The sequence below is a fragment of the Astatotilapia calliptera genome, chromosome 5 (assembly GCF_900246225.1).
Source record: "Astatotilapia calliptera chromosome 5, fAstCal1.2, whole genome shotgun sequence".
Taxonomy (NCBI): domain Eukaryota; kingdom Metazoa; phylum Chordata; class Actinopteri; order Cichliformes; family Cichlidae; genus Astatotilapia; species Astatotilapia calliptera.
In genome coordinates, this window is record NC_039306.1 from 17,281,524 (window position 1) to 17,352,408 (window position 70,885).

At 39.6% G+C, this 70,885-nt stretch overlaps 6 protein-coding genes across 9 annotated transcripts in view; all 6 read right to left on the reverse strand.

Annotated features, from left to right (window-relative positions):
- LOC113022348 (prothymosin alpha) overlaps positions 1-2,430 on the reverse strand; it is a 2,718-nt gene extending 288 nt beyond the window's left edge. Inside the window, exons 1-5 of the mRNA XM_026167662.1 lie at positions 2,217-2,430; positions 1,528-1,599; positions 1,052-1,115; positions 754-827; positions 1-667 (exon numbers count right to left, since the gene is read on the reverse strand). The exon at positions 1-667 is cut by the window's left edge and continues 288 nt beyond it. Of these exons, the coding sequence (XP_026023447.1) occupies positions 596-667; positions 754-827; positions 1,052-1,115; positions 1,528-1,599; positions 2,217-2,267 (333 nt within the window). The 5' untranslated portion in view covers positions 2,268-2,430 and the 3' untranslated portion in view covers positions 1-595. The remainder of the gene's footprint in view (positions 668-753; positions 828-1,051; positions 1,116-1,527; positions 1,600-2,216) is intronic.
- A 10,654-nt stretch (positions 2,431-13,084) lies between these two features.
- On the reverse strand, positions 13,085-19,052 carry odad1 (outer dynein arm docking complex subunit 1). Of its 4 annotated transcripts, none has more exons than XM_026167666.1 (15): positions 18,970-19,052; positions 18,419-18,487; positions 18,235-18,331; positions 17,962-18,151; positions 17,756-17,881; positions 17,556-17,669; positions 17,350-17,417; positions 17,075-17,262; positions 15,667-15,801; positions 15,424-15,506; positions 14,974-15,142; positions 14,582-14,745; positions 14,414-14,499; positions 13,347-13,446; positions 13,085-13,230 (listed from the first exon to the last, which is right to left on the reverse strand). In XM_026167666.1, the coding sequence occupies exons 2-15, from the start codon at positions 18,483-18,485 to the stop codon at positions 13,120-13,122; spliced, it is 1,698 nt and encodes a 565-aa protein (XP_026023451.1). In that variant the 5' UTR covers positions 18,486-18,487; positions 18,970-19,052; the 3' UTR covers positions 13,085-13,119. The 4 variants fall into 4 exon arrangements, with proteins under 4 accessions (XP_026023451.1, XP_026023448.1, XP_026023449.1 ...); XM_026167663.1 differs by having other exon boundaries at positions 18,419-18,512; positions 18,970-19,050; XM_026167664.1 differs by having other exon boundaries at positions 18,235-18,328; positions 18,419-18,512; positions 18,970-19,049.
- A 2,978-nt stretch (positions 19,053-22,030) lies between these two features.
- On the reverse strand, positions 22,031-25,881 carry LOC113021930 (taste receptor type 1 member 3-like). Its single transcript, XM_026166810.1, is given in 8 exon segments — positions 22,031-22,444; positions 22,447-22,632; positions 23,077-23,209; positions 23,294-23,361; positions 23,364-23,500; positions 24,815-25,082; positions 25,275-25,567; positions 25,679-25,881. Coding segments are annotated over 8 exon segments (1,479 nt in total). The 3' UTR covers positions 22,031-22,253.
- Positions 25,882-35,736: 9,855 nt separating this feature from the next.
- LOC113021683 (taste receptor type 1 member 3-like) lies at positions 35,737-40,074 on the reverse strand. Its single transcript, XM_026166382.1, has 8 exons — positions 39,872-40,074; positions 39,465-39,765; positions 38,831-39,187; positions 38,316-38,732; positions 38,023-38,226; positions 37,796-37,916; positions 36,770-37,140; positions 35,737-36,373 (listed from the first exon to the last, which is right to left on the reverse strand). Exons 1-8 carry the CDS (start codon positions 40,072-40,074, stop codon positions 35,771-35,773), a joined length of 2,577 nt encoding a protein of 858 aa, XP_026022167.1. The 3' UTR covers positions 35,737-35,770.
- A 4,819-nt stretch (positions 40,075-44,893) lies between these two features.
- LOC113021684 (taste receptor type 1 member 3-like) lies at positions 44,894-51,514 on the reverse strand. The gene is made up of 8 exons (XM_026166383.1): positions 51,312-51,514; positions 50,909-51,209; positions 50,431-50,787; positions 49,908-50,333; positions 48,080-48,283; positions 47,849-47,969; positions 46,413-46,783; positions 44,894-45,534 (listed from the first exon to the last, which is right to left on the reverse strand). The coding sequence occupies exons 1-8, from the start codon at positions 51,512-51,514 to the stop codon at positions 44,932-44,934; spliced, it is 2,586 nt and encodes an 861-aa protein (XP_026022168.1). The 3' UTR covers positions 44,894-44,931.
- Positions 51,515-59,529: 8,015 nt separating this feature from the next.
- On the reverse strand, positions 59,530-69,704 carry LOC113021685 (taste receptor type 1 member 3-like). Its single transcript, XM_026166384.1, has 8 exons — positions 69,502-69,704; positions 67,775-68,075; positions 67,158-67,514; positions 66,639-67,055; positions 66,346-66,549; positions 64,067-64,187; positions 62,321-62,691; positions 59,530-60,132 (listed from the first exon to the last, which is right to left on the reverse strand). The coding sequence occupies exons 1-8, from the start codon at positions 69,702-69,704 to the stop codon at positions 59,530-59,532; spliced, it is 2,577 nt and encodes an 858-aa protein (XP_026022169.1).
- Positions 69,705-70,885: the final 1,181 nt, after the last annotated feature.

The following is a 70,885-nucleotide window of genomic DNA, read 5'->3' on the forward strand; positions in this document are numbered from 1 at the left end:
CAAACTATCTAATCATGGAGGTGCAAGACAGAGCCCCTCTAATTCATTTGCACCATCTGCTATGTTAACAGGGCAGCCAAAGATTAAGTAGCAGCTCAAACACAAAATATTATGCCTTTTAACTAATAATGCTAACAACTGTCCATTATCCCCTGCTTAAAACTTATCTTTGGTCCTTTAAGTGTATCTGAGAGGTCAACATGAGCCTTGGAGGTGAGCAGCTGCCTGTATGTATGAATCATCTGGTCAGCACTGACATAATAGAGATTGTGCTTCTAACATACTGATATCAAACCTCAGGAAATTTAAAAAAACAAAAAAACAAAACTGATCTCGTGGCATGGCCCGATTTGTACAAGTAGGAAAAAAAAAAGAGCTCATTTTAAAGACCAATAAATAACATTTCATTAAAAAAAAAAAGAAAAAAAAAAAAAGGATGCAGGGCCACTATGTTTCAAGACTCCAGTGCAATGTGATAACATGGGAGCAAACAAAAAGAAATTTCTCTCCAAAGATACAAAAAAGCACAAGCTCTACAACACGATGTTGACCAGGCTGGTAAGACAGTGCTGCAAACAAGTAGCAGGACAGAGACCTAAGCCTCCACTTCTGCCTCTTTCGAATCCCCATTTTCCTCTGTCTTCTGCTTTTTTGTCTCCACCTTTTCCTAATGGAAAAAAGAAGAAGAGTCACATTAGCAAAGGCCAAAACCAAGACTAAAACTTGCATACTTAAGGCCCAAAGACAACCCACCTCCTCCTCTTCAGCTGCACGCTTCACAGGCTGTGCATCAGTCTCCTCAGCAGGGGGCGCCTCCTCTGCATCCCCTATAAGGACAGTTTGTCACTTCAGAAATTACAGCCCTCACTTCCAGCGCATTTTCATTTTTAAACATATCAAGATTCACTTGTATTAAAAAGGGAAGATTTTGAGGTCAGTACCACACAAGAGAAACAATTATAGGGCAAATCAGTAAAATCTGAATACAGTACACATATAGTTGCAATTCCAATCTTTCAGAAAACACTAGTAGCACTTAAAATTAACTTACCTTCCCCATTCTTGTGCTCCTCCTCTGTGGTTTCTTCCACTTTGTCACTGTGTTCAGCACCATTCTGGATGAAGCAGAGGAAACATCAGTCTGGTAAGGGTATGCAATGACTGGCCTTCAATTATGTAAACAAATTATTTGCAGAATAACAAGGCATCCCGAGCATATTTTAGATAATGCTCCCACAGACTTGCATGTACAGGCTCCTTTGGGGATTCTTTAAAAGGCAATGTGTAGTGAGCTGTTATTACACTCCCAGAGGATTAGCTACCAAGCTCTGGGAAACCTCAGAGTAGAGAAAAACCAATGGAGACGTCCAGAGGGTTGCTAGCGAACATCTGCCATTTCACAACCCAAACAAAGCACAGTGTGGAGAGCAGCTGAACAGGAGGGGGGAGGCGGGTGCAGCGACACCTGCATGATGAGGGGCGCTAAGACAAAAGGCCATGAGGCTGCCTCTCTCGGCTCCAACTTACTGTGCCATTGGCAGGTGCGTCCCCGTTATCGGTCTTTTCTTCCACTTCTGCCTCTTTCTTCTCTTTCAGCTCCTACAAAATAAAAGCCCCTTTGATCAATGTTCAGTTAAGAAAAAGAGTTAAGTGCCAAATGTTACTCCCACGTCCGAGTTTGATTACGAGCTGGGATTGAGAAAAAAAAAACACGATGAAAACGGTATTAATGTTGTGTTCTTTTATTAAAACTAAGCGGGAATGCTGGTCTTTTTCACCCCCATGCCGCGCAGTTACACAGCAGTGTAAACCGTGCTGTGGCTTCCCGCCCACAGCGGCAGCTCCGCTCCACCAGCTGTACCGTTTGTGCCGCTTTGTCTGCTTAACAAGACATTTTTAAGTCAAACCACATCACACACATTTCAGTTTCCAGTCACAGCAATTAGTCGTCGATGCTGAAAACTGCTAAATGACTCGCCTCCACGAAGTATGGCTTTCGCCATGTGATATTTAAGACAAGTTGCTGGTTTAACTTACATAAACTAACGTTAATTACAAGCTTTGCTGCTGCCGTCAAATAACTCACTTGTTCAGCCGTAGTTAGCTAAAGAAACATAAACACTGTAACAACTTGTACAAGTTTTCTAAATCTTTCAACACGACGGTTCAGCCGAGAAAAAAAAAGAAAGGGGGAGAAAAAGGTGAATGAAACGCACCTTGGCTGTAACCTCTGCAGTGGCGGTTGTGTCAACAGCTGTGTCGGCCATGGTTAATTTTGTGTATTAATTTAGCTAATTATATTCCCGATCTAAAGAATAATTATTTCTCGTCTCTTCGCCTCTGTGTGAACAGTCCAAAGACGCTGAGAGAGAAACGATGTCTGCCTGTCTCCGCTCTTCTCTCGAGCTCGTTGAAAATCCACTCTCGTTGGATACAGCGGCTCCATCCTACACCTGATTGGACAATGTCGACCACCGGGATGTTTGATTGGATGAGTATCTTTTCAATCTTTGAAAACGAATCCCACCTCTGGTCTATCTCACCGTTGATTGGTCAATTTTTTTAAAGCGCTGCACTACACCATAATTCCCCCCCCCCCCCCCCCCACTGCCCTTCACTTTGCGTTTGGTTTTTTCACTTAAATATGAAGAATGAATACTGTGAAAGTTATAATAATCAACAAGAATGTATTATTTATTAATATTGTTTCAAGTTGATGGATTGTAAAAGTTTATTCATACACAGAAAGACCCCAGGGCAATATCTTTTGTCTCAGCGCTCTTTCTCCGCAGAGATGTGGTGTCAAATTACATGCAAAAAGGAATAATGTGACGGGCTTGAAAGCAGACGGCCACTCCTCCTTTCTATATTTAACATTTTTAACGAAATGTGCTCACGCCTGAGTGTTCTTACACTTTCATTTTTTCCTTTACAAGACCCGATCAAAGTCACTTCTGTTTCAATAACTTCAACACACATCTTAATTAATTAAGACCACAACTATAATCTAAACAGCAACACTATGCCCCGCAACCCTAGAGCCTAACATACATCCTAAAATGAAAGTTTAATTGTTTCCACAAATGCTGTGCATTTGGACTGTATCTATTTATAATTGAATGTCTCGTCGAACTATTGAATGAATAGTGACATTTTTATTTGTTTTGTTTTTTTTATTTGTTTTTCTTACTGAAAACAGTGAAGATGATCAATTAGTACTTTAAAAAATGTACAAACCGCTATCTGCCTCAGTATGTATTTATTGCAAAGCTAGGAGGGGAGATCAGTTAAACATTGTATGTGGTATGTGATTTGTGAGCTTGTAAAAGATAGTAATAGAGTGTGGTGTGCCGTGTGAAAGCCTTTATAGCTGGCACATGAAGTTGTAACCTTTATTACACTGTCAAAAAATAAAAATAAAAATACAGACTTCCTTTTTAGTGGGAAAATATAGAGTGAGCATGAGCTCATATTTAAAATAAAATTGGCAAAAACTGAGTTTGTACAACTGTAGCAAGCTTGAAAGTCAATATTTGGTAATGACCACCTTTATTCTTCAACAAGGGCTGAGCTTTCTTGGGCAAGCTTTCTTCTAATTTCCTTAAGTAGTCTTCAGGAGTAGTTCTTCAGACTTCTTGCAGAACATTCAAAGCTCTTCTTTGGATGCTGGCTGCCTTTTATTAAGTTTTCTGTCAACATGATCCCACACTGCTTCAACAACGTTGAGGTCCATGCTCTGGGGAGGCTAATTCATGACTGATAGTGTTCCATTGTGTGTTTTACATCCAGGTATGCGTTTACTGCATTGGCAGCATACTTGGGAATATTGTTATGCTGAAAACGGAAGCCATTTCCAATCAGAGGTTTTCCACTGCCTGAAATGCAGCCCCAAACCAAATTTGGATTCATCACTCCATGAGACGTGTTGTGACTGATTTTCAGTCCAGTTATTGTGTAATTTGACATACTTCATCTTTTTGCCACATTGAAAGAATGAAGTAATTTTTAATGAGGCTTTAGTGAACAGTAGATGGATCAACTGAAGCTCCAGAGGTATCTCTCAGGTCCCACGTCAGATCTTTGCTGGTCTTTTTTGACGTTCAGATGCTGTTTGTCACCTCCAGCATGCTGCTTCTTCTTCTTCTGTGCTCAACTTGTTCAGTTTCTCCAATATGTTTTGGCACAGACATGCATACCATGCCAAGATATGTCAAGCCTTCCACTAACAGCTCTTTAGGGATCAGCTTGGTGTGAAAATACTATTATATGTCTGTCAAACTGTGTTTTGTGACAGCTTGCAAGTAACAAATTGCCTAACATTCAATTTATAATGGGTTCTTTGCTAAGTTGTCTGTCATATCTACACATCCCTTTAGTTAGAAGTCATTTTTTTATGTTGAAATGATTCATAGGTCAGTGTTAACAGGCAAAAAACATTCCTTTGAAAATGGTGAAGGTAGAAGGACTGGACTGAAAATTAGTGGAAAAGCAGCCAATGTCCAAAGAAAAATTTCAGAAAGACATATGTGGAGGGATTTTGGTGTCATTATTGCCATAGCACTACCTGCAGTTTGATATGAGGTGCTATATTTTCATTTCTAATTATATTTCCTCTTGACTAAGAGAAAAAAAAAAATTGGTACTGCCGCGTGATGTCTCCATCCAAACTATACGCGCTCCACTTCAGAATATTTCTGAGATGAACTTACTTTGCCATCACTGCAGTTGCTCATCGAGCAGTTAAACCAAAGGAAGTGGTAGCAAACCACGTTGTGGGCCTCGAAGTCTGTAATTTAAGCCTACATCTGGTCACTGCTTCACTGTCAGTTGAATACAAAGGAAAATATTTTTATCTCAGGTAAAATCTCCACATATGTGCCATTACACTCACAGCTAAAAATCCTCCACTTTGGGGCTGTTTAACCTTCACCGGCCTTCACCACCTTGCACAGAATTCATTTGTAAATTATGTTTAATGTGGCGTCATTTCCACTCGTTTGTGCCGTTTCACAAGCCATATTTGCATGTGTTTCACATAATGTATAATTTGAATTTGAACCATTTCTAGAAAGTCTAACTAATGTTTGTGTCTTGTGCTTGTCTCAACACACCCTAGCAGAATTTCTCAACACAACTATATGTTCACCCTCTAATTTTAAGACCTTCTAAAATCTAATCCCATGCTGCCTCAGTTATCGTCTCTGTGCATGCCAACATTCAAGCCACTGATTCTAAAGAAGCCTCCAGGCTTTATGTTGTCATTCACCTCACATTCGGCTGAAACACAATTATGAAGAGTGTAATTACGTTGCGAAAGATCAAAGGGTTGTGCTTCGGTCTACAGGCTTGCTACTTAAAAATGCATTTTCCGTCTGATGTAAGTTTGATTTTTTTAAATGATGTTAAGTTTATTATTCTATAACATTACCTGGTAACTGTACAGGTCTTGCCAATTTAATGTGTGAAAGATGCACATTTAGATGGTATAAATATTAAACAAGGTATCGGATGATTGTATTGATAGAGCATTAGTTTTTACAACGAGGTTGAAAATTCATGCGCAAAGCTGCAAAAAAAAAAAAAGGCATTCATCACACCAGTGTCCTTGGATTTGGGAAACGAATGACCACGGAGAAGAGAATCCAGCGCACTGAAGCAGGAATCCACAATGTAATGAGCTCAGTGTGTGCAAAAGCTAGTGTGAATCCATGGCAGGAACAGTGGAGCAGACTGAAAAGCAGCAGAAGGCATTACTCACTCTGTTCCTGCAACTGGAAAATGGGAGCAATCAGAGAGAGGGGAGGTGTTTGTGAGATCATTTCCTGTCTTTTTTTTTCTCATTTGCCTACCTCGACATGTTTCCACGTGCCAACAATATGCTAGAGAGAGAAAAAAAAAATCTATCTATGGGTAGCTTGTGCTTTCTGCAGGTAAAAGAAAAGACCAGCCTGGAGCTCAGAGAGGACAGTCAAGCATAAAACTAAAACAGAGATGCAGTGATTTTCATAAACCTCTTATTTGCCATGAACGGTGTTTACCATACTTTCCACAGGCGCAGGAAAACTTTTTATGGCACTGAAAATTATTGAGACCACAGAAAGTAATACTGCATAAAAGCTTCTTTGTGTTCACTGTGACTCATGTTTGAAAATAAATTAAATATTTTGTACCCGTTCAGCCTTGCCTGGGGAAACATTCGTTTGAGTGCTAAGATCTTACCTGCTGGGGTTGGAGGTTGTAAGATAAAAGATGGGAAGTTGCCCAGGTTAATTCAGGTTAGTTCAGCCCGGTAATTTCGTGTGGACAAAGGACAGACCTGACTTGTGGAATGTCAGCACTTTAGAGAAGAACAAAGTGGGGTTCATCGTGGAGCAGAGCTCAGGATCAGCTGGGGGGAAGGGTCCTGATAATTGGAGAAATTGGTGGGGGCAAACTGAGCTCTTTTGTTTTGTGTCCAGCATTGGCTGGCTGCCGATTATATAGAATATAGAGGCAACATAAAGTTGACTTCTCACTGGGAGTCAAGTGCCCAGAACAAGAGTGAGAAAATGTGGTCTTTAATTAACAGCATATATACTGACCATTGACAAAAATAACAACCTGTACACTTGTAGTTTTGCCAAAAGATTTCTGGAAACTATCTCTCATTGCTGGTGCATAGGCCACTGACAACACTCCTCCAGCACACTCCTCTCCGATCTTCTCCTAAAATCCACACAGGGGCGTCTGCTCTGGATTTTGGTCTTAGCACCTTACACCATATATTCTCTTGTGCATTCCAGGTTAAAGCCCGCCTAGTGATGTTATTGATAGGCTTCCTAAGGGTGTGGCGAAACCAGCTCCACATTCTTCTCAGGATATGTGTGGCTGTTGGTTCCTGCTTTGTTCTCGTCCAGTTTGTCATTGGTAATCCTCTCTGGTCACTGGATAAGACGGTACAAGCTGTAGTTGTCTTGGATGTCAGAAAGCGGGTCAGCTTTGTAACTTCCAACGCTGCAACATGTCATACCCCATTACAGAAAAAATCCTTCCATGCTGAAATCTATTTGTTTTGAGTTTGCAATCAGTGTTTCTGAAACAGTTGTGCTTTTCCAGTATAATATGTTCTCTTTACCCGTTCACCTGTGAGCATGGGCGTCCCTAACAGAAGCTAATGTTCCCTGTAGTATAGGTCTCTGAGTTATTGAAGCACCAGCCAGCACACTGTGATTAGAGATGGACCAAGTGGTGGAAAAACTCATACTGTGTTTTGTAATAATAACTGCAGGCATCCTTCTTAAGTAGCTACTGTCTAAACCACAGCCGAGGGCTGTAACCTGTATGATAACATCTGTCAAGTAGCCTTACCCAAAGATACTTGACATACAGGTTAGAGGAGCCAGGAATTAAACCACCACCCCACTACAATAATGTTTTTTATTGTAGCAATACCTTAACATCCAGTGCAGTGTGTATTAATAAATGTCTAAAAAACAGAGCTTACAATCAGTTTACAGAATAATTATATGAAAGCTGGGGCACAGAAAAGCCAGAGCTTCAGCTGGATATTCTCAGGGTTCTTGCAGTTCTCTTTATTTATTTATTTTTGCATTAGTCTGTGGAGACTTCAAACATTTGGAAAAAGGCAGATGTAGAGTTCTTTTTTCTCTTTTGGTCTGTGTGCTTTCATGTGAAGCAGTGTTTGTCATTAATTCAACATAATTCAGATAATGAATGTCTCCATCCCTTTGTGTGATGATTATGATGCAATGGTGTTCTGCTATAAAAGAAAAAACCCACTACATGTTACAAACACTGTTGCTATTGAAATAATATCTAATGAAAAACTGTGTGGTAAATGAAATAAGAATTAGGTTCTCCTAAACTGAGGCACACATTTTTATTGTTCAGTAAAAGGTGTCTTATCCCATTCAGGTGAGGGGAAAACAGCTACCACAGAGAGGATTAAATGGTTTAGAGGCTCATTATTAATGAATGAGATTAGGAAATACTGCGATCAGACATTTGGGCAAAATAAGCCCTCAAAGAGGTGCTAACTACTGTTAAATGAGTGTACTGTAAACAGAACCATGATTGTTTCTTTAAACCTAATCAGCTAGTTTTGTTGTTGCATGGCCTGAAAGTAAAACCAGAGAACTACATCTCCCAGCTAGCACGGCTGGTGAACGTGCTTTAGAAAACTGATGGGCAAAAAGAGATCACCTGGGGTACGCTAATGGTTATGGTGTGCATCTGACGCCTAAAAGCACTCAAAAAAATCAATGAGTGAACAAATGTACGACTGATATGATGTGCAGATGTACTGTAATAATGGTACAGAGGCAAGGACACTGTCCTCTGTTTATCAGGAACTCTTCGTGTAAGTCATCTGTCTGCAAACATGTCTCTGTTCGCTGTGTAATCCTCCACAGTTTCCTGTTGCTTTCTTTTCCAAATAATTATCAGAAACTGAACATAGGATCCATTTTTGAGAAATTATTATTCCAGTGAAGAAGCAGCAGGACATGCTGGCATTTTTCGGTCAGTGCAGTACTAAACAAAAAGGATGCATGACAGAACAAGCATTATAAGAAAGAATGCAAACATCTGTTTACATCTGTTGTGAGATTGTACACATAAAACAGGAAACCGTGCTGCAGGTAAAGTTAAAACAACTGAGAGCACTGGTATACTATGAAGATCTACAAAAATGCATATTGGGCTTCCTAAACCTAACATCTAACAGTGGAAGGTGGAGGACATGCTTTCCTCCACCCTCACCACTTGATTTTAACTCATACTCGTCTACCTTATTTATTTCACCTCTGTAGCTCCACCCATGTAACTGTTGCCAGAGAAAAGTGGAAATTTCCAGTAATTCCTGCTGCTTTGCAAGTAATGCTCCTCCTCCTTCTAGTTTCCCGCCTTTCACTCTACCTGCTCTTTACTGCTTCACGCTGGCCTCGAGACCTCATGGCTCTGTTGCTCAACCTTGCGGGGCCCGGCAGTTTAAAAATTTTTTTTCTTTGCACACTGAACAACTTGGCGATTTCTTGCACAGATTTTGTTTTATACTTCTAGTGTAACCTGCATCCAATACAATGCTTTACATTATCATTATAGATGCCTCATGTTTCTCTAAAGATGTCAAAGATTAGAATGGTTAATCTCCTTTTTATTCTGAGGGATTAGCAGATTAGCAGTTGAAAAATCCCTTTTCAAAGGTGCTGTTTGCACTTATCTTTCTGTGAGAGCTTGCCCCACTGTTTCTTGGTTTACTCTTCTGAAAACAAAGTATCTTATTGTCTCTATATTACTGGCAAAAACCGTCTGTAACTATTACATTGGCTCTTGAGTGATGAACACGGGGTAGTTTGGGATCACAGAGCAGATGGTAGATTTGCATTTCTATTTCTTTGGCTGATCTGATATTCTGATGTCTGGTTTGTCTCAGAGATCCTCCAAAAGCAAGCATGACTAAAACTGACACGTCATTTAAGATTCATCGAATGTGAGGAGCACTATGGTGATTACATAGAGGACCTCGGTGTAGTGTAGTTACGGCAAACAAGATCATAACGGCTCACGTGTTCGCAGACTGGGATGTCCACGCTATCTCTAAGCTACATGTGTGGTTTTATGACTTCCTCTTTATTAAAGAACACAATATAACAGTTTACAAGATGATGTGTGCTAGAAAATCAGCTCGGACGAACTGCAAATAAAGCCACGAGACAGCTGGAGTGAAGAAGTTTTGAGTATGTGGATGGCAAGAGGCACACTGACCTTAGACCCATTGTGAAGCACCAACAAAGAGCCATCTGCACGGCAACCAAAGCTGAGATGAGGGACTTGCACACAGGGGGACAGGAGGGGGGGGGGGCTGGAGAGTAATAAAAGGCAAAACAAATCAGTGATAACGAGAAAAAAAAATTAGACTTGATCAGTTGAATGATGTGTAAAACATCAAAAGAGAAAGAGGTCTGCACACATGGGGAACAAGAAACACAGATCTCTCCACTGCTGGTAAAGTGGAAGACGAGAGCTGCAGGCCTAATCACTCAAGAGCACATTTCCTGCCTTCTGCATGATGAGATGAAGCCAACTGAAACTGTCAAAGGCTAATATTTAACCCGAAGCTCATTCATTTTCAGCAGAAAACACACAGGGTTTATCTGCACACATATCCGAACTGCAACAATATCCCAGCCTGGCGGGTTAAAATCTCGGATGTTGAGCAGCTCTTTATTGTGGGCAATAGGTGTGCTTTGCAAAATGGTGATAACAAAGACAAAATGGTGTCAGGGACATCTGTAAAAAAAAAAGAAAAAAGAAGAAAAAAAGAAATCACAAATGTTTCACAGGTAAGGTATGAGAATCAGGATTGCTTAGCAACAGCAGTACAAAAAAAAAAAGACTCGCTCATGTGTGGTAAGCAGAGAACCGGCCGTGCTGCCACCGAGCGGTGGCCTGACGGCACTTGCAGGAGGGACACCGGCACTTGAAAGCTCAGTCCTCAGAGGCATACATGCGCAGTAAGAAGAAGCTGCAGCTTTCGTGCAACGTGTGAACCACGCGAATGAAGAAGGGCTTTATTTTAAAAGGTGATATCATCTTCGTTTCCTCGACGCTTTGAAATATAGGCTCAAGTGATTTGATTGGCTAGAAAATGCACCGGCTCTCATGGTGGCTGGTTGCTTAGCAACGTCACTGGTGGGGAGGGGAGGGTGAGTGAGAGGGGTGCTTCGATGGGGGAGGGAGCATTGTGGGTGCAGACAGACTGACTGACTGGGGAAATACCTGGCAAAGTTCCCAAATAAACAAATAAGAGCGAAAAGGAGAAGGAGGTGGAGGGCAGAGCGCAGACAGAGTACAGGGGTATTTTCTGGTCCAGATAACAGTCCCGTAATAGTCGGCGGGAACAAGGCATTGTACTTCCAGCACAGTTTGCCCCCAGAGTAAGAGTGAGGTCAGCAAGTCAGAGCAGATTTTTTAAGAAAAGTTCAGTCTTTTGTGATATGAAAGTTGACCAGAACTTAAAATCCCGGTTTCTTTAAACAGTGTCTTTGTTTTTTTGTTTTATTATGAAGAGGAACTGAGAGGAACACAATTACTGCCATAGGAGGACATCGGCTGCTGTAGACGAGGAACAGATAAAGATGGGGCCCTGGACACATACTGAAGACGGAGAAGCACGTAGCTGCCAGATGCAACTTTGGATAAATAGCACATGTACCTGCATGTTCTCGTTTGCATGACTGTGGGTGTTGTAGGTGTTTCTAGGAACAGATCTTTGAATCCAACTGAAGTTGAGTTGAATTGAATAAAATAGCCTCAACCAAAGAGTGCAAAAAAAAAAAGAAGGAAAAAATGGAGTAAAAAAAGAAAAGGAGAGATGAAGAAAAAAGACCTATAAAATGGCAGCTGAGCTAAAGGAGAAGAAAAGGTGGGAAATGTGCTTATAAAGAGAGGAGGGGTAAAAAAAGAAAAAAAGGGAGGGCTGCTGCTGGTAGGTTGAGATCTGAAGAAGGAGGTGGGCTTTGGAAATGGCTGATGCAGGGCGGTCTCTACAGGCAATGAGGACTCTTTGTCAGGAGCAGGAAATGAGGTTTCTGTTGTGATTAAAAGGAAGGTTTCTATGGCAATGCAGAGAGCCGTGTGCACAGAGAATTTCTTGGCAGCGGAGGGGGCTAAGTGAGAGTCGAATGTCAAAGAAAGCAGCCTTCCTCCATCTCATCTCCCACCACCCCTCTGCTTTGCCACAGCACCACTTTTTATCTCTCATAATCTGTTTTCATAGACACAGTTAAGACTGCACCAGGGGGATTATCTTGAGCAAACCGAGCCACTGGTTGATCAGTCATTTATGTTTACGGAGTAGCAGTTTCACTTCACCAAATCGCTACTGTCAAATTAAATAAGGAAAGAAAGGTTTAGCTGAGAGGCTAATTAAAGCAAACAAAGAAAACAAACCCCACAAAACTGAAGATGATTAGCATAATGACCTGATTGTGTCTTTTCTTGTTTGTCCAGACAGGTACAGTTTTCTCCACTTACCCCCCTTTGCCTTGTTCAGCCCACGAAGTAAAAAAAAAAAAAAAAAGCACAGTGGCATCAGTGTGACCTTTAAAATCTAAATATAGTAAAAATCTTTGTTTATTGTTTCACTGAGTTCAAATATATTTCTTTAAATAAATCCCACATCCTGATTTTCTATTTTCTCCGCTGGAGGAAGTTGCTCTCTGCAGTACGTGCCATATTTGCCCCGAACACAGATTTGATGCAGGATGTTTGGATAAGGAGACATTTCAAACTGGGGATCAAAGAGAATTTTTAAAATGCTGTTGATATTACCGACTCACGTGAAAATAATATGTTAATGTACCCGGTCTCCCTTCACTTCCAAACAGACCGAGTGGAAAAAGGGACTGATGTTAAATGGTTGATATGTGCGACAACAGAAAAAAAGCTAAAGGGGGAAGTCAGAGCTCAGAGTTTATTTGATGCTCTTCTGACTAATGATATCTATCTAATTTGCACCCCCCCCCCCCCCCTTCCCCTGGTTAACAAAAACATCCAGTTACCTGCATATTCTTCTCAATGATCATCATTTGTAAAATAAACAAAATAATATCTGAAAATAAACATTGTTATTCTGTTCAAAAGAATGTATTTAAAATCCCAAAGTACATAGAGCCTTAAAAGGTCCTAAAAAATCACCTTTTTTATTCTCAGCATGTCAATTAGAATTACAAAAGGTTCTGCTGCCCCCAACCTTTTTGTCTGAGCATGGCAGCAAGTATCATGTAATAAAGCGCTGCCAGGGAGGGAGGGCTGTGCTGGAACTGGATTGTATAGTCAAAGCCAGATGGCAAGTAACACATCAAAAGGACAGCTGGTTACTAGAGACTTTATAGCTCCTAAGCTAATTAGTCCCGCCTAAGCAAATCAGAGCTACGTACAATACAGCAGACCATGCCAATGATTCATCATAAAAGATGACAAACATACAACATAATTAGGCTTTGAAATGTTACATGTGGTAGCTGGTTCCATCAGCTATCATGGCCTTCGCTGATCTGTACAGTAAATGACAATGATCCTGTTTTTAAAATGTGCATCTTTACTGGACTGGTGGGGTCAGTGTTTCAGATTACTGCCTCTTCCGGTGGGTGTGATCTGACTCTGAACTGCAGACTGATCTTTGATGGTCTTGTTGCTGTCTGTCGTGCAGAACTCTTTCTCCAGAACCTGGAAATCAAAAAATCCCCCCCCAAAAAACCCCCAGATGAGCTTCAAAAACTGACCAGTGCATATATCCCAAATTATCATGTTGGGGTACATCTGGGACTTATTACTGCACTCACTCCCTTCATTATCCTTTGGCGAAGTTCCCCTTGTGAGAGTGGCCGTTCTTCTTCATCAGTAACAGGAGACTCTTCTGCATTATACGCCACGCTAATGGATCTAAGTTAGATGCACACATTCATCAACCCAATGCGTTGCATTTATTTATTTGCAAATACACAGTTCTGACCCAAGGACTACAGCAAAAGTAAAAGGAAAGATTTACAAGACAGCAGAGAGACCTGCTTTGATGTATGGTTTGGAGATGGTTGCACTGATAAAAAGATAGGAGGCGCAAGAGCCGAAGATGTCAAGGTCTTCAATGGGAGTGACCAGGATGGACATGAAGAAATAGGGAAAATAGGGACTGTCCCTTATTAGGGACAATAAGGGACAGCTCAGGGTGAGCGGTTTGGAGACAGAGTTAAAGAGGCATGGCTTGGATCAGGGGTCTCAAACTCCAGTCCTTGAGTTCCGGTGTCCTGAAACTTTTCCATGTGTCCCTGTTGCAACACACCTGAATAAAATTACTAGGTCATTAGCAAGATCATAGAATTTGACTGCATGCTGAAGTGGCAATCCCTAACCCTACTGAAGTAAATTTAAGTAAATGTAAATGTTTGGAAAAATATATACTTCTAAAAGTACTTTTATTGCACCATGTTCATTCATTCATGAGCTGCTGTAACATGAATCAAATGGCTGAATTGCCACCTCAGTGTGCAGTCAAGTGCTATAGTCTTGCTAATGACCTACTAATTATATTCAGGTGTGTTGCAACAGGGTAACATAGAAAAGTTTCAGGACACCAGCCAGTTTGAGACCCCTGGCTTAGGTGGTTTGAACATGTGCAGAGGAGGGATAGTGAATATACTGGAAAAAGGGTACTAAACATGGATCTGCCAGGGAGGAGGAAGACCACAGAGAGGATTTGTGGATGTTGAGATGGGTTGGTGTGCCCAAGGAGGATGCTAGGGATAGAGTGAGAAGGAAGCAGTTGATCTGCTTCTCCTAAATGGAGAAGCTGAAAGAGAGGAGGAGGAAGGAGAAATACACAGTTTTCAAAATGAACAGATAAACAGCTGACCTGTTGACTGCAGGTTGGATGCTAATATTCTGCTGAAGTAGTTTTGGATTCTGACCCAAAGGGAAGCCTGCTGGGTCTTCTAGATCCTGTAAGAGTTTTAAATGCAGAATCTTTGTATCACAGGAAAGAAAACAATATATACATATGTTAAAAGGCCAGCCTGATTACTTTAGTACTGAGGAAAGCCTGCACAGTGAGCAGTTCGTTGGTCTTCTGCTCCACTAAGCTGAGGTAGGACATTATGTTGTTCTCAGTGATCCCACTGGAGGAGCCCAGCATATCTTCTATCGCTGAGCGGTCGCACTCTACTTTAGTGAAGATGTTGTTTACACCTGCGATAAGGAAGAGAAACCATGAACTGTTTAATTTGTTTTTTTTAATAAATATCCAGGTGACAGCAGTAGCATGTTTTAGCTTTTTGTTTTTGCTTGTGATTGCTTGAGAGCTTTGATAATTTTCATGATTATTGGGACCTTCACTGCAAAAAAAGCCTTAAGGATGTATGGAGTTATGAGAAATTACTAGTTGTAATGATAACAAAATATGCAAAATAAATCAACCTGTTTTAGTCTTGTCCAGGATCTCGCTTATGATGCTGGCTCGGTTCTCGTTGGCCTTTCTTTGAGATAAAACTCCCTCTAGTTGCTCATCAATATCTTGCAACAAAGATTGATGCTGTCGTTCCTGCTGTAAACCTTTAACCCGAAACTGCTCCATGTCTTGTTTGATCTGCCGAGAGGCAAATTCCAGCACAAACAGACATATATACAGTGCACGTTAAAAACATAAATGAACAAACCTCCCCACCCAGCACACCCTGACACTTCCTAAACTTAATCATTAGCTTTGATCTAATTTCCTAATATTTCTTCGTCTTTCAGAGTTTTTTGTTGTTGTTGTTATTTTTGGCTTATTTGTAAATTGTATAACAAAAGTGTGTGCACACTGCATAACTGCACTGGGAAACAATATGTCATTTTTGTGATTTAAAGGGGGAAAAACACACTTACCTTGCTAATTTCTTCCTTCAGTGCCTCAGCCTCATTGGTTTGCTCATTAACAAAATTGAAAAGTGCAAAGTTCCGGTCTTCAACTGAAGAGCAAAACAGCAACACAGCAGTGAGACACCAAGTCCAATTATCCCTGTTTTCCAAGTGGGATCTTACATACATTGAATTTTACTGTATGTAGACAATGTAAGCTAAAGTAAAAACAAAAAACACAGAGATAAAAAGCTGGTTTGTTAGACTTACCCTGAATGTACCTGGTGACCAGCTGGTCCAGGTTCTCCTCCCCTGTAGCAATCCGAATCCTTTCAAACGCCTCCTCTAGAGCATCCAGTGACTCTTCTCCAGAGTCCATCCTGGACTGCTCTTTTGGCTCCAAAGCTATGAAACACAAAGCCCATCCCCCACCTTGTCAGTCTGGACCAAACTTGTTCCAAATGTCCCCAAGAAATTTACACACAGTCTTCTTTTCCTTTTGAACAGTTAAGTCACTAACCAGAAATGCAACAGCGATCCTTTTGAGATCTATATTAAAGCAGCCAGGGACACGCTGGCAAGACTGACTGTGCCTTCCCATTTTTACTGGTTTCTAAGCCAACAGCAAACTTGTTTTACTGAATTTTCTGCTTTGTTGCTGCACTTTTAAATATGTTATTCTATATTAACATTTAACAATTTGTTAATAGTTTTGCTGCAGGAAAAATTTAATTTTGGGGACCAAAAGAAACACTGAAAAGGATTTGGCAATTTACAGGTCATAGCCATGGAGATGGAGAAGACCACATAAACATACACCATTTGGACAAAAGCAATAGGCCACACTGATTCATCTTTGAATTTAGGTGTTCTATATAAAATATACCTGTGGAAATTACTGTATAAAAGTCATTAATCCCCAGTAATGCTCAGGAAGCTTCAACCCTTCTCTTAACATCAGCACAAAAACTGTGCACCGGGAGTTTCATGGCATGGGTTTCCATTGCTAAGCAGCTCCTATAGATGTAATGTGTAGGTGTCCCAGTACTTAAGACTGTATAGTGTACTTTATCATTTGAAACATTCTTAATATTCATATTTAAGTACCATCTGTAATGTTGCTAGAGCACAGTTTCCAACTTAATAATAAAAAAAAGGCAGCTTAAATGTATATCTCAGTTGGCTTCTCATGGTTTTTTTTTTTGGTGTGTTTATGGTTCAAGCCAATTCCTGTGTTGTTTTGTAATTTCTGGTCACTTCTGGTTACATTCCTGTGAGTTTATTTCCCCTCTACTCTTCTGTTTCCCAGATTACTTCAGTACAAACTACCATAAAGCTTTCTTGTATCCTTTGTGAGAATGACACTGTGTTACGCTTACATTTTAGCTACATGTAGACTGGGTTACATACAGCACTGTACTGTACATTACTAATCTTTGTCTGAAAACTTGTTAAGCATAAGTGTAAAGTGGTCTAGTTCTATTATTATCATCAACTCTGTCACAACATACATAACATGTATTATTGATAGTTCTTTAACTTACAATAATAAGAACCTTGAGGCAACTGCTATTGTGGTTTGGCAATATATAAATAAAACTGAATTTCATTGAGTAACTTGATTAATATCATTAATATAAACAGACATAGCAGCTACAACACACTGGTTGCCTCTTACATTGTCCAGGTCCCATTTCATGCTCGTCGTCCTGCCTGCCTGCATCACTGCACTTGACGATCATGAACGTTTTCAGGGTGGACTCATGCGCAATAACCCTCTCCAGCTCCTTCAACTCAGTGCTGTACTGGTCACGGTCCTTCAGTGCCTTCTCTTTTATCATTGTTGCCTTGGAGTGAGCCTCCACCCTAAGGTGCAGATAACAATTAGTGCTTGAACTGAATAACATGCGGACATTTTTTTGCCCTTAATAGAAACTGAATCTCAAATCTCACCTTGTGTCATAAGCAGCAGAGGACTGGTTGATTACTTCTCCAATTTTCTTGCGTACTTCCTGCAGTTCCTATAACACAAATGTTCATGTGGAGACATGTTTTCAGTTTGCACCTGCTATTTAAATGTAATGAAACCCAAGTAAATAAATGCCAAATAACAAAAATATTTGCCTCCAGATCATATTAAATGTGATGTGACCTCTGACCTTGCTTAGCCTGTTGTGTAGTTGCTGAAAACGAACACGCTCAATATAAAGAGTATGCAGCTCCTCTCTCACTTGGCTGTTTTTGGTCAACTGCTCATTTAAGCGAGTCAAGGCCTTGACAAAGAACACATGAATTTCATGATATTTAACATTTAGTTCATTTTTCTGGGTATTTGGCTGTAGCGTGCTTCGTGACTCACTCTGTTCAGTTTGTATTCCATAGTGCGTATGGACTTTTGGATTCGCTGTTCTGGGGAACTTTGAGCGTTACTATTACTAACAGCTCCATTTCTCAACTCTGCTAGCTTCGACTCCATGCTGGAGATCTAAAAACAGCACATAAAAATCGTGGTAAGCATGAAACAATACGAGGAAGTATCAAATAATATGAAAGCTCATAATTAACCTCCTTCTTCAGCTCTTGCTGGCATTTTTTGCCTTTCTGCAGCTCCTCTTCCAGCATTTCTCTCTGCTCAAGCAGGACCTGAATAGTCTGGATGTCCTTGTTTTCCTGCTGTTGACGGGCCAAGCTGTTACAGGCACCGAGGTTTCGTTGCAGTTCCTCCTGCTCCTTCTGCAGCACCTCTATCTCCTGCCTTTATCCACATGACACAAGAGACTGAAGAGAAAAAAATACACAGACTCCTAACTATGTTGTATAGGTGTAGCTTTTACTCACTGTTGTTTGCGGATCTGTTTCCGGGTCTGCATGTTGTAGGCCTGCAGATCTCCTTCCATGATCCTGAACTGTCTCTGCAATTTGGCGATCTCTTCTACTTAAGAACAATATCATGTGCACATGATGTTACAGCTGTTTCAATCGAAATAAGAACAGTTAATAATACCAACACAGAAAACCTTACCTGCTCCATCAACATCAACCTCACTGTTATCTGAGCGTGCGCTTGCGGCTGATCTTCCTCGAGGCATGGCTACAATGAACATGAACATCCCTGACTAATTATTTGAGGAAAAAGCATTACATTTATTATTATATTACATCTTCTCCCCTTGCTGTTTAGTTTCATATTCTGCTTTTAAACTTAGATGCTGAATATTTGTTCAAATAAGTCAAAACTTTAAGCAGCTTTAGCCTAAATCTTAGAGACATATCAGTCATTTTTCCCCCAATTATTTATTTACTGTTTTTTATATCATGTGGTTTGTGCACTTTGAATGACACAGTTACAGTGCGTTTACAATAAACAATAAATATATCTTCATAACTCTTGCTGTAGTTTTCTGTAACTAAGTTAAGCTAAGTTAACAGGTTACCAAAAACACCTGCGTGTTTCATGCCAGCTGTTGTGTAATATATATAATATGTTGAGTTTAGAAATTGTTAGTTTGCCCCCGAATGCTACGCGAGAAGACGAGTGTTATGTTATTAATGACAAATACCATCTTATCTTACCTGTTGTAACGATGAGGGCCACCGAGCCCTTCACCACCTTCCGTAACAGAGGCCTGAGTTGTTAGCAACCGTTGCTAGGTGTTTTGGGACAAACAGTCCCTGGGCTTAGTCTTTCAGACAGCAGGCTCTCACCAATGAGTTTATCATTTATTAAAAAATTAAACACACGATTAAACAATTCTTTCATTCTTATTCAATAGTGGTTGTGGGTTTTATGAAATCTACAAATTTAGAGAAATGTATTCATATATATATTATATATATATATATATATATATATATATATATATATATATATATATATATATAAATATATAAAAGAAACACTCTTGAAAGCAGCTGTGATTAAATTATTTAAACAATATATAATTGTGGATTTTCTTCACACACACACACACACACACACACACACACACACACACACACACACACACACACACACACACACACAAGTATATACGTTTTTAAAATTATTAACATACTTTGTATTTGTGTATTATGGTGCTTACTCTGTCCCCCAGCCAAGAACTTCCCTATAACAACTATTGCTCTGATCACCAAGTACACAGAAAAACTCCTAGAATTTGCATTTTGCATATATTTACCCCTCTGATTTCCGTAGTATATTTAGTAATATACAATACTTAAGTTTTATGATCTTGTACTGCATTTTCAGTTCTATTCTTGACCCCAACATAAGTATTATTTAAAAGTTGAATATTGTAGTTCACACTCTAGTCATTAATCTGACAGCTTGCCGGTTCTGGTACAAACAAGAAAAACGCAATACAAAAAAGCAAGGTATAACTCCATGTTTACCAGTTTAAAAAATTAAACTCATAAAAACAATAATAAGATTCCACTAATGCCGCGTGTATTACTCTGAGGCATAACCTTATAACACAAGTCACAACACAAGTCATACCTTAAATTAACAAAACATTACACAGAACATTGTTTCATTGCATTTTTATTCACTTAATGCTGTGACTCTCAAAAGGATAAGTGAAACAACAATCCTGAAAGATAATTCTTTTTTTAAAAAAACGTTTTAAATCAAGTATGAATATATTTTTGTAACAACTAGTAAAATATTACATGCTACTACTGTATCTATGCACACTGTACTCTTGTGTTATATGATGTATTTGTTACATTGAGAAAAAATGCTTATATGCTTATTAGGGCTGCCACGATTTGTCGACTAGTCACGATTACGTCGACTATCAAAATCGTCGACGACTGATTTAATAGTCGACGTGTCGTTTGAAGCTTTGTAAGATCGCAAAAGACGCAGGAATAATAGCAGGATTTAAGAGTGTAATAACGGACTGAAACAGAAGATGGCAGCACAGCATGTACAAGGATGCCAGCTGCCGTTAAACCCCGAAGAAGAAGAAGCAGCTGTGTCCCAGAATTCATAGCGCGGCCCAGCTTAGTTTCCAACAATGGCGGTAGCTAGTTAGTTTTAATATTACTCTTATTATTCTTTCTGGGTCACAAAATAAACGTTTAACATATTTTCAGGCGAGAATGTAGCTGTGTAAACCTCAAATATCTGCTCAGTTTATCAGGACACCACATATTTTCAAAAGTGCTCCGACGTTTTCGGAGACGTCTGTTACCCACTAGCTCGATAGCTAGCCGGGGGCTAGGTCACTAGCGCCGTGAGAACACCGGACTCCCGGCAAATTGTTTTCAAACCCACCGCCGTCTTTCGCGACTCAGGTTAAATATATATGAGTCACTTAGATAAATTAAAAATGTTATTGTTTGGCTTTTTTTTTTAGTATTTTATTTGTTCCTGAGTAAATCGGTTTGGCTGAGATTAAAGTTATAGTTTTTACACAGCTGAATAAACGACAGCTGATTATCAGAAGTGTGAGATGCTGGAGAATATACTCCGGTGTCCTGTTATATTTTAGATAGCAAGGAGTTTATTAAACTTTACCGAAACAATCTGCAAATTTCATTAAAATTGAATAAACTATCATCTTGTCTTTATTTTTAGTTAGCACCTTAAAAGCTTAAAGCTGTAAGCTAATGATAGTTATATAAGAGCAGATGCTGCTGGTGCAATAAGCTGTAGTTTTACGTCCAGTGGATGATGATCTGATTAGTCGACTAATCGCATAAATAATCGGTGACTAGTCGACTATCAAAATAATCGTTTGTGGCAGCCCTAATGCTTATACTTATCCCAATCTAATCTAGTGGATTTTATAGTCTACTGAACTACGGTATATATTACACAGTTGTTCCTATTCTTGTAGGAAGTAAAAAAAAAAGTACGTTTTTCAAAATGAATGATTCTTTGATTTTCTTATTAACCAGTTTAATTGTTTATTGTCTTTCCTGTGCTTTTGGCTGTGGCTCCTCTTCTGTTTGAGTTGGTGGGACATCCTCTAAGAAGGTACAGAAGTACACCAGGCAAGACCCCAGGTGCAGGCTGTGTAAAGATGCCCCAGAGACAATCCAGCACATAACAGCAGGGTGCAAGATGCTAGCAGGCAAGGCATACATGGAACGCCATAACCAAGTGGCCGGCATAGTGTACAGGAACATCTGTGCCGAGTATAACCTGGAAGTCCTGAGGTCAAAATGGGAGATGCCCCCAAGGGTGGTGGAGAATGACCGAGCTAAGATCCTGTGGGACTTCCAGATACAGACGGACAAAATGGTGGTGGCTAACCAACCGGATATAGTGGTGGTAGACAAACAGAAGAAGACGGCCGTAGTGATCGATGTAGCGGTTCCGAATGACAGCAATATCAGGAAGAAGGAACACGAGAAGCTGGAGAAATACCAAGGGCTCAGAGAAGAGCTCGAGAGGATGTGGAGGGTGAAGGTGACGGTGGTCCCCGTGGTAATCGGAGCACTAGGTGCGGTGACTCCCAAGCTAGGCGAGTGGCTCCAGCAGATCCCGGGAACAACATCGGAGATCTCTGTCCAGAAGAGCGCAGTCCTGGGAACAGCTAAGATACTGCGCAGGACCCTCAAGCTCCCAGGCCTCTGGTAGAGGACCCGAGCTTGAAGGATAAACCGCCCGCAGGGGCGTGCTGGGTGTTTTTATATATATATATATATATGACAATTTACATACACAATCTGTCTAAAAAATACATGTCGGTCTGTAATTCCTGTAAGTATGGATAACAAGTTCAATCAAAATACAAGTTTATTTTAATCACATTAAATACAGAACAGCTGAGAGAAGAATATAATTTAAACACTGCATACTTTCTATCTGCACACTGCCATTGTGTGGCAGTGTTTCACCAGTCTTAACTCACCTGTAGTGAGATGGACAGGATAACGGAGAGGGGGACAGTTTGGAAAATGGAAGTGCAGGGCAGCTGAAGACGACACACCACATCCCCTGGCTCCCCCAGGAAGAGCAGCAGACTCAGGCATGCTCCCATTGTGCCGAGCACAGCCACACAACTCAAGGTTCCCCCAGAAGCCTTTAACAGGGAGTTCCTCGATGCATCAGAAACATGACACCCACTGCACCCTGACATACCAGCAGCAGCATCCCCACCAGCATCATTATCACAGCATCCTGGCTGTTCCAGGTGAAAAACTTAAAGATGGAGTCAGTGCAGTTCGTGCTGTGATTGTGGGACCACTGGTGGTTGGGACACTTAGTGCACTCGATGTCATCTATGAGTGAGAAAGCACAAAAGTTTAGGTTGGTTAAAAACAAAAGAAAAAATTAAAAATGAAAACATTTAAAAATCAGTTTAACTGATGGCTGTGATTTACTGATTTACTGAATCTTAAACATCCTCAAACTTCAATTTTGGGTTTTTAAAGGGTTATTTTGTCAGAATATTTCTTCCCTGCATGCAGTGACTGTTGGAAGTCACATTTCTGCCCAAGAAAGGTTCACGCTGTACAACTATGAAACATTCTCTAATATTTTAATTAATTAAAACGGGCTGGAGCATGCTAATCAGTGAATTTTAAAAGTGCTGGCAGGTAGAGGAATGCCCACGAGATTGACTTGTTCTCATGTTATGTTAAGCTTACCTGCTGGATTATTCTCTATTTCTTGACAAAGATGCAAATAAGCAAGGTCACATATTGGAGACAATGGTGGAAAACCACATTACCCTTATTTGGTGCCTGCCAAACAGTCAATACAGTCAAAACAGCAGGAATGGACACCTTTGACTCTGTGGTCCTGGCCTTTGCCACACATTGCTGAACAGGCAGACTCAGGAACTTGTAACATTTGCTGTAAAAAATCTTAGAAGTCAAATACACTGGACATTAAAGCTTTTATACAATATAAGTTGATGTACATAGTTTCAAAAGTTACCTTATTAGTGCGCCATCGAAGGAGAGACTTATTGAGGAACAATTTTTGTTCAGTATATTCTCTCACAAGTCCACTTGAGATGAGTTTGTCCAAACCCACTGAATCACATTGTATCCTATGTTTGGGTTGCTGTCTTTGTCAAAGTCTAGATCTGTGCCATTTATGTCAACAGAAGTGTTCTTTAAAACCTGCAACAGCTGCAAAATTCTTTAACGTTATTATTGACACCGTTGTTTGGAAATTGTGTCCAATCATCTACAGTTAGGTCATTAATTTGTTGTAGTGTTGCCCGTGTACACAAACCACTGACGACCAATCAGTCGATCAATATATGATCGATGTGTAAACTTTCAGGTTTAATTCCAGGAGAGAAAAAACTGCCTTTAGAAAAAAATGTATTAACTGCTTATGAATTAAAGACATTAATTATTCATGTTCCCCCACATTTAGAGGCTCAAAATTAATTAGAAATTTGTCTAACCAGCAGTTTCATGGCTGTATTTGTCATGATCTGTGTGCGCAGATGGTGTATTTGAAGAGAGGACCCAAAAGCAGACAAAACTAATCTTAAGAAAAGGCAAGCCAACTATTTAAGGCTGCATGAAATACAAAAAAGGCCAAAAGAAGAATAAGACTTTACTAACAAAAAACTAAACTGGCCAAAACTAAATGCTAAACTGGCGTTCCAACGAGGGACAAATGGGAACAGACACAATATATACACATGAAGGCGATTAAGAAAAGTGGAGACATATGGGAACACAAAAGCAACAAATCAGGCATAATGAGACAGGGGAAGCGAAACTGAACACAATGCACATGACACGAGGGACTGTGAAAATAAAATAGAAAGACAAGGACACCCAGCCCTGACAAAGACGGAGATAAACAAACATGGAAACAAACGACAGACTGGGGGAGACAAAGGATGAAACACAGGAAGAAGAACATGGAGACAGAGCACAGGGACGAGAGAGAGAGGGCAAGAGATATGACAGAGAGGAGGGAACGCCAAGGAACAAAACACAGAGACCAGACCAAAGGAGCGGGAACATAAACTGATAACCCTAGATTAACTTAAAACTAACCTAGAGATTTCTAAACAATATAGAAGGAAAATTACCAGGGATTACCAAACGATACCATTTCTAGTCCTCTGAATTAAACAAGAAAACCCAACATAATAAAATCTAGAAACTAGGTTCGCTTCTCAAATTCAAAATTAATTTAACGAGATTCAAAAGTGCAAAGCACAGAACACTGGGTCACGATCCCAGTACCATAAAAAGATAAATCCTGTTCCCTTCTTAAGCCATAAGAAATGAAGCATAATATTTGATATTCATTCTGTGTTAAATTTGAATTTTATAGTGTTTCACTGTAATTTTCATGAAAGGAAATACAGAGGGGCTTAGAACAAGGGGTAAAGAAGTGGTTATTGGATTTTCATCCAAGTATAATTATGATAGTTTAATATAAGTATGAAATTTAAAATTGTTAGTTTAATTACTTGTTAATTACTTGAACACTGGAATCAGACTCTGATAGGCCACACAGACAGATGTGTTTTCTGCCAATTTTTTTACTGTCATTTTAGTGAACATCTGCACACCTCGTTGCCCGTACTCCTCGTCACTGCCCACAATTGCCACCCAGTTCCAGCCAAACTCCTCTATTTTCTTTATCATGACATCCACTTGCCATTTATCACTTGGCACAGTACGAAAGAATGACGGGTAGAGAAGTTTATCACTGAACTTGTCACTGGTGGCCCCATAGCTAATCTGGTGTGAAAATTAAAAACAGAAAATCAGAGATACTTACCTCTAATTTATGTTTATCAGGGTTAAAAAAGGTTAAATTGACTGCTGAACAAAACCAAATCCAAAAGAACAAGTTAATTTTTCTGTGATATAACCTGGCACCAATACATGGAGTTTTTAAAGATTTATTTTTACATTTGAAATATTTATTGCATAATGAGTCAAATCTTTTCCAAGTTTTCCAATGACTGACACCATTTCTGAGCCAAGAGGACCAATCACTGCAACTATACTGGTCTCATGGTCAGTGTAATTACACTGCACAGGTAGTTCTTGGTCGGATTTTTCAGTGAGGAAGGACAGAGTGGGCTTTATAATAATTGAAGATTGTCTGCATGTGTCATAGATTTCATAACCTAACTTGATGCCAGTGAGGAGAGTCTGATTTCTGTTGATTTCATCCACTGCATATTTCATGGCTATAGCAAGTCCCAGTGTGCGTAAATTTAAACTGTTCAGCCACAAGCAGAAAACAGTAGAAGTCGTTGTAAATCAGGGTTAGCATACACAGTTATTCTGATTCTCATATTATTAAGAAATGGTTGTTCATAACCATCCTTACCTTTTACAGCTTATCTGGTTGGTCTCTGTTATGTCACTGAGATTACTGGTGACATCATTAATGGGAAAGAGCCCTCCAAGCATAATGTCCCCAGACAAACTGAAGAGGTTGGGAGAAATGTCGCTGACCCATTCAGGCAAACTCTCACTGCAGCTCAGTGTAAAGAAACAGCACAAAACCAGCAGAGTGAAACATGAAGCCATATCGCCAGTAAGCCACAGCAATAACAGGAGTATAATTATATACCAGTGCATAATGATAGGTTGTTTTATGCAAATTCACCTGTAAGTTGTCATGCCCTCCCTCTTCTGGCCACCCAAACCTGACACTTCAGTAAGAGCATATCATAAAGAAAACAAATAAACAAAAATACATGTGTAGTATAAAGTTTTTAAAATCACATTAAACAAATTTTGACTACTGTTTGTGAGGATTTATTGACACAGTCTCATTTAATGTTCTTGATGGTTTTCTGAGAAAAAACATTCTCTTTGCACCTTGTGTGTATGTTTGGGTCTATGCTGTGTTGGTGGTGTTCATATTTCCGGAGTATTTTCATAGAATTTGTTTGTGGTTTGAAATTTGTTTTCCTTTGGTGTAACTATCAATGATTCAATTCAATTCAAAAAGTTAGCGGCCATCCAGGTCTTTATGTCCTTAAGACATTCCTGCAGTTTAACTAATTGGTGTGTGTTACCTGGCTTCATGGATAGATAGAGCTGGGTGTCATCTACATAGCAGTGAAAATTTATGCTATGTCTTCTAATGATACTGCCTAAGGGAAGCATGTATAATGTAAACAGAATTGGTCCTAGCAGTGAACCCTGTGGAACTCCATAATTAACCTCAGTGTGCGAAGAGGACTCTCCATTTACATGTACAAATTGGAGTCTATTAGATAAATATGATACAAACCACTGCAGTGCAGTACCTGTAATACCTACAGCATGTTCTAATCGCTCTAATAGGATATTATGGTCGACAGCATTGAACGCTGCACTGAGGTCTAGCAGGACAAACACAGAGATGAGTCCACTGTCAGAGGCCATAAGAAGATCATTTGTAACCTTCACTAAAGCTCTTTCTGTGCTGTGATGAGCTCTGAAACCTGACTGAAACTCTTCAAATAAACCATCCCTCTGCAGATGATCTAGCTAAGACTGCTGGGTCTAGAGATGCTTTTTGAGTAAAGGTTTAACTACAGCCAGCTTGAAGGCCTGTGGTACATAGCCGATTATTAGAGATAGGTTGATCATATTTAAGATCGAAGAATTAATTAATGGCAGGACTTCTTTGAGCAGTTTTGTAGGAATGGGGTCTAAAAGACGCGTTGATGGTTTAGAGGAAGTAATTATTGAAGTTAACTCAGAAAGATCAATTGGAGAAAAAGAGTCTAACTTAACATCAATGGTACTAAAAGTAGCTGTAGATAATATTACATCTGTGGGATGATTATTGGTAATTTTTTCTCTAATGATAAGAATTTTATTTGTGAAGAAGTTCATGAAGTCATTACTAGTTAACGTTAAAGGGATGGTTGGCTCAAAAGAGCTCTGACTTTTTGTCAGCCTGGCTACAGTGCTGAAGAGAAACCTGGGGTTGTTCTTATTTACTTCAATCAGTGACGAATAGTAAGATGTTCTGGCTTTGCGGAGGGCTTTCTTATAAAGCAGCAAACTATTTCTCCAGGCTAAATGATGATCCTCTAAATTTGTGACACGCCATTTTCTCTCCAGCTTACGAGTCATCTGCTTTAGGGTACGTGTTTGAGAATTATACCACGGAGTCCGGTACTTCTGATTTGAGACCTTAGTTTTCACTGGAGCTACAGTATCCAGAGTCGTACGTAGTGAGGAGGTAAAATTATTAACAAGATAATCGACCTCTGTTGGGGTAGCGTTCAGATAGCTGCTCTGCTCTATGTTGGTACAGGGCATTGAAGATGATAACAGTTGGTGGATTATATTCTTAAACTTAGTTACAGCGCTTTCAGAAAGACATCTACTTTGATAAAGTCTACTCTCCACTGCTGTGTAAGTCAAGTCAAGTCAAGTCAAGTCAACTTTATTTGTCAATTCTGCCACATGTACAGGACATACAGAGAATAGAAATTGCGTTACTCTCAAACCCTAGTGATTAGAAAAATGCAATAAAATAATTAAAAAGTAAAAATTTAAATAAATACAATACAATTTTACGTATAACAAAAAAAAGCTATGCAATATACAATATACAATATTCAAGTAAGAAGGCTTAGTGGTGCAAAATAGACAAATAGTGCAAATGGGGATTTAGTAGTGTACGGTAAGAGATAGTGTAACAACAAAGTCTTATGAGGTCCAATGCTTAAGCAGTCCAATGCTCCACAAAGTGACTAGAGCAGGCCAGTGAGTGCGTCAGAGAGTGAGTGTGTGTGTGTGTGTGACAGAGTTCAGTGAGACCGTGGTGGAGAAGAGGGGAGAGGGGGGCAGAATCGGGAGGGAGTTTAGCTTCCTGACAGCCTGATGGATGAAGCTGTCCTTCAGTCTGCTGGTCCTGGCCTGGAGACTCCGCAGTCTCCTCCCTGACGGCAGCAGCTTGAAGAAGCTTTGCATTGGGTGCGTGGGATCAGCCGCTATGCAAAGGGCTTTTTTAGTGAGACGGGTGCTGTAAATGTCCTGGAGGGAGGGGAGAGAGACACCAATGATCCTCTCTGCAGCTCTCACTATGCGTTGGAGGGTTCTATGGCAGGACGCATTGCAGGCTCCAAACCACACAGTGATGCAGCTCGACAGGATGCTCTCGATGGTGCCTCTGTAGAAAGTGTACATGATGGGGGCTGGAGCTCCTGCTCTTCTTAGTTTGCGTAAGCAATTATTGTAAAAGTAAATGTTATCAGGAAATGATCAGACAGGAGAGGGTTTTCAGGAAACACTGTTAAATGTTCAGTTTCTATGCCATATGTTAAAACAAGGTCTATAGTGTGATTAAAGTGGTGGGTGGGTTCTTTTACATTTTGAGAGAAACCAATTGAGTCTAATAACAGATTAAATGCCATGTTGAGGCTGTCATTTTTAGCATCTACATGGATGTTAAAATCACCCACAATAATTATTTTATCTGAGCTCAGAACTAAATCAGATAAAAAGTCTGAGAAATCAGACAGAAACTCTGTGTAAGGCCCAGGTGGACGATAGATGATAACAAGTAAGACTGGTTTCTGAGTTTTACAGCTGGTGTGGACAATGTTAAGCATCAGGCTTTCAAATGAATTAAAAGTCTGTCTTGGTCTTCCGTTAATTAATAGGCTGGTGTGAAAAATTGCTGCCACACCGCCCCCTCGGCCTGTGCTTCGAGGTTTCTGGTAGTTAGAATGACTCGGGGGTGTTGATTCATTTAAACTAACATAATCATCCTGCTGCAACCAGGTTTCTGTAAGGCAGAGTAAATCGATTTGTTGATCAATTATTAAGTCATGTACTAACAGAGACTTGGAGGAGAGAGACCTAATATTTAATAATCCACATTTCACTATTTTACTCTTTGGTTCAGATGTGGATACTGTATTGTTCTTTCTTTGTAATTGTTTATGTTTAAGTTGTTTGTTGCTGGTTTTTAGTTTGTTTTTTGTCTTTTTGGAAGCTGACACAGTCTCTATGGAGATGGGTTTTTGGGGGGGTAGCAGAAGGAGAGAAGCTGCAGAGAGGCGTGTAAGACTGCAACTCTGCTTCCTGGTCCCAACTCTGGATAGTCATATTTTGGGGGGTTTAATAAATTTGTCCATATTTTTAGAAATGAGAGCTTCTCCATCCAAAGTGGGATGGATGCCGTCTCTCCTAACAAGACCAGGTTTCCTCCAGAAGGTTTGCCAATTATCTATGAAGCCCACATCGTTTCTGGGACACCACTCAGACAGCCAGCAATTTAAGATAACATGCGGCTAAACATGTCACTCCTGGTCTGATTGGGCAGGGGACCAGAGAAAAAAATGATGAGTGTAGTGATTCCTGGTTTGGTCACTGAGTTTTGAGTTGCTTTGGACTCCTGTTAAGAGTTTTCTATTCTCTCTGTTGTTCTAGTATTTTTGATTATTCTTTGGTTAAGTTTTTTATTCCTGTTTAGATTTCATAATCATTCTGATACCCTAGGGTTCTTGTGGTATTTGAGTTCGAGTAGTATTTATGAAGTTTAGGATTCATGTTTTGATTTGTTCATTAATCTAAAAGTCAGGTTGATTTCTCGCTCTCTTTTATTCAGATTAGTTACATTTATTTATATAGCACAAAATCACAAGATAATACTATCCAGAGTAAGAATATGGTTAGTCAGGCGAAGTACAATAACCTTGGTTTTATCTGAATTTTATCAAGATCTTAATGTTTAACTAATTGATGTGAGTCATCTGGCTTCATGGATAGATAAAGCTGGGTATCATTTGCATAGCAATGAAAATGTTTGCAATGCCTTCTAATAATACTGCCTAAGGGAAGCATCTATAATCTAAATAGAACTGGTCCTAGCATGGAACCCTGTAGAACTCCACAATCAATCTTAATGTGTGAAGAAGACTCTCCATTTACATAAACAAATTGGAGAGAGTTAGATAGATATCATTCAAACCAGTGAAACACAGTACCTTTAACCATGGCATGTTCTAATCTCTGTAAAAAAAAATATAGCTTAAATACAGCTATATAATACAGCTTAAAGGCCTGTGGTACGTAACCCATTACCATAGATAGATTCATTTCATTTAGGATTGAAGCATTAATTAATGTTAGGACTTCTTTGAGGAGTCTGATAGGAATGGCGTTTTAAAGACACGTTGATGGTTTGGAGGAAGTGATTGGTAAAGTGGACTCAGAAGTACAACATGGATACAAACGAATAGTCAGCTCAACAGACCTCTGACTGTTTGTTAGCCTAGCTACAGTGCTGGGGTTGAGAAATCTGGGGTTGTTCTTTTACTTCAAGGTTTTTGTTGTTGAGCTTTAGTATTGTTGTATTATGGAAGCTCTCGTCGTCACGGAGGTCTGGATTCCTGTTTAGTTTTCATGATATTTTCTCTGTCTTAAGCGTTACTTCGAGTCTTTGAATTCCTGTTCAGTATTTATGAAGTTTTAATGCCTTTGAAAAAGACTTATTGTTCTCGTGTTTGGTTTAGATTCTTTGGTCTGTATTCAGCTTCAGGTTAGCTTTTGAGCTTGTTTTTTGCAAAGGTGTATTTTCCTCAGTGTTTCACTGCCAATTCTTTCAGCAGTCACTTCTTTCACCCTTATCTCTGTCTTTACATTTAAGACTTGTTATACCCATGTTTTGTTTTTTGTCTTTGGGATCTTTTGTTTTATTTTTGACAATTGGTTGCTTTTTGGTTGAGTTTTGCTTCCATTCAGTTTCCTCTATTTCTGCACTTGTGTCCCATTCAACCAGCTGTCCTTTATCCCTAATCAGCCTTCTGTGTGTACATACTTCAGTCATCCTTGTGTCTATTGTTTGTCTGCATCATGAGTCCTCTGAGCTCCTTTGCATGTGTTTCCTGATTACGCTTTGCTTTTGGATGATAGTTTTGTTGTTTTATGTTTAGTTTAGGTCTTCAATCAGCCACAATAATGGGTCACTTTTTGTTTAGTATTCTGCCTGCAGTATTCCACATTTGATTCCTCCCCTGTAAAATCCACACACTAACCATGCTGAACCTGTACAGTAAATTGCTGTGTCTGTTTGCTGAGATGATATGAAACCAAAACCTTGTTATCTGTTAACCCATTAGAAGTATCAACAGCCTGACAATGATCATATTGATAACAATATTAATGGTAATCATTTTAATGCACACTTTAAAGCACTGGTACAATGCTTTGAATAAAACATACATTAATGAATTTTACAAACACACAGTCAAACATACAGTCATCCATTTGCTCATACGTAACTCATATTACATTATATGTAAACTATAACCTGAAATATTGGGTGAAATATTAACAAATAGCTAATCTTTAAAAATTAGCTTTCAGCAGCTGTTTAAAACAAAACACAGATTCAGTCAACCTGAGAGACTGAAGAAGATTTCCTGAGTTTCAGTGCAACAACCTAAAAAGAGTGGTCCCTTTTGAATTTAACCTCCTAAGACCCGAACTCTTCCAAGGCATGCATTTTTAATTTCTCTTTGATATTTGGGCTGATTGGGACCTGATGAATGTAAAAACAAAGAATTACCAGATTTCTTTTTTTAACCTAATTTTTGTTTCTAAGAAGAATGAGAGCCACATATGAGGATATTCATTTAAAATGTTGATAGAACAGTAGCAGTATAATGTCCTCGTAAGTGGATATCAGGCCCTTGTAGAGCAAAATTTAGTATTTTGGTCTAAATAACCCAAAATGTGGTGTCCACATATTTGGACGCCAGGACCTAGGAGGTTAAAGTAAGAATGTGGAACAGTTAAAAGACCCCCATTAAATGACTGGAGAAGCGGATTCAGGTGTGATATGTAAACAAGGGCTTGGCCATGTATAGGTTTAAAGTAATTGATGAATTAACACAATCTTTAAATGAATTTCGCTAGTTTTTGTGCATTCTGGTTCAGCTGAAGATAAGTTACAGAAGACTGAGAGATATGTGTGAAAAGCGAGTTACAATAATTGAGATGAGACAAAGTTCTACATTTATAGAATTTTTAGGACATTACATCTAAAAATTCTTTGTCTCAAAGAAAATTTGAGTCAAAAGGAAATTACTAAAAATAATGAAGCATTCGCTGAGGTAAGAGACTTTTGAGGTTTGTTAGACTTACCTGAAAAGTACAGCTGTGAATTGTCAGCAATGCAAGGAGATGACTTTAAAGCTGTTTAGTAGATAACTCAGCAGATAACATATATATGGGAAACGTATATACATTATATACATTTGTATTAAGATCTATGTTTATCCATTTTAACTTTTATGTTTTGTATTCACCTCACTGATGGTTTTGAATGTTTATTTGCATGTAATGTTGCTCATGCACAAAAGCAAATTTAGATATTTCCTCCCAAGATATTTGCATAAAACTACAGCAGGCATGCAAGTAAGCTCTTTTTAAATATTAATTTAAACACATTTTAGATCAGCTTTTTTGTTCATATTTGCATATTTTGGATTCATATTTTCAAACAATATGAATATTTTCATGTTCATATAAATATGAAAATCTTTTTGGGGAAATCTTTAGTAACAGGAGTTTGAAAAACATGTAGCCATTTAAAAAAAATCTATATGTATCGCTTAAATATCTTATAACTACTTACAACTACTGTATGAAAGGGTTGAAAAGAGAAAATTGATATTTGGTGTGCCTGATTAAATGCATTAAAAACACAGACATATTTCCAGTTGTTAAGCTGATATCTATACCAATAAAAACTTTCTGGCCACCCGATATGCCTCCTTTAATTTCCATGTAAAGCCAGTGTGAATTCAAATGAAACTAAAATGAGGTGATAGGGTGATTACTGTTCTGCTTACTGTTTATTTGAATTATTAAAATCATGACAAGCAGTAAGGCGTTGAGTTAAAAATGAAAAAGCAGCAACAACAACAAAAATAAATTTGTTGAATTGATACATTCTTTAATTCTTTCTTTTAACTTAACTGGCTGCAGGTTCTTAAATGTTCTTAAATGTTAAGCTGGAGTGTCGGAGTCATATTACTTCAAGGACTCATACAGCCCAATTTGATCTCAAGTGGGTCAGATCATTAAAGCCATTTCATAATGAACTGTCAGTCTTCCTGTCTCTCCACTCTCTGCTCTCTCTTTCTCTTCTCGGTTTGTGTGCATGAGGGCGTGTGAGTGCATAATTCTGATTCTGCTTCAGCATTTCAAAGGCGGAGTCTCATTCTGGTTCCTGCTTGTTTCCCCTGCCTGTGGCACCTGGAAGCAGTCAATTACCCCCCCCCCCCCCCCCCCCCCCACACACACACACACACACACACAATTCATGCTACAATTATTGGTAAATTTGTGTGCTAAGTACATTTAGTCAAAAATAGCCTTCAGGTTTTATTGTACAAAGCATGTCAAAAACTTTGGACTCCTGTTTTAATGTATTTAGAATCCATATACAATTCAAGTACAGTAGTGTACAATACATTCTAGTACTAAAAGAGTTATACAGCAGTAATTTGCAATACAATATTTATAATAATGGATTGCATTTATATGGCGCTCTTCGGGACCCTCAAAGCGCTTTACAATGCCACTATTCATTCACTCTCACACACTGGTGGAGGCAGCTACAGGTGTAGCCACAGCTGCCCTGGGGCAGACTGACAGAAGCGAGGCTGCCATCGGCCCCTCTGGTCATCGACACAACGACCGAGACTGTCCGAGCCGGGGCTCGAACCGGCAACCTTCTGATTACAAGACAAACACCCAACTCTTAAGCCACGATCTCCCAGATTTACCAGATAAAAGGTCAAACCCAAAATTAGTCAGTGACACAATAATAAAATTGAAATAATTTAATGTTTATTATTCTGAAGCAAAACTGTCTGCATGACGTGATCACTGAGAGTGAGATTATTCTAAAGCAAAATGCCATTAAATCTCTAATAGTAGGTTTCTAAACTACAACCAATAATGTTAGAGTAAAAATTTCACACTACATTGTTTAATTACAGCATTACTTTAATTCAGTAAATACTTTTGTCACCAACATCAACACAAACAAAATATGAACCTGAAAAATAATAATTTCTTAGACGAATAATCTATTATAGATTGCATGTTACTAAATAAAAATAACTTCTTCTTCTTCTTTTTGGCATTTTTATTTGATAGGGACAGTAAAGATTGACAGGAAAGTTGAGGGAGAGAGGGGAAGACATGCAGCAAAGGGGAGGTTGAATTCAAACCTGGGCCGGCAGCCACTCGGCATATGGTTGCCTTCTCATCCCACTGAGCTAAACTGGCACCTGCAATCAGTGTTGGGAAGGTTACTTTTAAAATGTATTCCATTACAGAATACAGAATACATGCCCTAAAATGTATTCTGTAACGTATTCCGTTACGTTACTCAATGACAGTAACGTATTCTGAATACTTTGGATTACTTAATATATTATCATGCTTTTTACAACAACGTGAATGTACTATTGCTGTGTGATTTATTACTATTACTGAAGGTCCGCGACTCCGAACTGTAGTAAAGGGACCTCTGACTAATACGGCGGCTCGTAGCCGAAAAATAGCTTTACTTTGTTGTGTGGGTCAACTCTGCTTGCCAGAGACAGAGAGGCGTTGAAAGGCTGCTCCAACGGAACTTATTGTTTCAGAGGAAAACACGAACACGGTGTACAGTCGAGTCTTAATAGCTTACTTACAACTGGGCTCGTCAGGCACTCTTCTTGGCTGCAGTGGTTATTATTATATTTACATGCTTCCAGCTCCCGTTTTTCCTCGATGACAACTCCTACCTTTCCACTCCCCTTTTTCTCCCTCCTCGCTCACAGACCCATAACGTGTATGGCAGTCCATTCTCCCTGCAACACGGACTACACTGCCCATGATGCTACATTCTTTAGAGCTATGCTTGTAGCATTCTGCCTGTTAGCTTAGCACAACAACAACAACGAAAAGGCGCTCTCTCACCCAGGAAACACACAGTCGCAGAGAGAGAGAGCGTCGCCCTGTAACCATGGCAACTGTAATGCTGCCGCCTGGAACAACAGAACGTAGCTGTCAAACAAAACCCAAACAGTCCTGACCCGCGACAAAATGAAACAGGAAAGTACCGCAGTGTAATCCATTTATTTCAACAAAGTAACTGTATTCTGAATACCACCTTTTTAAACGGTAACTGTAACGGAATACAGTTACTCATATTTTGTATTCTAAATACGTAACGGTGGTACATGTATTCCGTTACTCCCCAACACTGCCTGCAATATATTCATTCTACACTATTTGGTGTATAATTTACATAATTGTGGCGTGATTGAGAAACAATGATTATTATATCATTATTATATCTAATCTAGTGTATTTTGTAGAGTACAGTCTCATGGTATACATTACACAACTATTGCTGTCCTTTTTTCACATTCTTTCATTTACTTTATGAACAGTTTGTTTATTGTCCTTCCTGTGCTTTTGGCTGTGGCTCCTCTTCTGTTTGAGTTGGTGGGACGCCCTCTAAGAAGGTACAGAAGTACTTTGGTGTGTTTAAGTCAGGTTTCCTTAACAGCAAGTAGCATTTTGGAAAGTAGTAGGCTGCCAGCAGTCCAAAGTTGCTTGCTAGGCTGAAATAAACATGGACAATTGACCTGTTCTTGTTATTATCTCTGTTGTTGTCTACGTAGATAGGAATAAAGATCACCCAAATGACACAGTAGATCAGGGTGGAAAAGGTGATGTCCCTGGCTAGATTATACTGATGAAGAGGCTTCACTGCCATGAAGGTGCACATGAACGATGCAAGGGCCATTGCATAATTGAAACCTTGCATTAAGGCAAATACAATCAAAGGTGAAACAGGACACGAGAGGAATGATTCTACAAAGTCTATTGTCATATTTGCCACATATCCAGACAACGAAGGTCCTTCTTGAACAAACCAGCCACAGAGACCAGCCTGCACAGCGCAGCAGATCAGCACAAACAGCCAGCTCACAGGGCCTCTTAACAAATGCAGATGAGAGGCAGCCATCTCTGGGAACTCTGTCACATAGAGTATCTGTTTGAAAAGAAAGGTTGGGTTCTAAGCATGCGTAAGATCTTATGGAAAGGCCTAAAATAATGTAATAAAGTTAGACATATTTAACCAACAAATGAGATTCTTATAGATCAATAGTTCATTCATGTCAGCTGTTTGCTTCAAAGTTGAATACTGCTGCAATTAAGGTACAAAATTAAAAGTACAATAGAAACTGTCTCTAATTACACACGATGTCTCTAATTGGATGTGCCATAAGCAATAATCAAAATATTTTTTAAAACAAACTTAAAAAAGGCGGGAAAGCTGAGAGAAGAATTAAAGCACTGCATGCTTTCTATCTTCTTTTTCTGTAACTGATTCTGAAGTTTCTGCACAATGCCATCGTGGGGCAGTGTTTCACCATTCTTAACTCACCTGTAGTGAGATGGACAGGATAACGGAGAGGGTGACAGTTTGGAAAATGGAAGTGAAGGGCAGCTGAAGACGGCAGACCACATCCCCTGGCTCCCCCAGGAAGAGCAGCAGACTAAGATTGGCTCCCATCAGGCCGAGCACAGCCACAAAACTCAAGGGTCCCCCCGAGGCCGTTACCAGGGGGGTTCCTCGGTGCATCAGGAACACGATACCCACTGACCCCTGACATACCAAAAGCACGGTACCAACCAGCATCATTATCACAGCATCCTGACTGCCCCAGGTAAAAAACTTAAAGATGGGGTCAGTGCAGTTCGTGCTGCGATGCTGGGACCACTGGCGGTAAGGACAGTTAGTACACTGGGTGTCGTCTATGACCGAGAAAGCACAAAAAATTTGGTTCCATTAAAAACGAAAAATCAACCAACCAAACAAACAACATACACACACCATTTAGGGATCCTGTCACACATCAGTGACATGTTATGGATTATGCTGATTTGCAGATAAAGACAAGAAAATGATACAACTTTCTCATTTGTGTTTTTAATCTAGTATTACAGGTCATTGATTTAGCTAAATACTGCAAAGAAGATGCATTAATTGCCTGAATACAGTGAGTCTTGAAGGTCTCCTTTCAGCACAAAAAAGGTTCAAATATAATGTCTGCACATCTACTGAATACTATTTTAACTCTGTGATTATCACAGATTAAAACTAGTTGCCGCATTTTAATTGTGAATTTTTACAGGTGCAACAGGTAGATTTTGTATTTATTAGGACAGTGAAAGGCTCTTTATGTTTACCTGTTTTTATTCTATTTTAAATGAATCTGTTGACATTTATATGCTTAGATATGAGCAAGAATCTTGAATTTTGAAATGAAAATGAATTTAATCCATTCTGGAATAAGGCTGTCACATAGCAACATATTAAAGAAGCGTACCGTTGTGGATTCTAGATGCACTGAATATCTTGACAAGGAAGCAAATAAGCAACATCAGATATCTGAGACTACCACATTACCCTTATTTGCCTGGTAGGTGCCTGCCAAACAGTCAATACAGTCAAAACAGCAGGAGTAGACGCCTTTGACTCTGTGGACCTGGCCTTTGCCACACATTGCTGAACAGGTGGAGTCGGGAACCTGCAAAGTTTGTGGTAAAAAAGAAAATCCAAGATCTCAAACTGGATCGTGACCTGTTAAAGTTTTTACATAAGTTGTACATATTTTTCTGAGTTACAAAAATTACCTGATTAGTGTCCCACTGAAAGAGGGACTTATTGAAGAACAGCTTTTGTTCAGTAAATTCTCCCACATTTCTAAAGTCCACTTGAGATGAGTTTGTCCAGATCCACTGAATCACACCATATCCTATGTTCGGGTCACCATATTGGTCAAACTCTATATGTGTGCCATTTATGTTAACAGAAGTGTTCCTTAAAGCCTCAGACAGCTGTAAAAAATGTAATTTAACTCATTTTGTTATTGTTGATAAGCTTGATTTTAAATACAACGGTCTATAAATTAGAAAAAATAAATCACCTTCCAGGGATAGATTTTTCTTCCAGATCCCCACTTACAGGCAGTTGAATTGCATTCTAGCAGGTTATGCAGTGCCTGTGCTACACTGTAAACAGCAGCATACACACTGAAACTTAATGTCTGCACTGCAGGTGCTTCCACTATGCTAATGTTGTCTAGTGACAAATTCCAGCATTGTGGGCAGCGATAGTTTGGATTCTCAGGATTTGTGGTTGGAGTGGATGTCTTTGCCCGCTCTTCACTGAGTTTCTTGAAGAGCTCCATTGCATAATTGGTGAACAGGCTGAGGGTGTCTGTTTTGTCAACAAATCCAATGATTGTGCCAACTGTTTCAATGTTGGGCAGGGAAGTCACTCGAGCATCGATGGCCCAGCTTGTGGTGCCGATCCATACAGCTGTTAAATTACTCCTGATAACCTGGAAAAAATTAAACGATTGACTGGTATTGAACAAACTCCATGCACTAATAGAAATTAATACAGTTCTTAGCTGCTTTAATTCTCTGTTTCACCAACCTCTCTAAAAAAGATTTCACTTTGCTCTGGAAGAGAAAACACCACTACCACTCCAACATTGGTTATTTGGATATTGTTTATGATGGTTTTGATTGTTGGTTCGGGGTCAGTGTACACTGGAATCAGGCCCTGATAGGCCACACAGACAGATGTTTTTTCTACCAATTTGGTGAACATCTGCACACCTCGTCGCCCATATGCCTCATCACTGCCCACAATTGCCACCCAGTTCCAGCCAAATTCCTGTATTAGCTGTATCATGACATCCACTTGCCATTTGTCACTGGCCACCGTACGAAAGAATGACGGGTAGAGAAGTTTATCACTGAACCTGTCACTGGTGGCCCCATAGCTAATCTGGTGTGAAAATTAAAAACAGAAAATCAGAGATAACTCTAATCACTATTGACATGTAAGACCTAATATATCATTTTCAAGGTAAAAACAAAACAAAAAAACAATTATCTAAAGATCAGGCAATAAAAGAACAAGTTAATTTTTCTGTGATATAACCTGGCACAAATCCTTTGATCGACTTGTAAGAGTTACTTTTACATTTGAAACATTTATTGTCAGATCTTTGCATTAATAGAAACTATATGCTGCAAATCTTAAGATGTATGTGTATTCAAACCTGTGGCATCAAAAAGAATCCCAGGAGTTTTCCAATGACTGACACCATTTCTGAGCCAAGAGGACCAATCACTGCAACTGTACTGGTCTCATAGTCGGTGTAATTACACTGCACAGGTAGTTCTTGGTCGGATTTTTCATTGAGGAAAGACAGAGTAGGGTTTATAATAATTAAAGATTTTGTGCAAGTGTCATAGATTTCATAACCTAACTTGATGCCAGGGAGGAGAGTCTGATTTCCGTTGATTTCATCCACTGTGTATTTCATGGCTATAGCAAGTCCCAGTCCAAACTTATTTACACTGTTTACCCACAAGCAGAAAACAGTAAATATTGTGGTAAGTCAGGGTTAGCATACACGATTAGAGTCTCATGTTATTATTAAGGGTTGTTCACAACCATCCTTACCTTTCACATCTTATCTGGTTGGGCTCTGTTATGTCACTGAGGCTGCTGGTGACATCGTTAATGGGAAAGAGCCCTCCGAGCATAATGTCCCCAGACAAACTGAAGAGGCTGGTAGAAATGTTGTTGACCCATTCAGGCAAACTCTCACTGCAGCTCAGTGTAAAGAAACAGCACAAAACCAGCAGAGCGAAACATGAAGCCATGACACTGATAAGCAAGCGAATGAAGCCACAGCAATGACAGCAGCGTATTTTTATGTCAGTGCATCATGTAGGTGGTTTTATGCAAATTCACCTGTGTTCTCACACAGACATATTTAAAACCTCTATGGTTTTCTGAGAAAAAAGATTCACTTTGCACTTTTGTGTGTTTGTGTGTATGTCTGCAGTGTTCATCTTTCCGGAGTATTTTCATAGAATTTGTTTGTGGTTTGAAATTTCTTTATCTTTGGAATAATTATCTATCATGAGTATCATGATTCCTGGTTTGGATCTTTGAGTTTTGAGTTGCTTTGGACTTTTAGGGCTCCCATTAAGAGATTTCTATTCTCTCTGCTGTTCTAGTGTTTTTTAATTTTTGCTTTTTTTTTTTTTTTTAGATTTCATAATCATTCTGGTATTCTAGAGTTCTTGTGGTATTTGAGTTTGGGTAGTATTTATTAAATTTAGGATTCTTATTTGAATTTCTTTAATATTCTAAAAGTGAGACTTATTTCTTGTGCTATTGCTGAACTCTGTTTTTATTTCAAGGTTTTCTGTTACACTTTTTTACTGTTGTATTGTGTGAGTTCTGGTTTTTATGGATCTCTTGATGCATGCTCAATCATCCGGGGAAGTACATCTCCAAAAGTTTGATTCTGTTCATCTGGACGTGGCGTTTTCAGTGGGAGAAACGTTTCGTCACTCATCCAACTGACTTCTTCAGTCTCAGCTGACTGCAGGTTTCCCCAATCTTATAAACAGTACATTTGCATAATGACTGAAACCAGCCCACTGAAGGAACAATGGGCATCATAATTATGCAAATTCTCATGTGTATTTCCCACAGTGTTTGACTGCCTCTTCTTTCCTCTTTCAGTGTTTATGTCTTCCTTACCTCCGTCTTCGTTTTCATGTAAGACTTCTTACAGTCATATTTCCTGTTTTACTTTAATGGTAGGTAGTTGGTAGGTGGTTGCTTTTATGTTGAGTTTACCTTCCTTTCAGTTTCCTCTTAGTCTGCACCTGTGGTTCATTCTCCCAGCTATCCTGTATCCTTAATCGGTCTTGTTTGTGTACATACTGCAGTCATCCTTGTGTCCAATGCCATGTTGTCTGTTATGCTCCCCTTTTATTTGAAAAGGTCTGGGACTTTTTGTTAAGTATTCTGCCTGCAGTGTTCTGAATTTTGGTTATCCCCTCTTCAATCCACATACAAACAATGACACTTAAACAATCTCACACATTAAATTCCATTATGCCTCCTTGCTAAGACGCTATTAAACCAAAACCTTGTATCTTGAGTGTTTTTGATTAACTTTTCAGTTTTTTCAACCCATGAAAACGTGACTATCCAGAGCTGGGTCTAGTAAGCACATTGTTTTGAAATATCATGTCATATATTTCCCTCACTGTTGGCTTGGTATGTTTATTTGCATGCAATGTTGCTCATCCACAAGGCAAATTAAATATTTCCTCCCAAGATATTTGCATAAACCTTCAGCAGACTTACAAAGTAAGCTCCTTTTAAATGTCCATTTAAACACATTTTAAATCAGCTTTGAAGTTTTTTTTCTTTTTTGCCTTCTTTTACTATTACAGGAAATCTTTGGTAACAGGGGTTTGAAAAAACACAAGCCATTGTTTTTTATCATAAGGTATCTCATAGAAAACTTATAACTACTTACAAGTACGAAATTAAAAGGTGTAAATCAGAAAAGCAATATTTGATAATTAAACGCATTGAACACCACAGCCATAATTTTAGTTGTTAAGCTGATATCTATTACAACATCATTCAAGAATTCAAATTACACTATGGGCCTACAGAAAGATGGGCATTGCGTGACTACCAAAACTAGCAATTAGGACATGGAATGTTATCTCTCTTGTGGGGAAGGAGGCCTGGTTAGTGCTTAAGGTTGAGAGTTACCGGCTAGATATAGTCGGGCTCACCTCAAAGCACAGCTTAGGCACTGGAATCAGAGGGTTTGTTCCCAGCACCTTTGGGTCAGGGAATGTGCCCTGTCTGTCATCTGCGCTTATGCACTGAACAACGTTCAGAGTACCCAGCCTTCTTGGAGTCCATTGGGTGGTTGAGGGTGCTCTGGGAACACCTGGCAGAGGCCCTGGTCTGAGAGATCTTCAACTCACACCTCCGGCAGAGCTTCAAGAGCATTCCAAGGGAGACTGGGAACACTGAGGCTTTCTTGGTTGACACGCCTCTACAATGTTGTGTAGAGATGGTGGACTGAAGCATGTGTTCTAACTGCCATGGATAAGCAGTCACATGATATCACACATTGAAGGGATTACAAAATGTAGTATAATACACAAATATATGTTTCTAATAAATATATTGAGAATATTAATATAGATAATGACAATTAGTTTTCCTTGGTCAGTGATACAGATGGAAGCTTGAGTGTGAGAAGTGTTTAGGCTAAGTTAGAGCTGGGCGATATGAGATTTTTTCATATCACGATATGTTTTTTTCATTTCAGGCGATAACGATATCTATCACGATATAAGCCAAATAACTATATTTGTAAGATTTAAATGTGCCGTTGCTCACAAGTAAAATGTGAAATAATCAGCAGCTTGTTTTGATTTAAATATTTATTTCTCATAATAAGTTCAACAGGGTAGATGTACTTAAGGAACATGAGACTTTTTCAGATAAATAAAGGCAAATATTGCAAACTACACAAAAGACAGCCACTAAAGCGTTTAAGTTTCAAAATAGAACAAACAAAACAGACTAAATTGTCAATTCCACTTAGAAACAAAATATTAATTCTAAAAATAAATCTTAGTTTGTTTTACAGAAGAACAGACAAAACTGACTAACTTTTGTCAATATCAAATAAACTGAGAACTAAAAGGAAATTCTCAATCTCTCCTTGTTGTATAGCTTAGCTTTTCAAACAGTTTTAACAGTTACTTTAGTCTGACAAAAGCCGAATGACGAATTAGCGCTTCCAGTCAGAGACACGTACACGGGTATTTTTGAAAACGGAGATTTTCCGTTTTCGTTTTAAAAAATAATCCCGTCCACACATAAAGGCAGAAATGAAGGAAAACGCTGCTATGAACATGCCAAAGAAGCAGGTGGCGCTAGATTCCTAACCGTGCAGAAATGTTGGCCAATCAGAAGTCTAGAAGCCTCGGTGGGAAAAAGTAAACAAAGCTGGGGCATAGAAGCAGAACCGAGTCGTATGTGTGGACGGACAGTAACTGTGTGTATATGTAAGCATTTAAACACTGCAGAGAGTAGAATTAACAGTATTGTAGAAATTCATTTCACCGAAACAATAACGTGGCGCACAGTGTGACGCATGCACCAGTTTATTGTATTTCCAGACTTGCTTTCGGCACAATTTACAGTGCACGCTACTCTGTTTTTTGTCAGACTTGAAATAGCCGAAATACCTTCACACTATGGAACTTCTATGGCTCTTCCGTTCAACAATCTCTCCGGCATTGGAACCATCATCTGTTTTCTCTTCGGTCACGCTCGGTTGATTTTTCTAGTCGGCACACTCATTTCCTCCATTACGCGCTGGCTCCATTACCTGCTGGCTGCTTCCCAAACAAACACACGTGCAGCTTGGCACTTGTGCTGTACGTAACAAGTCACACGACGTGACGCTGCGGCTGTGATTGGTTCAGCTCTGCGCTACTTAATTTGGATTGGCTGACCTTTTTTTTTTTTTTTTTTTTAATAGGACAAGAGCGGCGAGGTCTATCGCGATAGCTTAATTTCTCTATCGAGTAAAAGTTATATCGCGATACATATCGTTATCGTTCTATCGCCCAGCTCTAGGCTAAGTACAACTCAGCATTGCAAATCATGTGGATATATGTTTGAAAATTATGGCCTCAAAGCTTTTCTTGCCTGTGGCACCTGGAAGCGGTTGGATACACACTTACTCACCTGTGTGCACTCTGATGTCACTGCAGAGTTCCTCAGTTTCTCCCTCTGTGGTCTTAAAGATTTGCTTCTCATGCACACACACACACACACACACACACACACACACACACACACACACACACACACACACACACAATATGGCAGCTTTATTTAGTAATAAATAGCTCTCAGGTTTTGTACTGAGCATGTCAAATATTTTTGACTAGTATTTTAATGTATTTAAGATGAAAATACACTGCAAGTACAATAGTGTACAACACATTCTATATTATTTATGAAGTTCACACCACAAGTATTAATGCAAAAAAGAAAAAAAAGACGGAACCAGTTTCACAACAATAAATTTACAATCTGTCTTTACCAGAGAAAAGATTAAACCCAAACTTAGTCAGTGTATCAAGATTTTGATAATTTAATGTGTATTACTCTGAGGCAGAATTGTGTACATAACAATTTTACTTTTAGATAACTTGAGAGTATTTTTAAAGAGAAAAGCAATTATTATATTTTTAAATGATAAACATTGTAGGTTAAAAATCCAGTGTTAGAGATAAAAAACTGTCACAGTACAGTATGTCTAATTGCTTCATTATTTTCATCCAGTTCATGAAACTGCAGTAACACAAACAAAAGAAATATAGAAAAAAAATTCTTGAATAAAATAGTTTACAGGTACAAATCTATTTTAAACTCTTTTGCAGACTACACATTATTATATAAATGCAATGCACTTTCTGTGTTATTTGCTGTATGTATTACGTGATTGTAGAGTAATTCAGAAACAACTATTTTTATAATATTATCTAGTTTCTTTTGTGGTGTACTGAACTATGCTGCAAATTACTCAATCATTCCTATCCTCATAGAAAGCAAAAGCTATGGAATTTTGAGATTCTTTGATTTTCTTAATAAGAAGCTCAGTTGTTTTATTGTCCTTCCTGTGCTTTTGGCTGTTGCTCTTCTTGAGTTTGAGTTGGTGGGACGCCCTCTAAGAAGGTACAGAAGTACTTTGCTGTGTTTAATTCAGGTTTCTTTAACAAGAAGTAACATTTTGGAAAGTAGTAGGCTGCCAGCAGTCCAAAGTTGCTTGCTAGGCTGAAATAAACATGGACAATTGACCGGATCTTGTTATTATCACTGTTGTTGCCTACGTAGATTGGAATAAAGATCACCCAAATGACACAGTAAATCAGGGTGGAAAAGGTGATGTCTCTGGCTAAGTTATACTGATGAAGAGGCTCCACTGCTATGAAGGTGCATATGAATGATGCAAGGGCCATTGCACCATTGAAAACTTGCATTAAAGCAAATCCAGTCAAAGATGAAACAGGACACGAGAGGAAGAATTCTACAAAGTCTATTGTCATATTTGCCACATATTCAGACAATGAAGGTCCTTCTTGAACAAACCAGCCACAGAGACCAGCCTGCACAGCGCAGCAGATCAGCACAAACAGCCAGCTCACAGGGCCTCTTAACAAATGCAGGTGAGAGGCAGCCATCTCTGGGAACTCTGTCACGCAAATTATCTGTTAAAAAAAGAAGAAGTTATCATCCTGATTATATCTTTATTTTTTATTTTTCTTATATTACATTATGTGTTTTGTCCAAAAGCGCTTGTGCTTTTATGCGCTTTCACTAAAAACAACTTCTGAATTTTTTTGAGAAATCTAAAGTAGATTACACTTGTATGCCTCCACAAACCTGTCAAGTTACAGTTTACGCTGAAAATAAGGTAAAAATTCTAAAATGTGGAAACACTGCAATGAAGATGAAGCTGAGCATCAAGCCAAATGGTTACAACTGCCTCATAGATATTAGACAGAAAAATGTTTTTGCAAAATACTGAGCCGTAGCAGTTAAATTGACCTTTGACCTTTTATATGTAAAATGCCACCTTTTTACAATTTATGATCGTTTTTTGCTGTTGGTGTATTATTTGTAAAGTTCTTACTGAAATCCCTTTTCTTGACACCACACACTGATCATGACTGATGTTTTTACTATGTTTTACACAATTTTGTGGGGTTTTATTTAAACTGCATGTATTAAATTGAAAATGTAGATTTTCTTTTATTGATGGGAGTATATACATATTAATAGCTCTTGAACGGTTTTGTTTCTGTGTCATGCTATATATCTGGTCTGTCTTGCAAAAGTAAACGTTCCTTGAAAACTGGCCAATAAATACATGTGATATCTCTAATTTGTGTAAGTATGTGTCAGTAGCAATTATCAAATTAAAGTTAGAAACAAAAATTATTGAAGACTGGAAAGCTTAGGGAAGACAGAAAAATTAACACACTGCATACCTTCTATCTGTATTTTATCGAGCATGTTCTTTAACTGATTCTGCCATTTCTGCACACTGCCATTGTGGGGCAGTATTTCACCAGTATTAACTCACCTGTAGTGAGATGGACAGGATAACGGAGAGGGTGACAGTCTGGAAAATGGAAGTGAAGGGCAGCTGAAGACGGCAGACCACATCCCTGGGCTCCCCCAGGAAGAGCAGCAGACTGAGACATGCTCCCATCAGGCCGAGCACAGCCACAAAACTCAAGGGTCCCCCCGAGGCCTTTACCAGGGGGGTTCCTCGGTGCATCAGGAACATGACACCCACCGACCCCTGACATATCAGCAGCAGCACACCAACCAGCATCATTATCACAGCATCCTCGCTGTCCCAGGTGAAAAACTTAAAGATGGGGTCAGTGCAGTTCGTGCTGCGATGCTGGGACCACTGACCGTTGGGACATTTAGTACACTGGGTGTCGTCTATGATTGGGAAAGCACAAAAATATGGCTAAATTAAAAAGCAAAATAAAACATCACAACAGTACACACACGCACCATTTAGAGATCCTATCTTGCACAGGCTACATGTGTGACTTACTTCATTTTTATGCCTTCTTACACAGAAAGAGATAAGAAAATCATTCCCCTGATTTGAAGAGGAGAAATGTATTGCCCTAATTAACAAAACCTAATGATTTGGAAAGGGACACATCTGTCTATATAAGGTTCCATAGTTGCAGTGTATGTGAGAGCAACAACCATGCCTAAAACACTTCACTGATCAGGCCTGAAGGGTAGACTCGCAAGAGAGAAGCCACTCCACAAGAATAAGCACATAGCAGCCTGCCTGGAGTTTCTCAAAAAGGTACTTGAAGGACTCTCAGACCACGAGAAACAAAATTCTCTGGTCTGATAAAACAAAGATTGAACTGTTTGACATTAATTCCAAGTGTCATGTCTGGAGGCAACCAGTGCTCTGGACCTCTGATTCATCAGGTTCAAGTTCATCTTCCAAAAGAACAACAACCTTAAGCACACAGGCATCATAACAAAGGAGTGGGTTCGGGACCGCTCTGAATATCCTTAATTGGCCTAGCCAAAGCCCACACTTGAATCCAATTGAATATTTCTGGAGAGGTCTGAAAATGGCTGTGCAATTACACTCTCCATCAAACTCGATGGAGTTTCAGAGGTTCTGCAAGGAAGAATGGGAGAAACTGCCCAAAACCAGGAATGCCAAGAATGTAGCATCATAGTCAAAAAGACTAGAGGCTGTAATTGCTACCAAAGGTGCTTTAATAAAGTATTGAGAAAAGGCTGTGAACACTTATTTACAGTTTATATGTTTTATTTTTAGAAAAACTTATATTTATTTTGTAGAATTAAGACATAGAATTTTTTTCACTTTGCCAACATGAAGTATTATGTGTGAACTCTTGAGGTGAAAATGAATTTAATCCATTCTGGAATAAGGCTGTCACATAACACTGTGGATTCTTACTGGTTGCTCTGTATGAGCATGAATCTCATCTGAGACAACATCACCTTCATTTGCCTGGTAGGTGCCTGCCAAACAGTCGATGCAGTCAAAACAGCAGGAATAGAAACCCTTGACTCTGAGGACCTGGCCTCTGTCACATTTTGCTGAACAGGTGGACACAGGAATCTGTGAAGGTTGTGGTACAAAATTTAAGATCTTAAAATAGATCATGAACTGGACATGAAAGCTTTTACATGCTAGAAGTTGTGAAGATTTTTCTGAGTTACAAGCGTTACCTGTTTAGTGTGCCACTGAAAGAGGGACTTGTTGAGGAACAGCTTTTGTTCAGTATATTCTCCCACATTTCTAAAGTCCACTTGAGATGAGTTTGTCCAGATCCACTGAATCATATTGTATCCTATGTTCGGATTGCCATCATTGTCAAAGTCTAGACGTGTGCCATTTATGTTAACAGAAGTGTTCTTTAAAACCTGCAAGAGCTGCAAAATGCAATTATTGTTGTTACTGATAAGCTCGATTCCAAACTTTGTATAGTGTCTCATATATCTGTGAAGGTTCTCAGTCATCCAGGTCATCGTAGTCAAAGGAGCTTGCAAAGAAAAGCGTCTGGACTTCTTTAAGTTGCTTGAAGACGTTTCACCTCTCATCCGAGAAGCTTCTTCAGTTCTAAGGTCAAATGGTGGAGAGTCCCAGATATAAACCTAGTGGGAGTGACCCCCACAGAGGGACAAAAGGACCCCCTGATGATCCTCTAATCACCTGATCCAAGGTGTGAAATTGGGTGTGGGCCCCAATCAGCCAGAGTTTCGGGTGTGTTCATTGTGAAACCTGGCCCCACCTTGTCATGCGAATTCCTGAGGTCAGATGGCCCAGGATGTGAGTGGGCGTTAAGGCGTCTGGGAAGGGATCTCAAAACTGGATTATAGATGGCAGAGAGTTGGTGTCGTAAACCCCCGCCTCTGTTCAAAGATGGTCGCTCACAGTGGACATAGATGGCTTCTTTCACTCCTCTTTCAAACCATCTATCCTCTCTGTCCAAAATGTGAACATTGGCATCCTCGAAAGAGTGTCCTTTATCCTTAAGATGCAGATGGACTGCTGAGTCTTGTCCTGTGGAGGTGGCTCTTCTGTGTTGTGCTATGCGCTTGTGAAGTGGCTGTTTGGTCTCTCCAATGTAGAGGTCTGGGCATTCCTCACTGCACTGTACAGCATACACCACGTTGTTAAGTTTGTGTTTTGGCGTTTTGTCTTTCGGGTGAACCAGTTTCTGTCTGAGTGTGTTGCTGGGTCTGAAATACACTGGGATGTCATGCTTGGAGAAAACTCTCCTGAGTTTTTCTGATACACCGGCTACATAGGGGATGACAATGTTGTTGCGTCTGTCCTTCTTATCCTCCTTCGCTGGTGGATAAGAAGGACACCAGCGAAGTCCTTCTTATCCGCTCAGGTGACACTGAGCGAAGGAGGCTCAGTGTCACCTGAGCCTCCTTCGCTGGCTCAGGTGACACCAGCGAAGGAGGATAAGAAGGACAGACGCAACAACATTGTCATCCCCTATGTAGCCGGTGTATCAGAAAAACTCAGGAGAGTTTTCTCCAAGCATGACATCCCAGTGTATTTCAGACCCAGCAACACACTCAGACAGAAACTGGTTCACCCGAAAGACACCCCCGACCATCTTTGAACAGAGGCGGGGGTTTACGACACCAACTCTCTGCCATCTATAATCCAGTTTTGAGATCCCTTCCCAGACGCCTTAACGCCCACTCACATCCTGGGCCATCTGACCTCAGGAATTCGCATGACAAGGTGGGGCCAGGTTTCACAATGAACACACCCGAAACTCTGGCTGATTGGGTCCCACACCCAATTTCACACCTTGGCTCAGGTGATTAGAGGATCATCAGGGGGTCCTTTTGTCCCTCTGTGGGGGTCACTCCCACTAGGTTTATATCTGGGACTCTCCACCATTTGACCTTAGAACTGAAGAAGCTTCTCGGATGAGAGGTGAAACGTCTTCAAGCAACTTAAAGAAGTCCAGACGCTTTTCTTTGCAAGCTCCTTTGACAGTGTCTCATATAGTAGAAAAATAAAAGAAATCACCTTCCAGGGATAGATTTTGCTTCCAGATCCCCACTTACAGGCAGTTGAATTGCACTCCAGCAGGTTATGCAGTGCCTGTGCTACACTGTAAACAGCAGCATACACACTGAAAGCTGATTTCTGGACTGCAGGTGCTTCCACTATGCTAATGTTGTCTAGTGACAAATTCCAGCATTGTGTGCAGCGATTGTTTGGATTGTTTTGACTGTCAGGATTTGTGGTTGGAGTGGATGTCTTTGTCCGCTCTTCACTGAGTTTCTTGAAAAGCTCCATTGCATAATCTTTGAACAGGCCGAGGGTGTCTGTTTTGTCAACAAATCCAATGATTGTGCCAACTGTTTCAATGTTGGGCAGAGAAGTCACTCGAGTATGTATTGCCCAACTTGTGCTGCCGATCCACACAGCTGTTAAATTACTCCTGATAACCTGGAATAAATTGCATTGGTTGACTGGTACTGAACAAACTGTCCATTAGCAGAAAATAATACATTTGTGAATCACTTTAAATCTCTGTTTCACTAACCTCTCTAAAAAAGTATTCAGCTTTCTCTGCGAGAGAAAACACCACTACCACTCTGACATTGGTCGTTTGGATATCATTTATGATGGTTTCGATCGCTGGTTCGGGGTCAGTGTACACTGGAATCAGGCCCTGATAGGCCACACAGATAGATGTGTTTACTGTCATTTTAGTGAACATCTGCACACCTCGTTGCCCGTACTCCTCGTCGCTGCCCACAATTGCAACCCAGTTCCAGCCAAACTCCTGTATTAGCTTTATCATGACATCCACTTGCCATTTATCACTTGGCACAGTACGAAAGAATGACGGGTAGAGAAGTTTATCACTGAACATGTCGCTGGTGGCCCCATAGCTAATCTGGTGTGAAAATTAAAAACAGAAACGATTTACTTTTACATTTAAAATATTTTTGCAAGTCTCAAATTTGTAAATCAAGAGAAAAAAATCTGATAACTACAAAATGTATGTGTATTCAAACCTGTGGTAGCATAAAAAATCCCAGGAGTTTTCCAATAACTGACACCATTTCTGATTCAAAAGGACCAATAACTGCAACTATACTGGGCTCATGGTCAGTGTAATTACACCGCACAGGTAGTTCTTGGCTGGATTTTTCAGTTAGGAGAGACAGAGTAGGGTTTATAATTACTGAAGATTGTCTGCATGTGTCATAGATTTCATAACCTAACTTGATGCCAGGGAGGAGAGTCTGATTTCCGTTGATTTCATCCACTGCGTATTTCATTGATATAGCAAGTCCCAGTACAACATTATTTGCACTGTTCAGCAGCAAGCAGAAAACAGTAGAAGTCATTGTAAGTCAGGGTTAGTTATTTTGAATCTCATGTTGTTAAGAAAGCGTTGTTCATAACCATCCTTACCTTTCACATCTTATCTGGTTGGGCTCTGTTATGTCACTGAGGCTGCTGGTGACATCATTAATGGGAAAGAGCCCTCCGAGCATAATGTCCCCAGACAAACTGAAGAGGTTGGTCGAAATGTTGCTGACCCATTCAGGCAAACTCTCACTGCAGCTCAGTGTAAAGAAACAGCACAAAACCAGCAGAGTGAGACATGAAGCCATGACGCCAATAAGAGGGAGACTGAAGCCACAGCAATAAGAGCAGAGTGCTTATGTCAGTGTTTCGGAAATTATTGTTTTATACAAATTCACCTGGAGGTCCTCATCATGCCTTCCCTCACTTGCCCAACCAAACCTGACACATTAGCAAAAGCAAATGCAAATCATACACATAACAAATCAAATTTGAATACAAGTGAACCTTTTGACATGATTAATCTATTTTTTCCAATCATACCAAAACGATTTTTTAATTTGAAATATCGTGGGAGCAAGAAATGATGCAGTCTCCTATACCTTAATGTTTTTCACATGGTTTTTCACATTTTGCTCGAGCAACGACTCGCTTTGCACAATGTGTAGAGATATGTTTGCTTATGCTGTTCCAGTGGTGTTATCTAACCAGGGTAATTTCCTGAAATGTGTTGATATTTGTTTGTGGTGTGAAATTTGTTTCTCTTTTGTCTAACTATATCTCATAAGTGTCATGATTCGTGGTTTCTCGTGTTTGAGTTGTGTTGGAGTATGTGGGTTCTCATTATGTGTTTTCTGTTTATTCTCCCTTTTATTCTACTAAATTGAGGACAGATGATACTGTGGTGGAGTTTGGTCTACGGCTCTTCTGCAGAGGAAGAGTGGTGCAGAGGAAGGGTGGTGCAATAGGTTCAAAAGCTCAAGAGTGGAAATCCCTGTAAATAAAAGATCACTTGCCTGCAATGCTGTCTGTGTGTCTTGGTGGGGTCCCAGAACTGGTGTGTTTCACAGTTGGGCAGAAATCCAGCCAAGGAATGTTGGAGACATAGCCTGACTTATTGCTGGTGCATATGGTGGTGAAAGTTGTAGCACTGTCAGCAAGAGCAGGCGGCAATATGGCAAGTGCAACTGGAGAAGCTGTAGTACCAGGCTGAGCGCCTGAGGCAGGTTATGTAGAGACTGGTTCCTCACTGGTGCCTCTGCTACACTCTCCGTGACTGATGCTGAGGCTGGACTGGATGGGGGTGGAGACCATCCTCAGGCCATCATAGAGTTCAAAGTGAAAGCAAAGGAATGCCACAGCACATTCAGGAGTGGGCAGTGTTGCTACAGGGGGAAGGCCCAGATGGTGGCACTGAGCCTGCTGCCAGTGTTGCGAGGGCGCTTTGCCGAAGTCTCCAAGGTAAGTGAAATTCAATACATCCTGGACCCGAGACCAAAGCTACACACATTGGGGAGTTTATCAAGGGATAATATGCTCTATTGCTCTATACATAGATAATTTACTATATTTCTTTATTGTTGTCTTTTTTTGTCCTTAACCCTGTCCTCCCAGGTCTTTCTCATTACATCCAGTGGACCTCTGATTGATGGACAAATAGCAAGTCAGAAGATCAAAGGTTTTCAAACACTCTTCAATCATATAATAAATGACAGCAAAATAAGAATCAACAGCCATGGCCACAACCCATACACTCAGTTCTGCTGCTCAACCCACAAAAGCATTTTCCTTGTGGCAGCAGTTAAGTAGAAATAAACAGGCTTTCCAAGAGTATAACATTTATTGGCACAGATCATTGTTACAACAAAAAAATAATCAAACAAATGTACTTTTTGTGCCAAGTTTATATGAAACCATACCGTAGTGGTTCACAGCCAAGAATGAAAGATGGGGATGAAAATTAGCACCTCCAAGTCTGAGGCCATGGTTCTCAGCCAGAAAAGGGTGGAGTGCTCACTCCAGGTCACGGACAAGTTGCTAAGTTACTGATATTGTTACACTACTGATATTATTACTCCTGCTCTGCCTGCAGCCCCTAATTCTTCAAATGAAGATTGTGAAAAAAAAACATAAACATAAAGGTAAAAAACACTAACATAAAGGTAAATAGTGAAGGAGGAGCCAAGATGCTAATTTTCAAATGTTTATTTCATGCTAGCGTTGAAATCATGGTTCAGACTGAGGCAATAATTTCAGGGGAGCCAAGGCCAACATAACAAACAAAACATTCCTGATATGAAAATAAAAGAAATTGACCTAACTCCAAAGAAAACAATAAAAAAAAAAGAAAAAAACTATACAACCTATAACCATAACCTACCTAACAACCAGTATTGGGGAGTAACGGAATACATGTACCGCCGTTACGTATTTAAAATACAAAATATGAGTAACTGTATTCCGTTACAGTTACCGTTTAAAAAGGTGGTATTTAGATTACAGTTACTTTGTTGAAATAAATGGATTACACTGCGGTACTTTCCTGTTTCATTTTGTCGCGGGTCAGGACTGTTTGGGTTTTGTTTGACAGCTACGTTCTGTTGTTCCAGGTGGCAGCGTTACGGTTGCCATGGTTACAGGGCGACGCTCTCTCTCTCTCTGCGACTGTGTGTTTCCTGGGTGAGAGAGCGCCTTTTCGTTGTTGTTGTTGTTGTTGTGCTAAGCTAACAGGCAGAATGCTACCAGCATAGCTCTAAAGAATGTAGCATCATGGGCAGTGTAGTCCGTGTTGCAGGGAGAATGGACTGCCATACACGTTATGGGTCTGTGAGCGCGAGAAGGGAGAAAAAGGGGAGTGGAAAGGTACGAGTTGTCATCGAGGAAAAACGGGAGCTGGAAGCATGTAAATATAATAATAACCACTGCAGCCAAGAAGAGTGCCTGACGAGCCCAGTTGTAAGTAAGCTATTAAGACTCGACTGTACACCGTGTTCGTGTTTTCCTCCGAAAACAATAAGTTCCGTTGGAGCAGCCTTTCAACGCCTCTCTCTGTCTCTCGCCAGAAAAGTTGACCCACACAACAAAGTAAAGCTATTTTTCGGCTACGAGCCGACAGGGACCCCGCCGTATTAGTCAGAGGTCCCTTTACTACAGTTCGGAGTCGCGGACCTTCAGTAATAGTAATAAATCACACAGCAATAGTACATTCACGTTGTTGTAAAAAGCATGATAATCTATTAAGTAATCCAAAGTATTCAGAATACGTTACTGTCATTGAGTAACGTAACGGAATACGTTACAGAATACATTTTAGGGCATGTATTCTGTATTCTGTAATGGAATACATTTTAAAAGTAACCTTCCCAACACTGCTAACAACACATAAACAGGAGAAAACAGGGTGTCAAAATAAAAGGCAGCTCTCCCCTACAGGCAGTCTGAAAATGAAAACATAAAAATGCAGATACAAGTCACAAAGGCATGCAATCAAAATGGCCAGAGGGCCCAAAAACACAGTTCCACAGGTCTTAAGTAGCTCTCTGCTGATTGACAATTAGCTGGATATCTGTGAGTAGCATCCAATCAGGACAGAGGAGATGGAGCCAAGACATAACATAAGGAGTTAGTTGAAAGAAGAAAACCAACATCCTCCTGGGGGATGTAACAAGTTTTAAGACCAAATGGTGGAGAGTCCCAGATATTTAAACCTTAGTGGGAGTTACCCCTTAATAGGGTCTTTGACCCACTATTAAAATCATGTGTTTCATCACATGAGCCAAGGTGTCAAAAAGCGGTGTGGGTCATTATTAGCAGAGTTTTCGGGTGAAACCATTGTGAGTCCTTGCCTCAACCTATCATGTGACCTTTTGAGGTCACCTGACGCAAGATGTGAGTGGGGGTTAAAGAACCTGAGAAGGGATCTCAAAACAACATTGTAACTGATAGACAGCTGATGTTGTATGGCACCTCCTCTGTTCAAGTATGGTCGATCACAGTGGACATAGATGGCTTCTGTCAGTCCTCTTTCAAACCATCTTCCTTCTCTGTCCAAAATGTTAACATTGGCATTCTTGAAAGAGTGACCATTATCCTTTAGATGCAGTTGTACAGCTGAGTCTTCTCCTGTCGACGTGGCTCTTCTATGTTGTGCCATGCATTTATAGAGTGGATGTTTGGTTTCTCCAAATGTAGAGGTGTGAGCACTTCTCGCTCCACTGCACAAATGAATTTTTTTGCCACTGTCTGTACCCAGGGGATGCTATACTTTGCATATATGAACTTCCAAAGATCCACAAAGGATTAGTTCCACTCAGCCCCATTGTTAGCAGTATAAACAGCCACCTACAACGTTTCCAAGTACCTCGCCACCATTCTAGCTCCCCATGTGGGGAATATACCTCAGCACATCAAAAACTCTACTGACTGATGAATCGTCATGTGAGCTTGTGAAATGTAATTGCCTTCCACATTGCGTCTTTGAGGTAGTGCTAAATGAAAATAAAGCAAATTGAATCTTCTCTGAAGGATGACTGGTCTTTAGAAATAGGATTTTCCCCCAGATGAGCTAGAGGAGGAGGAAGTGACTGGGACGCGGGAGGTCTAGGCATCTGGGATGTTGAGGTTGTTGATCCAACAACCCAGATGTGAAGAAGTGGCAGAAAATGGATGGATAGATGCAGTGAGTGCAGAATTTCTATTTCTAATGGATTTCCACACTGTGAAAATATATACGTATCATATATTCAAGTAAAATACCTCATAGTACACTTTTGTCACACCGTATGTTTAATTGCATCATTATTTTTATTCAGTTCATGCTGTTATGACCAACATTACCACAAACACAACAACATTCCTGACAAATAATTCTTTCACAAAAGCTCATGTACAAGTAAGAATGTATTGTAGACTACATGTTGCTAAATAAACACACAATATTCTTTTTATGTTATTTGCTGTATGTATTATGTGATTGTAGAGTAATTGAGAAACAATAATTATTATAATCTAGTGCATTTTGTAGAGTACAGACCCATGATCTACATCACTTGAAGTTCTTCAGAGGCCTGGTAATGAACTAATCATTTGATTCAGGTGTGTTGACCTAGGGTGACTCAGCCCTCGAGGCCTGGAGGATTTAAAAGATAAAATGAAATCTGACGGATGGATAGCGATAGGAAGGTTGTTCCACAGATTCGGTGCAACCAGGGCAAAAGCACGGTCACCCCTAGATTTAAGTCTAGAGCTAGGCTGAGCCAGGAGTAATTGGGCTGAAGACCTGATGGCTAAGAAGATCGGCAAGATAACGAGGGGCTAAATTATTTATAATTTTAAAGGTGAGCAATAATATTTTAAATTCAATGCGATATTTTATAGGTAACCAATGCAAATCAATAAGAACAGGGGTGATAGAGGCATGCTTTCTAGTGCCAGTCAGGAGGCGAGCCGCAGCATTCTGGACAAGCTGAAGTCTGTGAAGGAGAGCAGATTGAAGACCAAAGTAGAGAGAATTACAGTAATCCAATCTAGAAGTCACAAAAGCATGAATGAGCTTTACAAGATCTTTATGAGGGACATAGTGCTTAGCCTTAGCAATAAGGCGCAATATCCTATGTTTGGGCTGCTTTGTTAATCAAACTCTATAAGTGTGCCATTGATGTTAACAGAAGTGTTCCTTAAAGCCTCAGACAGCTGTAAATATGTAAATTATTTTTATTATTATTTATAACCTTGATTCTGAATTGTGTACTAAATTAGAAAAAAATAAATCACCTTCCAGGGATAGATTTTTCTTCCAGATCCCCACTTAAAGGCAGTTGAACTGCATTCCAGCAGGTTTAAAGAAACAGCGCAAAGCCAGCAGAATAAAATGTGAAGCCATAATGCCGATAAGCAGGAGACAGAACCCAGAACGCGTCAATGTGCTTATATGTCAGCGCATCATGGGCGATGGTTTTATGAAAATTCACCTGTAAATCATTTGTCCTCCTTCTCCTGACCGCCCACCCTGACACATTCGGAAGAGCAAGTCATAAACAAAACCAAAAATGTACATATAGATACGGATATGAAAGTTTTAAAATTATTATATGAAACATTTTCAATCATCTTGGAACATTTTAAAATTCAGATTATTATATGTGAAAATTCCATAACACACTTTTATTGACCTCAACAGTTTTCATGTAGTTAAACTATTGCATTTTATCAACATGTAACTAGAAGTAAAGGTGGACTTTGCATATTTCGTGTGTGTGTGTGTGTGTGTGTGTGTGTGTGTGTGCGCGCGCCGTGTTGGTGGTATTCATCTTTCCGGAGAATTTTCCAGACATTTGTTTGTGGTTTAAAATTTGTTTCTCTTTGGCATCCATCATCACATAAGCACTTATGCCTTCCCACCTGCTTACTGAGATCAAAACCTTACCTGTTGATGTTGTTTTTGCTTTTGCTAACTTTAGCCATTTTTGTGGAAATTTATACTTATTTTTTTTTCTGTTGTTGATGCCATTTTTAACCAAAGAAATGCATTAATAACTGGTCGCGCTAATATGGGTGATGTTGATAATAACCATTATATTAAGATCTTTTTTCATACATATCACTTTACCTCCCTATTGGCTTCAGATGTTGTTTTGTTTTGTTTTTTGTTTTGCATGCAATGTTGCTCATCCAGCAGCCGAGTGTGAAGCAGCGGGAATGAGGATCAGCACCTCCAAATCTGAGGCCATGGTTCTCAGCCGGAAAAGGGTGGAGTGCCCACTCCGGGTCGGGGATGAGTTCCTGCCCCAAGTGGAGGAGTTCAAGTATCTCGGGGTCTTGTTCGCGAGTGATGGGAGAAGGGAGCCGGAGATCGACAGACGGATTGGGGCTGCAGTAATGCAGACGCTGCACCGGTCCGTCGTGGTGAAGAGGGAGCTGAGTGTAAAAGCGAAGCTCTCAATGTACCGGTCGATCTACGTCCCTACCCTCACCTATGGCCACGAGCTGTGGGTAGTGACCGAAAGAACGAGATCGCGGATACAAGCGGCAGAAATGAGCTTCCTCCGAAGGGTGGCTGGCCTCTCCCTTAGAGATAGGGTGAGAAGTTCAGCCATCCGGGAGGGGCTCAGAGTAGAGCAGCTGCTGCTCCACATCGAAGGGAGCCAGCTGAAGTGGACACGCTGGAGAGATTATATCTCTCGGCTGGCCTGGGAACGCCTTGGTGATCCCCCGGATAAGCTGGAGGAGGTGGCTGGGGAGAGGGAGGTCTGGGCCTCTTTGCTTAGGCTGCTGCCCCCGCGACCCGGCCTCGGATAAAGCGGATGAAGATGGATGGATGTTGCTCATCCACAAAAGTCAACCGACATAATAGCCCCCACTATAGCTGCAGAATCCTGCAGTGGACATACAACTCAGCCTTCAGTTTAAAAAGTTTTAGCTCATTTTTTTAGGTTTAGAAAAAAATGTATATAATATATTTGAATTATAAACTCACGCCATGATTTCATTTTTGATGTGCCATGATTTCCCAGACTACCTCAGTACAAATTAATGCGAACCACTAGTGTGTTCTCGTTTAAATGACACATTGTGCTGTACTTACGTTTGTGCTGAATGTAGACTGCAAGTTTTTTTCTTCTATATTTCAAAGTCAAATATCGCACAATGAAGTTCATACTCATACTCCATTTAATTTCACAACTTTCAAGTACAAATACAACAAAGAAAAAAAACCTGTCAGTTATACAACATGAAATCTGCTGTTAAAAGATTAAAAGCAAATTATAGTCAGTGATTCAATAAGGCTCCAATAAGGCGCACGGGATTATAAGGCGCACTGTTGATGAACAGGTCTGTTTTCATACATAGGGCACACGGGATTATAAGGCACATTAAGCGAAACAAAACAGTCAGATAAGTTAAACTTTACTCAACTCATTCTTCTTGCTTCCTCCACCTCCGTGCCATTGTTTGATTAATGATGAATGCACCTTATAGTGCGGAAAATACGGTATATTAAAATAACACAGCTCACAGTTACCTACTTTTAGCTACAATTTTGTGACTAACATTATTCCAAGCAAAACAATAATCCTGAAAAATAATAAAATTTCAACTACAAGACTGTATGTTCATTAATAAGCACAAAGCACTCTTTCTGTGTTATGTTTATACCTCACATTTTCGAGTAACTCAGAAACAATGCATCATATAATCTAATGTGATGGTACAATTTATAATATGCTAAGATATGGTGTATATATAACAATCATTGTCTGTGATGAAAGAAAATAAATGTAAGTTTTTCAGATTCTTTGATTTACTTTATAAACAGTTTAACTGTCTATTGTCCTTCCTGTGCTTTTGGCTGTGGCTCCTCTTCTGTTTGAGTTGGTGGGACGCCCTCTAAGAAGGTACAGAAGTACTTTGGTGTGTTTAAGTCAGGTTTCCTTAACAGCAAGTAGCATTTTGGAAAGTAGTAGGCTGCCAGCAGTCCAAAGTTGCTTGCTAGGCTGAAATAAACATGGACAACTGACCTGTTCTTGTTAGCTGAACTATTGTTTCCTATGTAGATTGGAATAAAGATCACCCAAATGACACAGTAGGTCAGGGTGGAAAAGGTGATGTCTCTGGCTAAGTTATACTGATGAAGAGGCTTCACTGCCATGAAGGTGCACATGAAGGATGCAAGGGCCATTACACCATTGAAACCCTGCATTAAAGCAAATCCAATCAAAGGTGAAACAGGACACGATAGGAATGATTCTACAAAGTCTATTGTCATATTTGCCACATATCCAGACAATGAAGGTCCTTCTTGAACAAACCAGCCACAGAAACCAGCCTGCACAGCGCAGCAGATCAGCACAAACAGCCAGCTCACAGGGCCTCTTAACAAATGCAGGTGAGAGGCAGCCATCTCTGGGAACTCTGTCACATAGAGTATCTGTTTGAAAAGAAAGGTTACCATCTTGATTATAATGTATACTTTTTATTTTATCCTACAATATCCTTAAGTTTGGCATCAATACATATAATTCCCATTTAAAAAGCTTCTGAAATTTCTAGAGAAATTTAAACTAGAAAACCTGTCAAGCTGCAATTTACATTTATCTGTCCAAGCAGGTATGTGAGCTGATAGAGAGACTATGACAAAACAAATTGAAATCTGGAATACAGACACATTACACAAAAAAACTGAATATATTATAACAGAGGTTCTGGGCCAGCATCCAAAATCAAATGTTGCAAATAAAGTACAATTTCTTAAGTGTGGATCCTTCTTTCAGAAACAAAGACAAAATTTGATGTGATTTTGGGGTAAATTTCTTGAAATTGTATATATAGAAAAGACAATTCATGTTTTTTTTTCTATTAATGTCAGTATATTATAAATATTAATAGTACCTGGACAGACACAAACTCAGCTCAAGTATGATTTTGCTGTAATACCAATCTGACCCATCAAGTAAGAGTTTATGAGGCTTCATATTTTCACCACCTTCACTACCTCTATGTCTTGCATCTTCGCTTTTTTACCCACCTGCATCTAATTCACACACATATATTCTGATTGTTTCTGTAGACATTTACTTAAAAAACATTGTAAAACCTCTTGTAGACAAACAAACAAAAAAAGCTATCTGGACTCCATGGATAATTTTAGATCAATCTCCAAGCTTTCTTTTCTTTAATTTTTTTTTTTTTTTTTTTTTTTTAGAAAAGCTTAATCCTAAACAAACCTAATGACATTCACATGCTCAACACACTCTATGACTGTATCCGATATATTAAATCATGGATGTCCCACAACTTCCTTAAGCTAAATAGAGACTGAAGTAGTCATTGCTAACCATTGCACAATAAACACCGATCAGGCAAAACATTATGACTACTAACAGGTTCTGATAGAAAAGTGTCAGAATACACAGTGCTTCACAATTTTTTGCATCTGGGCCTGCAGCTGCAGATCAGTCAGGGTAAACTTGCTGAGCTCTGTCCACTGCTGAAAGCACCAACAATGGGCACATGAACTGGACCATGGAGCAATAGGAAAAGGTGGTGTGGTCTGAATAATATTTTCTTTTACATCTTGTGGATGCCCAGGACCATGTGTGTTACTTACATGGGTATCATCTGGCACCAGGATACACTATGGGAAAAAAAGCAGCCCGGTGGAGACAAGGCAATGTTCTGCTGGTCCCGTCATCCATGTGGATGTTACGTTGACACCTAGCTAAATATTGCTGCAGACCATATACATGGAAGCAATATTCCAAGATGACTGTGGCCTCTTTCAGCAGGATAGCGCATACTGCCACAAAGCAAATGTGGTTCAGGAGTGGCTTGAGAAGTCTCAATCTAAGTGAGTTCGAAGGAAATGTTGCTAACATCTTGGTGCTAGATACCACTGCTCTAGTGGAGTCCATGCCGCCATGGGTTAACCCTGCTTTGGCAGTACAGTGGTCCCTCGTCATAACGCAGTTCACCTCTCCTGGCCTCGCTGTTTCGCTGATTTTTTAAAATAATAAATAATAGTGGATTGCATTTATTCTCTGGCAGCTGCTCTATTCCCATGTTCTGGACCTGAAAACAGGCTTTGATCTTTCTTTTCTTTCTATAATATTGGACTTATTTTTCTAGGAAGGTTTGAACTTTGAGAGTGTGAAAAGTGTGAAAAGGGTCATGCCTGTCTGAGAAAGTGTATTAGGTGTGTAGTGAGGGGTTTAACGGCCTTAAAACATCTATATTAATTGTAAAAAATAAAGCTGGCTACTTTCATTTCACCTATCGCGGATTATTTGTAGAACGTAACTCCCGCGATAAACGAGGGACCACTGTAAAAGGAGGACCAACATGATAGTGGGCAGGTGTCCATATTGTTATGCCTGATCATTGTATAATGTCTATAAGTGATATTTTTGTAGGTTCTAAGTAATTATTAGAATAACACAATTTCTTAATACAAACAGAAACATTACACACTTTTAATCTGCTTTACAATCTGTTAAGGTTCAAATATTGATCCACAAATCCCAGCTGGGAAATTTCAATTTTTTTTCTCTCACTAAAGCTGATTCTGTAGTTTCTCTACACTGCCATCGGGAGGCGGCATTTCACCAGTCTTAACTCACCTGTAGTGAGAATAAAAGGATAATGGAGAGGGTGAGCGTCTGGAAAATGGAGGTGAAAGGCAGCTGAAGACGACACACCACATCCCCTGGCGCCCCCAGGAAAAGCAGCAGACTGAGACATGCTCCCATCAGGCCGAACACAGCCACAAAACTCAAGGGACCCCCCGAGGCCATTACCAGGGGGGTTCCTCGTTGCATCAGGAACAAGACACCCACTGACCCCTGACATATCAGCAGGAGCGCACCAACTAGCATCATTATCACAGCATCCTGGCTGTGCCACTCAAAAAACTTAAAGATGGGGTCAGTGCAGTTTGTGCTGCGATGCTGGGACCACTGACGGTTGGGACACTTAGTACACTGGGTGTCGTCTGTGAGTGAGAAAGCACAAAAATATGGCTTGATTAAAAAATATGCTATTTCATAATAATCAGATTAACTCAATACCGTATTTTATGTATGATTTACTGAATCTGTAAACATCAAATGTATGGTGTATTGCAAAGAAGCAGTTAAAAAGATCAATATCATCTGTGTTTTAGATCTATAGTTATCATTAGTTAATGTTTTAGATTAGGTTTTTACAGGGGCTTTGTGTGGAATTATCTCTTGGTTGCATATTGTGACTCTTTGAAGCTACAACTACCACAATATTAAAACTAGCTGTATGTTATTCTATGAACTAGAGATGCTAGACCATAGAATTTTATTAAGGAGGGGAAAGGCTCTTTTTACATTACCTGGTTTTATGTCATATGAAATTACCTGCTAGCTTAAAAAAATAAAAAAAATATACATATAGAAAATTCCCCTCTCGCCCTTACGAGTGGTCTGTATTCTTCAAGCTCATCTACCAGAGGCCTGGGAGTTTGAGGGTCCTGTGCAGTATGTTAGCTGTTCCTAGGACTGTGCTCTTCTAGGCAGAGATCTTGGATGTTGTTCCTGGGATCTGCTGGAGCCACTCGCCTAGCTTGAGGGTCACTGCACCAAGTAGTCCAATTACCACTGGGACCACTGTTATCTTAACCCTCCACATTTTCTTCAGCTCTTCTCTGAGCCCTTGGTACTTCTCCAGCTTCTTGTGTTCCTTCTTCCTGATGTTGCGGTCATTCGGTATCGCTATGTTGATCACTAGGGCCATCTTCTTCCGCTTGTCTACCACCACTATGTCCGGTTGGTTAGCCACCACCATTTTGTCCGTCTGTATCTGGAAGTCCTACAGCATCTTAGCTCGGTCATTCTCCACCAACCTAGGAGGCGTCTCCCATTTTGACCTTGAGACTTCCAGGCCGTACTCGGCACAGATGTTTCTGTATACTATGCCAACCACTTGGTTATGGTGTTTCATGTATGCCCTGCCCACTAGCATCTTGCACCTTGCTGTTATTTGCTGGATTGTCTCAAGGGCATTTTACACAGCCTTCACCTGGGCAGCCCATATCACGATAAGTCAGCTTTTATGGATCTTGTACTTAGAGATTGCTCCTGGGTTGCCATGATTACATGATTAGTGCCTCTGTGCTGTCTTTCAGTCCAGCTTTGTCAAGCCACTGGTAGAATACACACACACACACACACACACACACACACACACACACACACACACACACACACACACACACACACACACACACACACACACACACACATATATATAACACACAAATCCTTTTTTATTCTCTTGACAAGGATGCAAATAAGCAAATAAGGACACATATCTCAGATAAGAGTGGCCGAACACATTACCCTTATTTGCCTGGTAGGTGCCTGCCAAACAGTCAATACAGTCAAAGCAGCAGGAATGGAAGCCTTTTACTCTGTGGACCTGGCCTTTACCACAATTTGCTGAACAAGTGGATGTAGGAACCTGCAAAAGTTGTTTAAAAAAAAGGAAAGGAAAAAGAGAGAACAAAAAAACACAGTATCTCAAATTCCATGATGATTGGGATAAACTGGATGACAAATCTTTTACATAATATAACTTACTATAAAAGACTTTGACAGACTGGGTCAGCTAAACCCCAGAACCCTTAATTAAATATCAGAAGAAATTGAGTGGACGCAGATGTAAATATTTAAGTACCCATTCTATTATAGCTTGCTAATAAGGATGTAATAATAAATAACAGAGATAATAATAAGATGGGAAAAGGAAGGTAATAATATAGAAATAGGAAGTTATTTAATTAGCATAATATACAATTAACAAATAATATGGATTATCACTATTACAATGACATGTAGAGAAATATTACACTGAAATATATGGAATAATACATTGATTAAAAAAATACTACAACCTGCTAGCAATAAAATACTAACACTTGTGCATTATTATTATTATTATTATTATTATTTTACATATGTGTAATAATGAAAACTCAGGGCTGCAAAATAAAAATGGCTTCTTTCTTTATAATTCTGTCTTTATAATCTATTAAAGCAAACTTCACCATGATAATTACCTTGAAGACTTCTTCATTATTGTGGATGATTTTAACATCCATGTTGATGCAAAAAATGACAGCCTCAACATGGCATTTGATCTGTTATTGGACTCAACTAGCTTCTCTCAAAATATTTATAAGATAAAATCCATAAAACTAGAACATCTTACTCTTCAGCCCTGTAGCCAGGCTGACAAAAATTCAGAGCTCTGTTGAGTCAGCCAGTCTGCATCACTACAGGCGCACCACCAATTCGCCTGTTGATCTCCCACTTCATTCTCCCCTAACGCTTAAACAAGGCCCCAAGATACTTAAAGTCTTCCACTTGGGGTATGAACTCTTTCCTGAGCCGGAGTGGGTATGCCACCTTTTTCTGGCTTCACACTCCACTGCAAACTGCTCCAGAGTGAGCTAGAGGCAGTCACCTGATGAAGCCAACAGAGTCAGAACACCTGCAAAAAGCAGACATGAGATTCTCACACCATCCAAGTGGAAGTCTTCCGCCACTTGGCTACGCCTGGAAATTCTATCCATAAAAATTATGAACAGAATCGGTAATAAAGGGCAGCCCTGAATTCCACCAGGGCTGCCCCCTGGAAATGAGTCCAACTTATTTCCAGCTATGTGGACCAAGTTCTTGCAATGGTTGTATAAAGCACTCGTAGCAGTGGGCCAGACACCCCTTACTCCTGAACCACCTCCCACAGGACACTGCGAGGGACAGGGTTGAATGCCTATTCCAAGTCCACAAAAGACACTGGTTGGGCAAACTCACATGATCCCACGAGTATCTTCAAAAGACTAAAGTGCCGGTCGAGTGTTCCACAACCGGGACGAAAACCACATTGTTCCTCCTGTATCCAAGCTTGAACTAACAGATGGCAGCACCCTGGCATAGATTTGGCCAGGGAGGCTGAGGAGTGTGATCCCCCTATAGTTGAAGCACAGCCCCCCCGGTCCCCTTTATCAAAAATGGGAACCACCATCCCAGTCTGCCGATCCAAAGGTACCGCCCCTGATCTCAATGCAACATTGTATTTCACAATTACACTGACAGCTGCTCTTTGCTAATTCTCTTGAACAGGGGGATCAGGTGTGGAAGAGGAACGCTTTCTTAGATCATGACGCATATGGTTCTCCTACATTTGATATTTGCATCTCTATTTGATACATCAGCATTCTCTTGTAACAGAATGCTGATGTGCTCTTGTTTGACTATAGTTTTTGTTCATGTTTGAGGAGAAACACATTAGGACAACTGTAAATCTGACACTTAGACTTATGCCTATAGTTCTGTGGTTAATCATATATTTTCATTATGGAAAAAATAACAGTTGTGGTGTGAGGGTGTGAAAACCGAGACAGACCTACAACATCCAGAGCGTAGAGGAACTTAGGGCAAAACTCGTCCACCAGGTCTGCCCAGCATCCTCCCTTGCCACCTGATCAAACTCACCACATTGAAAATTAATGGGTAATAACTTGCTATTTCCAGATTGTTCTCTTCTGTTTTCACCGCAATATTACTGAGCTGTGATATAATGTGCAACCAATATTTTACATAATTACAAATGTTACCTCTGCTGTATGCCATTCAAAGTGGTTCTTGGAGATGTGCAGTTCTTGCTCAGAATATTCTCCCACAGTTCTGATATCCACTTGAGATGAGTTTGTCCAGACCCACTGAATGACATCGTATCCTATGTTCGGGTTGCCATATTGGTCGAATTCCAGATGTGTGCTATTTATGTTAATAGAAGTCTTCCTTAAAGCTTCCAACAGCTGCAAAATGAAATGGTTGTTGGTATTATTGATAAGTTTGATTCTAAATTGTGTACAGTGGTCTTTATAATAGAAAAAAATGAAATCACCTTCCAGGGATAGATTTTGCTTCTAGATCCCCACTGACAGGCAGTTAAATTGCACTCCAGCAGGTTATGCAGTGCCTGTGCTACACTATAGACAGCGGCATACACACTGAAAGCTGACGTCTGCACTGCAGGTGCTTCTACCAGGGTAATATTATCTGGTGACAAGTTCCAGCATTGTGGGCAGGGATTGTTAGTATTGTAAAGATTTGTGGCTGGAGTGGATGTCTTTATCCTCTCTTCACTGAGTTTCTTGAAAAGCTCCATTGCATAATCGGTGAACAGTCCGAGGGTGTCTGTTTTGTCAATGAATGCAATGATTGTACCAACTGTTTCAATGTCAGGCAGAGAAGTCACTTGAGCATCGATGGCCCAGCTTGTGGTGCCAATCCATACAGCTGTTAAATTACTCCTGATAACCTGGAATAAATTGGATTTGTTTACCAGTACTGAACAAACACTAATAGAAATGAATAGAAATGAATACATTTCTAAGTTACTTTAAATCTCTGTTTCACCAACCTCTTTAAAAAAGATTTCACTTTGCTCTGGGAGAGAAAACACCACTACCACTCTGACATTGGTCATTTGGATATTGTGAATGATGGTTTTGACCATTGGCACAGGGTCAGTGTACACTGGAATCAGACCCTGATAGGCCACACAGATAGATGTGTTGTCTGCAAATTTGGTGAACATCTGCACACCTTCTTGCCCGTACTCCTCGTCACTGCCCACAATTGCCACCCAGTTCCAGCCAAATTCCTCTATTAGCTTTATTATGACATCCACTTGCCATTTGTCACTGGGTACCGTACGAAAGAATGACGGGTAGGAAACATCATCACTGAATTTGTCACTGGTGGCCCCATAGCTAATCTGGTGTGAAAATTAAAAACAAAGTGTTAGTTACCTTTGCTTATTGTTGACACATAAGACTTGATATATTTTTATCAATTAAAAAATGACAATAATATTAATTATAGACTGATTTTGTTTTTTATGACACATGTGACATAACCATACGGATCAAGATTTCGATTACTGCACATTATTTAATGCATGCATTGCATGCACTCTCAAATATGTGCAGCAAGAGAAAATATCCTGCAAATTATAAAAAAAAAGTGTATTCAAACCTGTGGCATCAGAAAGAATCCCAGGAGTTTTCCAATGAATGACACCATTTTTGAGGTATAAGGACCAATCACTGCAGCTACGCTGGTCTCATAGGTGGTGTAATTACACCGCACAGATAGTTCTTTGCTGGATTTTTCAGTGAGGAAGGACAGAGTGGGCTTTACAATAATGGCCGACTGGCTGCATGTGTCATAGATTTCATAACCTAACTTGATGCCAGGGAGGAGAGTCTGGTTTCCATTGATTTCATCCACTGCGTATTTCATGGCTATTGCAAGTCCCAGTCCAAGATCATTTACTCTGTTGAGTCCCAAGTAGAAAAAAATAAAAAACTTTTTTAGTCAGGGTCAGTATACACAGTGATTTAGAATCTGAAATGTTAGATATAAAAATATATATTAGATTAAAAAACTTGATATAATGAGTATAAGGAAATGTGAAATTAATGCGATAGAGGTGGGAGATCATGTTATAAGAACAATAACAGTAGAATTGTGATCTTTGGAACAATTAAAATGAAGAAAAAATATCTATTATAGGAGGCAGCAAATGCATTGATGAGACGTAATATTATATCCAGTCGGAAGTAACTTAATAAAGTACAGAAGGAAATAAATGCAAAATATTAGTTATACAATACAACAATTTTTGGTTAAAACATAGTCAAAAGGAGTGTGCTGTTCTCTGTAACGTACGAGGGGAAATTATTACACTAACAAAACATACGTTGTAGATAATATCAAATACTTGAATGAAAAGAAAATAATTTGGATTTAAAAAGTATATAAATACAATTAATCTATTGCATATAATGCACAACTAACAAAACTCATAACTGAGGAAGCACAAGGATTGTGGGAAATGATGGATACGGTAATGAATGTTTTTACAACACCTTTAAGTTAATTTATGTCCAGACATTTAAGTTGATTTTTCGGAAAGAAGAATGCTTGACATGAAATTATTATTATGTTTGTCATACCAAAGCAAGACAAGGACCATATTGAGTGCAGTACTTATTTCTATTTCTTATTTACTTAACACAAATAAGAACAGCAATCATAGCAGACATTTAAAAAAAAAAATAACCCCACATTTATAAAATTATATACCGTGATACTAGTTTTGATCATTAAGTACCTGTGCTGTTTATAAGTCTGGGGAAACCTGCAGTCAGATAATGAAACATTCTCCCATGCAAAACATTTTGAACTGAATCCTAATGTATCATCACCCAATGTAATGCATCCAGGTATTTCCTTACTTGGATTATTGAGCATACATAAAGACAAAACTTCACCAGTATTAATGAATAAGTTGAAAAACATAGCACTTTGCTACTGTTTTTTAAATAATTAATTTATAACCATGACAATTTAAGAAGAGAAAATATATTTCAATGGAAATGCACTCAAAAGTAATACATAAATAAAGCTGAGAAGAAAATTCCATTCAAGTGAAACACATTTGCTGACTTAAAACATGAAGAAGGATTTGTACATTTTATAACATAATGAATAAAGAAGCAATTCCACCCAGATTTATAACCAGATATCTTAGATATTGTCTTCTGATACTTTAATTCTTTAGCTAAAACAGGACTGGTAAGATTTTGGAAGATCTTCACTGAAATGGATTCCTTTGAAAATACTCCTACTTTTCCACTCCTGTTAAAAATAAAGATAGAATCTCAGTTTTTTAAAGAGTCCTTCATAACCATCCTTACCTGTCACAGGTTATCTGGTTTGGCTCTGTTATGTCACTGACGTTGCTGTTGAGGTCGTTAATGGGAAAGAGCCCGCCAAGCATAATGTCCCCAGGTAAACTGAAGAGGTTGGCAGAAATGTTGCTGAACCATTCAGGAAAACTCTCACTAAAGCTCACTCTAAAGAAACAGCACAAAACCAGTAGAGGTAAACATAAAGCCATGATGCCAATAAGCAGGAGACTGAACCCAGAAAGTTTCAGTGCGCTTTCATGTCAGTGCATCATGTTTTTATGCAGACGGTTTCATGCAAATTCAGTCCTCATGTCCACCTTCTCCTGACCACCCAACCTGATACTTTAGAGCAAATGGTAAACAAAACAGAAAATTTACATGTGTGGTATGAACAGATATGAACTTTTTAAAATTATTGAATAAAACCTTTTTCATCATAATGAAAAGTCAAAAAACAAATGCAAACTCTGGTGTATGAAGATTGAATGGCACAGTCTCATTTAATGACCTTAATGGTTTTCACATAATTAGGACACTGCATTTAATTAACATGTACCTAGAGGTAAAGACTTTGCACATGTTATGCATGTTTGTGTGTATGCTGTGTCAGTTGTGTTCATCTTTCCGGAGAATTTTCCTAACATTTGTTTGTGGCTTGAAATTTGCTTCTCTTTGGTGTCTGCCATGAGATGAGCAATTCCTTTCCGCCTACTTACCCAGAGTAATCCTTGCATATCGAATGTTAGTTTTTGGAAGGTTTTCACTTCACTGACTTTATAACATAACTTTTGCGATAAATTATGCTTATTTTACCCTATTATTGATGCAATTCTGAGCCACTGAAGAGCATTAATAGGTGTTTGTCCTGAAATTGGTTGATAATAACCTTTATCTTGAGATGTGTTTTCATGGAGCTTTGTACTCACCACACTATTGGCTTTGCATGTTTTTGCATCCAATGTTGCTAAAACCAACTGAAATATTAGCTCTCATGACATCTACATAATTCTGAAGTGCACATGTATTATCTACAGGTGGGTGAAAAGTTTAATACCCATGATTAGTATATGTAACGTCATGGTAATTTAATGTGTTCTTTAAATTGTTCTTGTGGAATAATTGCACAGCATACATGTTAATGACAAAGGAACTCAGTAAGGATCTAAGAAGGAGAATTATACATTTCCACAAATTAGGAAGGTCTCTTGGAGCCATTTCTAAACAAATGCAGATTTCAAAATTTATCAGTTCCACTTTGCCAAAGTCAGAAAGAAGGCTCAAACTGTCAGCCACAGATGGGAGGAAACTGGTTAGGGTATTAAGGAACAACCCAGGAACCACCAAGACTCAAGCCTGCCATGAACTAGAACTTGTTGGAACAGCAGCTTAA

Bases quoted from the DNA above. Each gene is read 5' to 3' on its own strand.
- odad1 (XM_026167663.1), bottom strand. From the start codon at position 18,506: ATGTTCATGTTCATTGTAGCCATGCCTCGAGGAAGATCAGCCGCAAGC. The intron at 17,670-17,755 runs GTGAGTCACGAA...TTCTTTGTCAAG, and splicing joins TGGAATACAAACTGAACAGA to GCCTTGACTCGCTTAAATGA. The intron at 17,263-17,349 runs GTGAGATTTGAG...TCTGCACCTTAG, and splicing joins TCTGCTGCTTATGACACAAG to GGTGGAGGCTCACTCCAAGG.
- LOC113021684 (XM_026166383.1), bottom strand. From the start codon at position 51,514: ATGGCTTCATGTCTCACTCTGCTGGTTTTGTGCTGTTTCTTTACACTG. The intron at 50,334-50,430 runs GTTAGTGAAACA...AATTTATTCCAG, and splicing joins CTGAATACTTTTTTAGAGAG to GTTATCAGGAGTAATTTAAC. The intron at 46,784-47,848 runs GTGATGTTGTCT...TCCCAATCATAG, and splicing joins CACCTACCAGGCAAATGAAG to ACGACACCCAGTGTACTAAA.
- LOC113021683 (XM_026166382.1), bottom strand. From the start codon at position 40,074: ATGGCTTCATGTTTCGCTCTGCTGGTTTTGTGCTGTTTCTTTACACTG. The intron at 38,227-38,315 runs GTGATTTATTTT...CATTTTTTACAG, and splicing joins GAAAAATCTATCCCTGGAAG to CTGTCTGAGGCTTTAAGGAA. The intron at 36,374-36,769 runs GTGAGTTAAGAA...CTTTTCAAACAG, and splicing joins TCCTGTCCATCTCACTACAG to ATACTCTATGTGACAGAGTT.
- LOC113021685 (XM_026166384.1), bottom strand. From the start codon at position 69,704: ATGGCTTTATGTTTACCTCTACTGGTTTTGTGCTGTTTCTTTAGAGTG. The intron at 67,515-67,774 runs GTTTGAATACAC...TTTTCACACCAG, and splicing joins GATTCTTTCTGATGCCACAG to ATTAGCTATGGGGCCACCAG. The intron at 67,056-67,157 runs GTTGGTGAAACA...AATTTATTCCAG, and splicing joins GTGAAATCTTTTTTAAAGAG to GTTATCAGGAGTAATTTAAC.